The sequence below is a fragment of the Lathamus discolor genome, chromosome Z (genome assembly GCF_037157495.1).
Source record: "Lathamus discolor isolate bLatDis1 chromosome Z, bLatDis1.hap1, whole genome shotgun sequence".
NCBI lineage: Eukaryota > Metazoa > Chordata > Aves > Psittaciformes > Psittacidae > Lathamus > Lathamus discolor.
The window spans coordinates 96,351,690-96,403,378 of NC_088909.1; the positions used below are offsets into that span (position 1 = coordinate 96,351,690).

The 51,689-nt window shown below is 42.0% G+C and overlaps 1 protein-coding gene and 1 long non-coding RNA gene across 3 annotated transcripts; one reads left to right on the plus strand and one right to left on the minus strand.

Moving 5' to 3' along the window:
• Positions 1-7,957: 7,957 nt before the first annotated feature.
• On the plus strand, positions 7,958-35,581 carry C6 (complement C6). The gene is made up of 18 exons (XM_065661805.1): positions 7,958-8,275; positions 9,484-9,641; positions 10,353-10,509; positions 12,689-12,833; positions 13,475-13,616; positions 14,439-14,577; positions 16,148-16,348; positions 20,600-20,840; positions 21,544-21,666; positions 23,172-23,338; positions 24,374-24,599; positions 25,806-25,977; positions 27,469-27,580; positions 28,005-28,137; positions 29,122-29,313; positions 29,829-29,919; positions 32,226-32,467; positions 34,392-35,581. The coding sequence occupies exons 2-18, from the start codon at positions 9,484-9,486 to the stop codon at positions 34,571-34,573; spliced, it is 2,823 nt and encodes a 940-aa protein (XP_065517877.1). The 5' UTR covers positions 7,958-8,275; the 3' UTR covers positions 34,574-35,581.
• On the minus strand, positions 27,514-46,816 carry LOC136004876 (uncharacterized). 2 transcript variants are annotated; one of them, XR_010608607.1, is made up of 4 exons: positions 46,631-46,816; positions 36,307-40,809; positions 31,550-31,615; positions 27,514-28,122 (listed from the first exon to the last, which is right to left on the minus strand). It is a non-coding gene; the product is annotated as an uncharacterized LOC136004876 (long non-coding RNA). The 2 variants fall into 2 exon arrangements; XR_010608608.1 differs by lacking the exon at positions 36,307-40,809.
• Positions 46,817-51,689: the final 4,873 nt, after the last annotated feature.

The following is a 51,689-nucleotide window of genomic DNA, read 5'->3' on the forward strand; positions in this document are numbered from 1 at the left end:
CCAAAAAAAAGTCTTTTCTGCCCTCATCTGCTGCCAGCCAGGGAATTACTCTGAGCCTGAGCTGATGAACACAGCCTTGCAGACTGTATTTGCACTGGTAATCCTCACTGTGTCAATCTCCTCCAGCACAAACTCCCTAAAGCTTTTGGGCTTCACGAGCATACTCTGGGATTTATGTCTACACAGGCAAGTGAAAGAGCAAAAGGTGCCATCTATATACCTAGATCTGCTGTCTTTTAAGTACATGTATATCATATATATGAGCATATAAATCATGAAGGTACCTTTTAAATCACACTGCTCTCAATCACTCAAGCCCAGCACAATAGTGCTGGCTCAGGTTCACTTACGTGAAGGTTGCTAGGGCTGTATTACAGGAAAGGGAGTAGTACCACAGCACCACATACACAGAGGCAGTGGAGTCCTTCTGCCACAGAGATCCTGCCGCCAATCCCAGTCCAGTAAAGGACCATGCTAACTGTGATTGTTTAGAGAAAGAAGAATTGTCCCAGGACTTCAGACGGGATCCTCCATTTTTGCAGAAGCAGAGCTGAGAATGGGAATGCTAGGACAGGAGCAGTGATTAGGAATACACTCAGTTCCTTTCATTTTTTCCTTGTGGGGTGACTTTCAGGTTCTGATTTAATCAAAGTGATTACCATATGCTTCTTTGATTGATGTTTATCAAACTTTTTGCCAGTAAATACCATTGCTTAACAGGGATCCTTATGGCTTCACATTTCTCCTTTTGAATCTTTTCCTATCCTTTTTTTAATCAGGCAGGATATTATCTCCCTACCTTCAGTACCATGTTATCTCTTCCAGGAAGTTGATACCTACCAGTAAACTGTCTGGAAGCAAATTGAAATCAATGTATGGAACCTGTAAAGGAAAATTTAATTTTCTAGTGTTTGCCCTATGTACGCACATTACTAGACCTTACTTCCTGATGCAAGAAAGCCCAGTACAGAAGATGGCTCTGCCTTTTCTCCAAGTAATCCCCGTGAGTTGGGTCAGCTTTTGAGAGCTGGTTCCCTGGAAGTTTCCAAAGCCCATAGGCAGGCGATGTGCATCCCAACTCCTTTGCTGCAGATAGGGAGCAGTTGCCCCAGTAAAAGTCAGGTATATCAGCTGTGGCTCACGCTGCTGTCTCCTGAACTCTAAGTATGCTAACAGGTACTTATGGTATCACCATCTGCATCAAGCGCTGATACAGCTGCAAAGTTATTTGTTGTGTGAAATGACAAGTATTTTCTCCTTTCTTTGGTCTAGAATACATGCTCAACTAAGAGGTACAAGAGCTTCACAGCTCAGTTGTCCCTCCTGTTTGCTAGGTCTCTAGAACTACTGTAATTTCTTATAGAAGAAATAAATAGGTGCAGCTTCCAGCATGACTTGCTGGGTGATGTTTCAGGGATCCTGAATCTCCAGCCCTATTTGCTGCCTCAGATATCAACATCCATCTCTCACTCCAGTGCTCCAGTCCTATGGGTACCAGGAATGAGTCAGTTTGCTCAGTGACTTAAAGAGTGACTGGGAGTAATTTTGGAGGCGACTGCAAATGGGGAGGTCTCTCACTGTCGTGTGATAGATGACTGGTGTACAACCAAGTGGAGATGCCCATCTCTGTGCAATGATACCTGTGGTCCAGCCCTCAGTGCAGGCTGATGAAGCAGAGTGAGAATGTGGAGCCAAAATCTTACCATCACTTTCCTACACTCATCTGTCCTCGGGCTGGGGGGTCCTGTGATAACCTGTGCAGTCTTTAAAAGTCTCTCTGAAGCAAAACCCACTCACTTCTATGAAGGAAGTCACATATCTCCTTTGTATTGCATGGGGGAAACTTGCTCTTTACAGATCCTGTTAAGTGAAGAAGGGCACACAACCATGCTTTGTAGCTTGTCCTTTACAGAGGGGGGAAGAAGGGAGAGAGTGAGAGAGCAGCTGTGTGGTTCTGAGTTACCATCTGGGCTTAAACCACAACATTCAGTAAATTGTGTGCTTATAGAAATCAGAAATTGTATAAATATATATTATGAATTATACCTTCAATATAAATTAATATAATTATAAATTAAATTATAAGGTATATAAAATATAATTTTCTCCAGGCAGTCTGTGCAGGGGTAGTGGAAAAGGGCTCCCCCAAGATGTCGCTTGAGCCTATGTGATCAAGGGTGCCTGCTCTGCATATAGAATAGGGATACTATGAACAGAATATGCTATTCTCCCCATGGGCAGGCCTTAGGGAATGTGTACAGGTTTCTGACTGCAGGAGAGAAAAGCAGCATTGCAGTCTGCCACCCAGGAGCAGAGAGTCCCTGCACTGGCAATTGACTATTATAACCATTATGGGGAAAGGGCATATTTTTTTCATCGTAAAAGGCTTAAGGGTTTCAGTCTTGGCAGTTCCAGCTGATTTCTGACCCCTTCAAAGCATGAAGAGACATCTGCTGGTGCATCTTTTAGGAGATAATTTTTTAAAGCGTTCTTGCAGATTTGTTTTAAGTCTTATTTTATTTTGATGCATGAAAAACAGAGAGATAATGGTACTGAGGAAATCCTCCTCTGTGATTTCTTCTTGTCAAGTTTAATCACCCTAATTTAAGCACTCACAGGGTTGTAGGAAGGGGGCTGTGTATACGTGCGATTCAGGTTTTTCTGGGCACATCAGAGATTAGATCTATTTAGCAGAGAGAACTGGAGGGGGGAGGGGGGAAATGCAAGACAGTGGAAAAACTTGTTCATATTAATTAATTCAAATTAGTTTCAAGCATTTTTCAAGTGAAAATTTCTACTTTTTCTTGGAGAAGGAAAAAAGGAAAAAAACTTTCTCTTTTAAAAATATTATTCATCCCATATGCAAGTTCTCACATTAAAAAAAAAAAAAAAAAACAGGGGGAAGTAGGAATTTTCTATGAAAAATGTTAAAAAAGCGATTTCCATTAAAGTTTTGACAAACATTTCCACCAGTCTCTCATAAAAATAATGATCAGAGTATGTTTTACTGGTCACTAATGAATGCAATCCCACAAGTACTTGTGAAGTGTTTACCAGGAAACAAAATTATTAAATGAATCACTTTTTTCATATAGTTGGCATGCTTTAGATACAAATTTTTCAACATCAAAGCAGAATGAATAGTAGCTACTCAATTATAGCTTTTTTTATTCTGAAAAATGTTATAAGGTAAGGTAGTGTTCATATACCACCTCGAATACCACCATATACCACTGGGCTAATACAAGGTGTGCATCAGGCAGCCCAGCCCATGCATCCTCCTTCCAGCTGCGTAGTCAAATCACCAGCTAGTGCCAGGTCCTTTCTGACCTCCTTTCCTTTCCCATGAACCTTGCAGTGTTGACTTGCTTTGGGTAGATGGGATCCTGGTGCTTTGTGTTGTAACTCATTCAGTGGAGGATGTGTGACCCTTCTGAGACAGACCAGCTCAGACTCTCTTCATTCAGATGCTGCTTCCTCCTTCCTTGGTGGCTGTTTCGGCAGTCAGGGTGCTGTGCAAATTGTGGCTGACTTTCTATCCACCTTGCACATGGAGGTGAGGTAGCTGAATGTTGAGAGAATGCCTATTTGTAACATTTCTGTTCTATTACCTGTCCTCTCTGCTGGTAAGGTGCCCCACAAGCATGGAAACTGGGATTTAGTTTCCCAGAATTACTTTTTTTTCCCACTGTGTGGTAGATAAAACTCTCTTTACAGCATTTCAGTCCCTGGCAGAAGGGATCCTTTTGCTGCTTTGAGGGAATGTATCTGTGCTGTAGTTATGCTTGGGTAGTCTGTGGTTGTGCTTCAGCCCATCAGAGCTGGGTGTTAATGGGGATGAAAGCCAATGTGAACTCTAAAGGTGAAAGTCTTTATTTAATTTCCAAATGATCTATGGGATGAAGAAATGACAAACCAGTAGCCTGAAAGCACGTAAAAGAAGGAAGGTGCTGAGCTGGGCTTTCCGCCCTTGGCTCCAACCCACCCCTTACCACATCATGCAAAGAACAGGGCTGAGGCTCAGCAAAGCAGGCTCATGCTGGGTCTTCCTGGTGATGCAAGCAATGAATGTGCTTTTCTGAGCTAAACAATGTGAACTGTGCCTGATCCAGAGCAAAGCCACTTAAACATGTTTCCAGAAGCAGAGGCTGGATATATTTGCTACTCTTCTGGGGTGGCCTTGGTGTTGAGCCCTGCCATGATGGAGTCCTGGATGCTGGCCTGCTACTGATGCAGCAAATACTTCCAGTTTGTTAATTGAAGCTGAGAACCAGCAAATTCTGTAGAGAAGATGGAATGCCTGACTGTTCATTCAACAAGGCAGCCGGAGAGGGCAGCTGCAACTAAACGATCTCAAACCCTGCAGTACCAAGTCTTAGCCTGCTAACACAGTCCTTGGCCAGACATTGCTTTTCTCCACAGGTGCAGCTGTTTCACAGCACTCTCTGTGATGCTACAGCCCCTCTTCTCAAAGCCACTGCCTCTGCTATTTGATCCTACGGCTACTTCAGATCCGTGGTGGCAGCCAAGGAGGAGGCAGCGGTGTGGGCTTCCCAGTGAAGCCAAATATAGGCGATGAGCACCTGGCTGCAGCAAAGATGCCTGCCACTGCTGTGCCATGCCAGGGGCAGTGCCACCCCCGTCATCAGGCAGCATGGTGATGGACAGGGTAAATAAGTTATTTTATGGTTGACTTTTCTGATTGCCACAGGATACGTCAGAACAGCTCAGTATCAAAGTCATTCAGACGGCCTTTCATGCTTAAAGGCGCCTTCCTTTTCTTGTTTCAATATCTCTTCTCATGGAGGGCATACAGGGTGGTAGAATTGTAATGAGGAAGAAAGATACCTCATTGAATTACTGAATTATGTGCAAAGTGTATTTTCCTCCTAGTCCAGCCTTATATTAATCTGCCATGTAGGCAGCAGAGATTCCTCCTGTACTTTGTTTTCAGGAAGATTTTGAGGGGAAAAGAAAGTGTCTAGTGAATATGATTAGTTTATGCTCTTATAACTCCAGATGTTGTCAACGAGCAGAGAGCTGAAGCCATGTCTGCAAGATCAATGTGAGATGAGTGGTGCAGTTCAGTAAACTCTTGCTATTCATCATCCAAAGAGCTAGAGACAGGTAGTAATAGTTCGCAGTCATGAATTTCATGGGATAGGTTGAACAATTTTTCCTGCCTCTGCAGCTTGGGGATCTGGAAAGCACCAGGGGATGTCACTTAATTGAAGAGCTGTTTGACTTCTGTTTTGCTTCTCTCCCAGAAAATGTTGTGGTGTTTGCCCCCTTCCTTCTGTTCTTTCCTCTTTACAGTTCTAGAGTTTCTCCCTTGAACAGAGCTTTGGAATGAAAGCAGAGGCTGCTCTCAGAGGGGGGTTAGAGGTTGACTTAGGAGGGTAATATGGTTTTTCTGAGTAGGAGGAATTAGATATAAGATGAAATAGATGAGGCATGACCTTGTGAAACCCAGCTAGAAAAGCTACAATCTCAGGCAGAATGATACTATACTTACTGTATTTCTCCCCTCCCTTTGAGATAACATTGCTCCATTCTTTGAAAAATGATCTTTCATAAACACATTGCAGCAGAGATGAGGGGATGTTATGTTTGTTTTGCTAGAGAAATATTTGTTCTAGAAATAATGAAATTGAGGACACAAATATGTGCACAGACACTCCCAAAGTCTGAGTGTTGTAAAATGGAATGCGCTTGTACACTGACCTCTCTGGGTTACTCTCAATTTGATTTCAGTGACAATGCTTTGGTCTTTGGGGAATAATGCACCAGAGCTTGTGACCAGAAACTTGGTAGGGCACCCCATCATATAGGTATGAATGCCTGCAGGACCACAGTCTATAGGAAAAGCATCTTTTGGTGATGATGTTTTTCCCTGTGAAAAACAGTTCTTACAGGCACCCTTTGCATGAGATATCATTGACATATTGCTGACTAAATTTTTAAGTGCTTGTATCTCTTAAGTGGACTGATTTGATTTCTTATACTTCTAAAAGGTCATGAGGAAACTTATAAGGGAAAGATGCACACGTGGAAGTGCTGGTTTCCAGTCAGGGCAGAAGAGAGTGAGATTTCTCTGATGATATCCTACAGCCAAAGCATGCGAGGAACTGGGGTATATATATGGAAAGCAGTGTCACAAGGTGAGATACCACACTTGGGAAAAGCTTTCTTTAGTCACTTTGATTTGAAGAGTGCCAGCTTTGTTATCCTGATCCAGACCCTTCATGCTTTTGATCAGCTCACATGATTGCAGATGAGCTGACAACCTCCAAGCAACTGAGTTAAGTTCACATGAACCCCCAACTAAGAATTCAATATGGATGTCCTCATGCTGTCCTCAAGCCCTGACTTTGGTGCACAGTCCACCAGTGCCAGTCTACACCTAGCATTTCTCTGATGAGGCTAACTGTGGTGCTTCTCTGCTAGCTTGTTATCTAATTACGAATGACAGAGACTTTCACAGACTGCATGAAGCACCTTTTCCTTGTAATAAATTTAAAATTCATAAACCTTTTTAGTAATTCCTTGTATTCCTGTTAAGAAAAAGTGTAAAAGTAATTCCTCTGCTAGAATCTTTTAGCCATCTGCATTACAGTACTATGAACACTGACCTGCAGCTCACAGCTGTGGTTTGCTTCTACAAGCCTGGGAGAAGCTAGGCATCTCCTGTTTGGGGTCCCACTGTGGCTAGAGGGCTGCCCTTGGTGAGCTGGGTGTGCTAAGGTTTAGAAGCTTGCTGGAACGTAGATGCCAATGTTTTTCACTTAAGTTTACGTATCACACTCAGAGGCAACCGTGGTGCCAGAGTGATGACTATTCTGATTTGTTATGACAAGTTTACACAATGTAATAAGGATCTGGCAGAACATCAGGTTGCTAATTGCATCCTCAAGTTGTGTAACAACACTTCCTTGGCCAAACCTAGAATTAAAAAAAAAACAACCAAAAAAAAAGAAAAAAAAACCAAAAAACAAACTGCAAAGGCAACTGGAAAATGAGGCTATGCAGGAAGCTCTGAGTTTTTCTTTTCCAGGATATATATAACCATGGGTCCCAGCAAATTGGGAAATTTGTTTTGAAAACTTTGACATCTTGACATGTTTCTGACAGTCTGCTGGAGTGAAGGGGGATTCAATGCAGCATTACCCTCTGGGTAGGGTGCACGCTGAGTATTTGAGAGGTTTGAAGTCGTATTCCAGACACTGATTATTTTTTTAGGGCAACCTACTTTCTTGGTTTATGCTTCTCATTGCTCTCTGTTCTGCATGGGTGTGCTCTCTCACTTTCCGTTTCAATTCCCACCCTATGCCCTCAGTCTCGGGATAGTGCCTGTGTTGCAGGAAGAGGCTCTCAGCAGTTCTTGTCTGCTGTCTGCATTTGCCAAGGCTCACTGTGCTCCCAGAGCTCACCACAGAGGGCAGAAGCCAAAGAGCTGTATATAACCTCAAATATAGTTTGGATTTTATTTTCCCTGGGTGCCCCACATTTGCAGAGAGGGTGCAGCAGCAGACAGGTATTTTTCCCTGGCCTGGACTCTGTTTCCTAGAGAAAGCAATAATGAATTATAGACATGTGCCACCTTACCAGATTCTCTCTTGCCTTCAGACTGGAAGAGAGAGCAGAGAGGTTGTGCAGCTCTATTTGGCAGCACAAGGAGACTTGCAGTATACATCGAGGCATTAAGGACTAATACAGAGGTATTTTTATTCGTCTCAGCTCCTGATGGGCAGCTATGTTTATATAAATTTATATAAATTACTGTTTCTCCACAATTTTCTGGAACATGTCTCTCTTGGTGTACTGGTGGAGAGGCAGTTTTATTCTGACCATTTCTGCCACTAGACTACGTCTGCCTTCATTAATGGATAACCAAATCAAACAAACCTCCAAACTTTAATATAAAAGACTGCAGCAAACCATGCCAAAGTCACACCAGTCTGCAAAGTTGACTGACTTTGCATCTAACAGTCTTACAATGAATTAATGAGGAAGATTTTTTGTTACCTTCAATGCACACAGGTTACAAGACATATAAGGAAGAGTTTTGTGTTTGTTTTTTTTTTCCTTGACAATGTCGAATTAATCTCTCACGTGCACATTTTAACGGCTGTTGATATGCTTCTTATGTATTGATTGTTTGCACTTCTGCTCACAGACGAGAATAAACAGTGCTTTTCTATATCCAGTACAGCGAAGGAATAAGCAAATTAATTGTTCTGTAGGGCTTCATCTCTTTTCTAAGCCAGCAACCCAGGTAAGCAAAAAGATGTAATACCTCTTCTCCTCCTATTTCATTAGCTAGACTGTTGATTTCTCTGTTTACAGTTTTATCGTATTTTGGGTTTGCTTACACTTGGATCTCTCTGAAAGGCATGTTCATTGATGAATTATTGTGTAAAAAGTGCTCTGAGTCCTCACTACAACAGCTGTGTGAAGACTTACTGGCTTTCTTTACTAAAGGAGGAAGCAACATTTTGGCTTGACATAATTTCATTTTTCTCAGCAAGGTATAAAAATCATGATAGCATATATGGCTAAAAACCTAAAATAGAAAACAATTGCACATTTCATTTAAAACTTTCAAAAATGAAATCTTTCAGAGTATTGTTTTAAAATAAATATTTTGCTTTTTTAAACTTCCTATTGGCTTTTCATTTTTTTAATCAAAACAATACAATAATGATAATATTCTACTGTAATAGCGCATCAAATTTAGTGTTGATTCAATCAATGAATAAACAGTTTGTCTGGAAAAAAATTTTCAAGTTTACTAAGCATTATTGCTTCCTAAAGACTGCCTATAACCTTCTGCCTCATCAAATAAAGTTTAATTGACCACTGCAGTAAGAAACAGGTTGTTTGTTCTGTCTTCTCCTTTTGGTAGAAAATTCGGATATGCTTTGAATAGTAACGATTTGCAGTTTGGACAGGCTAGACAAAACTAAGAACAACAAAAAGCTAAAGGAATAATTCACTCCAGCAAAACACTTATGGTATTTGTAGGCATGTGAAAATGGTTACAGGGTAATAGATGGGCTCATTGCTCTTAATTTCCTGTTTGATTTTTTGCATGTTTTATGAGCTGTCTCATGCTTTTATTCTTATTCCTAGAAAATATTTTCGAGAATACCTATGACAGCAGTCATAGGTCTTTATTCATCACATTTAAAATCATTTATAAACGATTTCTTCAATAGAAATTATGTGCAGGCATGATTAGTACTCCTGATAAATAAGTGTCCAAAAAGGCCATTGAGACTTTTGGTCCTTAAAGTATTAATTCAATTACTGATAAATGTGTGTCTTGCATTATTGCCCTTTTCTAGGTACATTGCCTAGCAACTTTGTATCATGAAGCAGATTTATAGGCTTTGCAAATTAGAAGAAATGTCTCTCTAAAGATACAGGCATAACTATAAATGACAGTTTCCTGAACTTCTTTTACCTGCCCATGCGCTGTAGATGGACACCTTCACTACGGACAAGACTATGTTAGTGCACCTGATCCTGCTGAGCCTCGTGATTGGGAGCAGCCAGGGATGCTACTGTGAACATTACCCATGGGGGTCGTGGTCTGCCTGTTCACAAACCTGCAATTATGGCACACAGACCAGACACAGGTAGGGCCAACCTATCTCATTACTTCTGTGCCTTCACTTATTCCCTGAGAAAAAGACCCCAACACTTCTGAGGAGGGGTACCTGTGCCTGAAGGTCCAGCTTCCATAATATACTGAGAAAAAATGTGTCATATCAAACAGTTTACCAGATGAATATATTATATGTTAATTGCAAAACTAAGAAAATACAATATTATATATATACAGCATTACAGTGCCTCCAACAAACCTGTATCTGCCAACAGATGTAGTGAGGGTGAGCTCCCTATGAGGGGGGACCAGTGCCCAGTGCCCTGTTCTGGGAGCTCTGCCCAGCTCAGAGCATTGTCATGGGAGAAGTCAGCTCCAGCTGGCACGTGTACAGAAAGTTTCTCCCTGTATGGTTAATTTTATTAATCTTATTAAAGTCAAATAAAGATTCAGCAGCGCCAAATTAGATGCAATGCAGTGGTATATTTAAATTTATGAGAAATCCTCTCTTTTTCTCCTGGCTTTTTCTGTACTATTTTCTGGGACAGCTGAAGTGAAGTGGATAAAGTTGCTCTGTTAACATAAAGCATATTTGTATTTTTCTTTTGATCAACATTCTGCAACTACCTATTATCTCTCAAGTTGTTTTCATTGGGCTCAAATAATTTTCTGTATCAGCCTTCACACACAGTTAGAAAACACCTGTGATTCCTTCCTAGCATAACTTGTAAATTTTTTTTAGGCAGATAAGAATGGATGAATATTATAGTCAAAACTTCTGTGACCAGCTGTGCACAAAGCAGGAATCTCGTGCATGTAACCAGCAAACATGTCCTATCAACTGTCAGCTTGGAGACTTTGGCCCTTGGTCAGAATGTGACCCGTGCATTAAAAAACAAGTAGGTAGAAAAAAAAAGAGTTAATCCATTTATGAGAACTTGCTTTAAAAGTTCCATTGTCACAATTAAAGTTGATTTTTCCACATAAAGGATAAATCAAGCTGTAGAGTTTGCATTTTTATTTAAGCAGGAGAAAGTCACAGTATCTTTGGCTTATCCATAGCATTCTATATGTTCTAAAGATAAGAAAAATAGGATGTAATCATCTACTAAAAAGAGTTAACCCACAAATCCTAACCAGCAGTGGCCAGAAATGCTCAGGCTGTGTGTCAGACTGGTAGTCAGGATCAGTTTGAGATTGCTTTTAAGAAATCCAGAGCACCATTCCTCCAACCTTTTAAGCCTACACAAAACTGAAGGGGGTGTGCTTAGTATCTGTGGAATAAAACCCCAGGATGTTTTTTTTTTCCCTCTTGGGCTTGTGTCTGTTGACTGATGGTAGACTTAAAGGTGAGATGGCAGAGAGGGAAGAGGTGAAAAGTCAAGTTCAAGTGGATTTGACCTAAAGGAACCAAGTCCTGGCAAATGTAAGGTTCTAGGAAGTGGAGGGGAGTGCAGATTGCATGGGGTAGTTATGTAGCTGGGTCTGAGCTTTAAGATCAACTTCAGCATCTCTGTTTCTGTGCAGACGCAGTATACGACTCTCTGAATGTCCTGCTCAGCTTCCAAAATCTATTCTGTGCCTGAAAAACAATCTTGAAAAACCTCTCAGATACCCTAAGTGTATCTTTACATACACATATAACTTTCTGATGTCCATGCAGGATAAGGAAAACATAAAGAAGCTGTTCTAGGTGTGAATGTGAACCACCCTAGGGGGTTCCTACCCTGCAATAGGGATTGAGAGTATGAGAGCAGAGCAGGGAGAAACAGCGAAAGTGGGAGTCAGTGAGCTGCAAGAGCTAAAAGGGGAAATTTTTTTTGGTAATTAGTATCTTCCTAAATGGCTGAGTTTCTTACACACCCATATGTACAACCATTATTCATTTTTATGAACATTGTTCATTTTTATGAACAATGCTTCTACATATGGGTGTGTAAGTTAACAAAAGTTAACTTCAAATATTGGTGCAACATATTTGCTGCTTCAAGAAAAAAAGGTACTTTTGTGGACTGTGATCCATTTTTCCCTCTAACATATAAAGATCACTGCTTGTGTTAAATATAAGCAACTGTCAAAAAGACATGACTTCCAAGGTTAAGTGTGAAGATTAGTGTAAGCAAGGTCCAAGTGAAGGGAAGAGATGAAGAAGTGGAAGCTCACACAAATAATATAGTGAGTGTTAGGGACCCAAATGGAGTACAAGTAATTGTTATCTTGAGCTCAAAACCTTTCAGACAGTCCGGTGTTGCTCCTTGCATTCTCCCCTCATAGTCACTTGATTGCTGATTTTTACTAGACATTTTCCTGCACTGTTTGAGTTCAGTAGTTCTCTACAGGAAGAGAAGTAGCAGAAGTCTGCAAGGAACTGTGCTTTTCCAGTGGTAAAAAAATTCTTAGAGGAGCAACTGTTCAGTCCCATGCAGTCCCACCACAAGTCTCTTAGAGCGAAAAATATATCTGAAGTGATTTGTCTAGCAGCATTTATTCAGCATTGTTATTCTGCATGGAGGTTAGTGACTTTGGGAAAGAAAACCCAGTAAGCTTTAGATTTCGCTCCCATATCATGTTTGGTAACAGAAACCGTCAGGAAAACTTTTTTTCTCCCAGTTCATCCAGTGCTCTTCAGACAAGAGCCCCCATGTGTGGGAGCCAAGCCAAATGGTTTGGGGATGGCACTACATGACCCTGTCAGAGTACTTCTATTTCAACAGAGATGATAAAGAACACAAAAAATCTCCGCTGAGACTGTTGCACACAGTTTTCTGCTGTACCATTAAAACTGAACACATAGGGACTGAACTTTAGATTCTTCCAGTGATGTAGCCCAAGTTGTCAAGTGCTTCATCGTGTGTGCTCTGTTAGGGCTAGTGGGGCTCTTGGTTTCCAGATCGGTGCCCCCCTTACCTGGGATGATGGCATGGTAGGATGTAAGGACAAAAATAATTATTTCCTTTGGGACCCTGGTTTTGATAAAAGCTTCAGCAGCACTGAGGCATGAGACTGTGCCTGAGCGGGCACTCAGCTACAAAAACAGTTCACACAAAGCACCCTGGTTTTATTTCTCCTGCCTTACAGTTTCGTGTCCGGACATTCCTGCGACCATCTCAGTTTGGGGGTCAGGCCTGTACGGAGTCACTGGTGGATTCCCGCCCATGTTTCCCAACAAAGCTCTGCAATGTAGTGGAAATTGACTGCAAGAATAAATTTCAGTGTGAAAGTGGTAATGATAATCTTCATTGCATAATTGTTGCACTGTTAGATAGTTGAATGATTAGACATTGAGGAAAGAAAGGTCCAGATAATCTAGGTCTTGTATATTCCATGCACAAATTCCAGGGGAAAGAAGCAGGGACAGAAGTCTATGTAAGAATTTCATATGAATTAGTAGAAGCTTATGTTTACAGTTTCTTCTGTAACTAGAAGTAATTCAAGTAAAGTCTCTAGCCTGGGATGTCACTATGACCATGATAGCTAGACAGCAGCACTGTTCAAATAATATTTCTTTGCACAAATTCTTCATGTACAAACATATCCGTAGAGTTTGAACATAAACTCTCACTGTTTTTGTTGAATTTCTGGTATTTCTTGTTTACTTCAATATAAATATACCTCATTAGCCTTAAAATAGCTTTATCCTCATACACTAATAATCCTAAAATTAAGCCTTCACATCTCCAAAGCAAGCCAAAACTGGCAGAACTGAAACATCCATTTCTCATAGGAATAATCTATGTATTATACTGCCTCACTATTAATTCCTAAGACAAGTTCACACCTTTACTAAGGAAAAAAGCAGACTACCCTTTTCTGTATTCAGACATGCTGAATCTTTGCCTTGTTGATGCTGTTTCTCTGGTGCAGGTCGTTGTATTGCAAAAAAATTGGAATGTAATGGAGAAAATGACTGTGGGGACAACTCTGATGAAAGAAATTGTGGGAGGATAAAGACCGTGTGTAATAGAAAGTATGAGAGCATCCCAGGTGTGCAGTTAATAGGCAGTGGGTAAGCTATCTTATTTTTCACAAACCTGAAATTCTTACCTCACTAATTTACATAAAAACATAATCCCCAATTAGCATTTGAAAGTATCACATTAAAATACATAATCTCTCATATTAAAATTAAGCAGAAATTGTAAAAATGAAGCCAAACCTTCAGGCTAATACTTGCCCACTGCATCTGTCAGTCTTGCTCTGCAGAGCTGGTGGACTAGACAAAGAGCTGTCAAGGAGCACTGCTCTCTGAGTTACCCTTCCTGCCTCACAGCAACCTTAGCATCACATACTGGCAACTTCCACCTCAGTTACGCTTAGTGCCTCAGAAATTTTGAGGGTGCTGAGGGTGTTGCTTTTTTTGTCTATGATACATTTCACATGATACCAGCCATCACCTCTTCCAGACTACTAATTTAAGCAGTATAAGACCTAAACAAGGGATGCTTATCCCAGGTCGTCATGCATTTTTTAATTGAATTTTGAACTCAGTGCCCTCTGCTTAACATCAGTTATGGCAGAAATGGAGAACTGCTTGTTCATTTTACTAGGCCATTCTCTGCTTAAGAGTGACTGTCTCATACTGATATTGAAATTACCTAGAGGGCTAAGCACAGATGAAAAGTAGGAAAAACAGTTGCTACTGCAGCATTTTTCAGGTGAATTAGATGTTCTTGTAGAGGAACATCTTTCAAAGCAGTTACATAACACAGATGTTAATGCTATTTCATTCAAACCTACAAAATCTTCAGTGCGGCTACATGTCACAAAAAGTTTCAAGTCTATATGTCTTTCTGGAATTGTTTAATCTCTGGATTTATTTTTTGGTTAGATTTCACATTCTGGCAGGGGAGAGCCGAGGGGAAGTCCTTGGCAACTCATTCAATGGAGGACAATGCACCACAGTGAAGCGCAAAGAGACAAGGAAATCATATCGTGTTCCTGCAAACCTGGAGGCTGTCAGCTTTCAGGTATTCTCAATTAGCAACTCCTGGCTGAGAAGCCATTGCCATAATCACAGTCCAAGTTGTGTGCTCAATTCTTAAGCAGTAATTTGTGGTTTAGGACAAGATTTCTCAACTTTGTGAGGCCAGGACATTCTTCAAGTGGTGTGTGGAAATGGGATAAATTGAGAAGTCGTGTGGCTCTACTCACACCATTCAGATCTGTGTTTACTCACTGCACAGTCAACATGATTGATTTGGGCTTCACCCTTACTTCCTCATGGCTGTGGCCATGTCTTTGTTTTGATTTGAGCCTTGCTCCTTCAGAATGCAGGATGTTAAAAAAGCTCAACTAATGTGTGAAAACTGAACAGCTGATTTTTTCCAGGAGTGCTGTGAGTTTTTAGTATTACTTGAAGGGGAGCAACTGAAGAAAGGACACCCTAATATGTTCCATGGAAACTGCAATTGGATTGGCCATGACGCAGAATAGCGGGTTGGAAGGGACCTCAAGGATCATTTGGTCACTCTTCCTGGCAAAAGCATGGTCTAGACAAGACATCCCAGCATCATGTCCAGCCAGACCTTTAAAGTGCCCAGTGTTAGGGAATTTGCCACTTTCTTGGGGAGATTATTCAAAGCTTTTTGTTCTCATTGTGAAACATGTAGGTTTTATAAATAGTGGTGAAAAATTACTGTGAGCATATATATTCAATGTGGAAAAACAAGCCTTGGTTTTCCCAGGTCACTTTAAAGCTGTGTGGTTTATTAAGTTACGGATGTCCTTTTTGCAGAAGTGTTAAAGGTTTGTGAATCTGACTTTTGGGAGCTTATCTGTATCTTTTTAACCAGCCTTTGGTATAGAAGGGTCACTGGATCAGGCTTTCTTTTTGGAACTCCAGTACGTTTTCATGCAAAAGCATACGACTTCTCGCAGAGCAGAAGTGGGGAAATGGATCACCACACCTCCCAGGTTCCTTAGCAACTCTATTAATTAAACAAGCCTAGAGAAGGAAAGCAAAATGCATCTTTCAGACACATGGGTTTTGGGAAATTGGTAACTTCTGAACTGATTCTAAAGTTTTCCTTGTGCTTTGCGTAACAGCACCATTGAGGCTTATCAACTTGATCAGGCAGGTTTGCTCCCAATTCCTCTTCACCTACTAGGAATTAAGCTGGGAATTATGAAGAAAGGACAGAAAGCATGAAGCTCTTTGCTTTGTACAATATAGAAGCCGTGGGACTGGGACTTAGTGATAGTCTTTGAAATGTCTGTTGAAATACCCTGTTGAAAATTATTCCTAAGCTTTGGGGCATGAGGGTAGGAAATGTAAAAAACAAAAAGTATTGCATGCCTTTTCCTTTTTTTCTCTCTTGTATAAATGCCTGTTTGTAATGCTACTTCTTATCTAGTATTCACCTCACCTATTAACCTTTCTCAGCCTCATCTTTAGTGTTAAGAACAATTTTCAGCTTACTGCCATGCCTCAATTAATCAGGCATGTTTCTTCCTTAAAAATCAACAATTCATTGCTTAGTAGGCTTCTGTTTCAGATTATTATTTGGGAAAATGCGTTTTGTTTTACTAAATCTACAGGTGAAAGATGAAGAGGACGATGTAACATCAGATTTCTACAATGATTTAAGTCCCCTGAGTGATAGTGCTCATGGATATAGTTCATTCATTCATGGTGCTAAAAGATCTTCTGGTGTCCCATTTTTATTCTCAAGAAAGAAACGGGTTAAAGTCACAACATCTTCCTCCTTCAAGAAAGCTGTTGAAGCCTCATATGAAAAGGTAACTGAATGTTGCCTCAATTTTTTTCATTTGATTTGATTTCTGTCTGCTCATTTCAGAACTGAGCTACCAGGGTCTGCTTTCCTAATAAGGCATTGTCATTGCATTTAAAAAAACAAGCAAGCAAACAACTACACTACTAGAACCACACATTAAAAAATTTTTCTGAAACAACGGGATGCTCCAGGTTGTAACATACTTTCCATAACACAACATGTGCTGCTCGTTTTAGTATAGAAATCATAAACTTAATTTATTCCATTTAAAAAAGTATAGATTTAACATAGATTTGAGATTATCAGATCAGGTAAACCTCTGCTTTTCCTGTTACAGAGTAAATAGGGAGAATGCCATGTAGTAACAGTAGCAAACAACACTGAAAACAAATGAAGTGCACTCAAGAATGTTGTACGTACGCATGTGCTGGGAATTATTCTACATTAGTTTCTGATTTGGTGACTAACTTGCATATTGCAGTCTTATGGCTGCTAAGATGTACTTGATGATAAAGATAATCTCAGAAGTAGCACATCCACAGAAGTTTCTGAGAACCGAAAACCTTTTTCCCATGAAATTCTGCACTTTTAGTACAGTTGAATACTGTGGGATATAAGACTGTGCCCTTTTATAGTTTAATGGCAGTAAGCAGTGAGCTACTGTTTGCACAGGTAAGTCTAGGTGACCACAGCTACAGACTGGGCAAAGAAGAGATTCAGAGCGGCCCTGCAGAGAAGGACTTGGGGGTGCTGGTCGATGAGAAAATGAACATGAGCTGGCTTCAGTGTGCGCTCGCAGCCCAGAAAGCCAACCGTATCCTGGGCTGCATCAAAAGGAGCGTGACCAGCAGGTCGAAAGACGTGATCCTGCCCCTCTACTCTGCTCTTGTGAGACCTCACCTGGAGTATTGTGTGCAGTTCTGGTGTCCTCAACATAAAAAGGACATGGAACTGCTGGAACAAGGCCAGAGGAGGGCCACGAGGATGATCAGGGGACTGGAGCACCTCCCGCATGAAGACAGGCTGAGGAAGTTGGGGCTGCTCAGCCTGGAGAAGAGAAGGCTGCGTGGGGACCTAATAGCAGCCTTCCAGTATCTGAAGGGGGCCTATAGGGGTGCTGGGGAGGGACTCTTTGTCAGGGACTGTAGTGACAGGACGAGGGGTAATGGGTTAAAACTTAAACAGGGGAAGTTTAAATTGGATATAAGGAGGAAATTCTTTCCTGTTAGGGTGGTGAGGCACTGGAATCGGTTGCCCAGGGAGGTTGTGAGTGCTCTATCCCTGTCAGTGTTCAAGGCCAGGTTGGATGAAGCCTTGCGTGGGATGGTTTAGTGTGAGGTGTCCCTGTCCATGGCAGGGGGGTTGGAACTAGATGATCTTGAGGTCCTTTCCAACCCTAACTATTCTATGATTCTATTCTATGATTCTATGATTCTCTATCCCAAACGTAACAAAAAATTCTTGTTATGGGACTGGAATATTATGTAACACATTTTATTATAAACTATTTTTCTATTCTTTCATTATAAACTACTCCAGTTTGTTGCTATTACATACTGTTTATTTTCTTCCTTTTCCTGTCATTGAATTCCCATGCTGCTATTCCAAAGGGCTCCTGCAGGCTTTGTATCAGAATTTGTGCCCATTCTCTTAACCTATGTTCCAAGTGTTTCTGGCAGTAGCTAATTGAGCTGGACTGCTTGCACTACAATTGAAAAACTGAGAGCTCAAAGATAAGAGGCCATCTCTGTCGCTGGTAATGTGTCATGGTTTAAGCCCAGCCTGCCACTCAGACACCATGCAGCTGTTCGCTCACTCCCCCCACCTACCTCCCCCCACTCCCGGAGGGATGGGGAGGACAATCGAAAGAATGTAACTCCCACGGGTTGAGATAAGAACAGTCCTGTAACTAAGGTATAACACAAACCACTACTGCTACCACCAATGATAATAATGATAAAGGAAATAACAAGGGAAGAAAATACAACCGCTCACCACCCACTGACCGATACCCAGCCCAACCAAGCAGTGATCTAACCCTTCCAGGTAACTGCCCCCAGTTCTACATCCTGGGCATGACGTGCTGTGGTATGGAATACTTCTTTGGCTACTTAGGGTCAGGTGCCCTGTCTCTGCTTCTTCCCGGCTTCCCCTCCTCCCTGGCAGAGCATGAGGCTCAGAAAGTCTTTGGTCAGACTAAATATTACTAAGCAGCAACTAAAAACATCGGTGTTTTCAGCGCTGTTCCCAGTCTGAAAGTCAAAAACACAGCGCTGCACCAGCTACTAAGAAGGAGAAAAATGACTGCTACTGCTGAACCCAGGACATGATGTCAGGCAGGGACAGACATGATTCTGTGGCAAATCTGCTTATGATATTTGGCATTAAAGATTACTTAATCAGTATGTTCAGGTGAAACCCTGCTTTGCAGAAAATTTCCAGCTAGAAATACTGGCCTCAACATCAGTCCAGCTCAGGTTGTGTTTGGTCCCATTTGTCAATGAAGTTGTTTGTGTATCAAAACTGAACTTGAGTACTGTCCTAGGTTCAGCTGTAGCAGTCATTTATCTCTTTCTTAGCAGCTGGTGAAGTGCTGTGTTTTAAATGTGCTGATCTGAACCCAGGACAAGTACTCATATTTGATTCAGAGCAGGCTTTCTTTGGGAATAATAATTTCCAGTCTACTAATATTTTATATTAATACCTGTTACTCATGGGTAAAGCTTGCTACAGGCACCAGGTTTTACCACTATGATTAAATATGTGCCCAGAATAACTAGAGACTTTGGAATCCAGTTTCTTGGGATTGTTCTACAATGGAGGGTTTCCAATACTGTGTGAGCCTCAGAGATTTAACAGAGAAATCACTAGGTCTGACAACTGTAAGGTAAATTGCTAGTAATAAAAACATTTAATTGCTAGTAATAAAAGCACTTAAGATACTTTCACTAGCAGCAAATGCAAATGCAAGATGCATGTCAAGCAGAAATTCATATTTAGCATGCAAGAGATTAAAAGCATGCCAAAACCAGCTAAGGTTTTAGAATCAACATTTGCCAAAGAGGCTTGTAATTTTGCATGTCATAATTGAAATGTTAGCTGGCACAGCTGAAAATTGAGGATAAGAACCTAAATCACTTGAAAATCCTAAAAATGGATTAACCACAGGGTATTCTAGGAGCTGAGTACAACTCTGGGAAGAGTTACATAACTATTTCTTCCATACTAATTCTTCCTGCAGCAGAAAGCTGCATATCCTTAGCTTATTTTCCAATGTGCAAATGAGGGCAAAGAAATGAGCACTGCTGTGCAGCACTGAGAGCCAAAGTCCAGTTCATGTGTTACGTTGCTCAGTCCTGGCTTGGAGACCTCCCTGTCTAAATGCATCCTTGAATCTTCTAAGCCAAGTGGCCTTGGAGACAGAAATAGAGTAGAGCAAAACTACCAGCAGCAAAATTCAGCAGAAGCACCCACGTATAAATCAGTAACAATTTTATTTTTTTTATAATGATTTTTTCCTATCTGCTGGGTGGTCATTTGTTCCAGTTTTATGCCCCTCCTGTTGCTCTTGATCTTTTTGCTTTGGCCTTGTGCTGTCCATTCCTTTTGACACTTCATAAATCCCTTCTTCCAGTATTTTCTGTTCCTCTCCTTTCTATTAGTTAAAAAGCTCTAGCACTAGAAAACTATATGAATTTGATGTCTCAAAACCATCAGTTTTTTGTAAGAGTAGTAGATTTTTCCAGTTTTTGAACTTTCTTTTCTTTTGCCTCTAATATTCATAGCCTGACACTTGAACTCAATGAGATCTTTATCGCTGTGGTTTGGTTTTAGTTTTAGCAGACTGATGTATTCTGAAAATTCATGACATTGACTTAGTATCCAAAATAGCCACTCACCAGATTGTTTGCAAACCAAACCAAGCCTTTCCTCTGAAATTTTTGAAATTTATCAGTTCCTGGTATATTTGTTTTGGCAGGAATCCTTTTGCTTTCTCTTTGGTAGGTGCTCAGGGAGTCCTAATTTTCTTTAGAATGCTATATACACCCACAATGTAAAGGAATAATAAGCATTGTCCTCAAGGACCTCACAGGGATCTTGGAATCTCCAGGTATAGTTTGTTCATAGTGAAAGCAGCATGATACACATGATTAATTAGTTCTAGCAACATATCTCAGGACATAATTTTAGCTTCTCTACTTTCTGCAATTAACTACCTATGTAGATGCTATGACTACCCTTTTCTTTCTTCTAGAATTCCAACTTTATTAGAGTCCACAAAATAACTTCTGTTGCAAACTTCACAATGAAACAGTCAGATCTGCAGCTCTCAGACGTCTTTCTAAAAGCACTTAACCACCTGCCACTGGAGTACAATTACGCTTTATACAGCAGAATATTTGATGACTTTGGCACTCACTACTACACCTCTGGGAAGATGGGCGGTTCCTATGACATACTTTACCAGTACAGCTCTGAGGAACTGAAGAACTCAGGTATGTAATCTTTAAGAACTTATCACAATATGCTTACCAGCTTTTTCTATCACAGTTTTTACACCACATAGTAAGTCCTCCAACAGCAAAAAAAAAAAATCCTTTAGACTTGCATAGATCCAGGAATTACTCACGCTGCCTGGATAAAGAAAAAGAATAAATTTTGGTTACATTATATTAATTTGAAGAGTTCAAGAGGTTCCTTAATTGATAAAAGTAATTGTTTCTAAGGAAACCTAAGACCTTTAAGTCAAGACCAGGTGCCACCAGGAAAAGGTGTTCCAGCATACTCCAGTTGGGGACTCCAGTCTGAGAAGTGTAAGTGGTATTTTTAGGGATACAGTCATTGAAGTCATTGGTATTCACTAGAAATTATTCTAAAAATATTTCCATGACTGCCAGACTATCAGAATGAAAACATAATGCAACGAAAGTGGAATTTTTAAGTTAAAAGCTGTGATCCTTAATGCTATTGCTGTAAATTGCACGGGTATGGGAGGGTACCTAAGCAGTATATTAGGCATGATGCAGTCCAATGCTGTTGGTACCTGGGGAAGCAAGTGCCTGCAGTAGCAAAATCTCCAGTGGTGGGGGCAGACCAGGGAGACCTTTGATGGCTCACCTCGATGTGGGAGCCTGGGGGCATGGTGCCATCATGTAATGTGGTTATGGGGATGAAGCTGCTGCTCTGTGATATTTCTAGGCCTGGCAGTGGATGAATCAACAGAGTGTGTCCGAACAGAAACAACAAGGCGTGTGCTCTTCCGGAAGAAAAAAAAAGTCAGTACCAGATGCACCACAAACAGGATGACTGTGAAACATGAAGGTGACTATGATGAAAACAGGGCCCATGTCCTGTTACTTACCCTGAGAGATACCATTTCCCTTAGCTCCAGGTTATCTCCCAGCTTTGCTGAACTGCAGATGCTCTTCCAGAGAAGCCAGTGTTTCACTGTCTCTGAAGAGAGCACTGGAAACATATAGTCGTGGTTTAAACAAAGTCAGCCATAAATCATGCAATCGCTCTCTCACTCCCACCCCCCACCACCCTTGCCCTCCCCCTACTCCCACAGAGACGGAGAGGAGAATCTAAAAGAACGCAACTCCCACGGGTTGAGGTAAGAACAGTTTAGTAACTAAGGTATAACACAAATCACTACTGCTACCACCGATAATAATAATGCTAAAGGAAATAACAAGAGGAAAGAATACAACACCTCAGCACCAGCCAACCAATAACTCGCCCCACTCTCCCCCAGCGACCACTGACCGATACCTCGTCCAACCCTGCAGTGCCCTAGCCCTTGCGGGTAACTCTCTGTTACATCCTGGGCATGACGTGCTATGGTATGGAATACCTCTTTGGCTACTTTGGGTCAGGTGCCCTGTCTCTGCTTCCTTCCGGCCTCCCCCCCTCCCTGGCAGAGCATGAAGCTCAGAAAGTCCTTGGCCAGACCAAACATTTGAGCAGCAACTAAAAACATCGGTGTTATCAGCACTGTTCCCAGGCCAAAAACTCAAAACACAGCACTGCACTAGCTACTAAGGAGAAAAATGACTGCTATTGCTGAACCCAGGACACATACAAAAGAAATTGTGATGTAGAAGCACTACTCTTCTGCTGTGAAGCACCACCACTGGAGATCCAGTGTCACTGGCTCTTCCAGTCAGTCACAGATCTGACAAACATTCCCCATAGCCCTGGGTGCAGGGCCAAGCATACTGAAATGGGAAATGGACACAGGGTCATGACTGAGTCTATGATCTTTAAGGGCTGCTCAGGGCTCATTGAGAGAGTTGGGCAACAATTATATACTCCCTGATCTTCCTCTTCCATTTTTCTCATGTCAGCAGACATCTAGGAGTTCCCTGGCAATGTCAGAAATGTGTCTCAGGAACTGCAGAAAGATGGTGCATTCTGCAAGAATGGCAAGAGTCATATTCTGCGTCAATGAAAACAGGGATTTCATCACATGTTTTTGTCCTCATTTTATAATCATTTCCCATTACTCAGGTGTTAACAGCTAGGAATAAAGATCCCGCCTCAGAGTGTGTATTTTAGTGAAGTCTGCTGTACCTCCTGCAATTTTTTCAGTGTCTTGTGTAGTTCTGAATGTCTCTATCACTGAGGTCCCAGACATTTTCTTTTGAAAGACTGACAGGCTGCTGTCACAGCAGGGATTGTTTTTCTGATCTTAGACTTCATTATTCCAAGCTTCAAAAAATCTTAGTATATTGCTTTGTATCCTCTTACACTTTCCGACTGTTGTTGTTACATCCACCATCTTTGGAGCCTTTGTTTGACAATACTGTGGTGAAATCCCCTTTCAGGTTCCATTCTGGAGTCGGCTGAACGGTCAGTCTCTCTGGTAAAGGGTGGCAGGTCAGAGTATGCTGCAGCTCTGGCCTGGGAGAAAAACAAGGCTTTTCCAGAACACACAGTCTTCACAGACTGGCTGGAATCAGTAAAGGACAATCCTGTTGTGATTGACTTTGAGGTAAGAGAAGAATAAGAAAAATGTTGAGGTAGTCAAGCACTCACCAGTTAGCAGTTTCTCAGAGAGCTCTGCGGGTCTTTTCTCTTTTAAAGTGATGCTGTGTGTGATATGAATGTATATGGGCTTAACATAAATATACAAAGCATTTATTTGAACTGCTTCTTGTGCATGTAGGTTTCTAAGCTACACCAGATTTGCATTGTCCATGGACAATTAGAGTAAGAAGGAGGAATGCAAATGAATTGCTGTGTCACCAGCAGGAGCTCAGGCATGGACAGGGATTAGTTACTGTGCAGGAAAGCAGTTCGAGGTGCTGGGAACACTTTTTGTCCCTGTGCTCTTTCACTTGTTGCAAGGTATGGCACATAGCCAAACTGAAAGCAACAGTCCCCGCTTATCTCTGTCCTGCTCATATAATGCAGCATGCCGGCACTGTTGTGAGTGCAGTAAGCTGCCTTCTTCCAGAGCTGGCACAGCAGCCACTCCGCAGCAGTGTCAAAGCACTCAAGGCAAGCAGCAAAACCAGCCTGAATGCAGTGATCTTTAACTGCAGATGCTGAGCTTCTGAAGGTAATGTAGGGTTGTCTCACGTGGCAGGAACCACATGTAAACAAACCCCATGTCATCTATAGTGTTCTGATTTACTAGACATAGTATTCCACTTGTATCATTTCCCACTGGCTCGTAGAGCCCTAAATTGGGGAAAAGAAGTATAAACAGGATAAGCATAGAACCACAGAATGGTTTGAGCTGGAAGAGACCTTAAAGATTATCTAGTCCTAATCCCCTGCCATTGGCAGGGACACTTTTCACTAGACCAGGCTGCTCAAAGCCCCATCCAACCTGGCCTTAAATACTTCCATATGGATATATAGCACTGTCAAGCTCCTTTAAAGCATCTGCAGCTTTCAGCATGCCTGGCTTCTGTGTGATTTGGCTTCATACACAGGCTCTAGTGCCTATAGAAGTGCTGCAGCTCTCCCAGCAGGACACTGCTGTGTCTACGTAACTGCTTACTGAACAGCTGTCTTCCAGGTATCACCCATCGTGGACTTGGTGAAGAATGTGCCGTGTGCCTTGACCAAACGTCGCAACCTGCAGAGAGCCCTGAGAGAGTATGTGGGAAGGTTTGACCCTTGCCAGTGTGCCCCATGCGCCAACAATGGCAGGCCTGTGCTTTTGGGGACAGAGTGCCTCTGCCTGTGCAAGGCTGGCACCTATGGCAAAAGCTGTGAGACACGAGCTCCAGGATACAAATCAGGTATTTGGGGTGATAGTATCATAATGTAAATATGGTCCTTCTGTTATCTATTAATCAAGGATTAATCTGAAATAACCTTCTGTTACTAAATCCATAGCACTTTTTACCACAGGATGGTGGTCAGAAAGAGTAAGAATAAAGGTAGGATTGAAAATAAAGAATCAAACTGAATAGGCACAGCTCAAAAGAAATTGTAAGACATGGTAGAAGATTCCCTGACTACATAATTAAGATAATAGCAAATGAGCTTTTCAGCAATGTGTATGTAGTTGAGATCAAAGATAATCAATATAAAAAATTATTAAACCAGTTCCTTAGTTTTCCCTATAGCCTGTTATACCTAAGACTAAATGGCTAATGGAGATAAGAATTGATTACAACATTGAAGGAAAACTCAGTTGTCTTGAGGAGAAGAAACATAATCATCATTCTGAAGAATTTAAAGAACTACTTCACGCAAACAGCATTTTTAATTAAATTGGCACTAGTGCCATGGCTATGGGAAACAGAAGAGTCTTCCATCATTATACTTATGATTATGTATATTTATGTTCAAGGACCAAAAGGGGACAAAGGGAAAATCACCAAGGCAGTTACAGGTTTCATTTTGTGACGCTGATAGAGAAATACTTTGAAAAAATGAACTATCAAAGATATGCAGGCAGAGATGAATGTAGAAAGTATATTTTATGCTGAAAAGAAAGGATGTGTTAAGTATTTTTTTTATATATATGCCTCATGTTGGCACAAACAAAAAACCAAAAGGGCTAAAAGAAGACAGTAGTGGTTTAGTTTTGCTTGTATATAGTGTGTATTAGGGATTTAGACATGGTGTTAAAGTTCAGGTTCATTTAATAACTCATTAAATACTGCCCTATGTAGAAAGGTTGACAGCATTACAAAAACTCAAACATCTGTATGTGCAATAGAAATACTAATCAGCTGCTTCTGGGTTTGAATGTTACCTGTGATAAAAACTAGAAAGAAAGGTATACTTTAGGTTTTCATAAAGCAGCTGGAATTTGGCTGGCCTCTTTTGAAAAAACACTTTTCGAGATACAATCTAATCCCTTAAGAGTAACAATTTTAAATCCTCTGAAAATCGCTATAATGAATTTACAATCATTTCTTTTGTATGTGGCCTTAAGAGAAATGCTATGTATGGTACGGATCTACCAAAGATGGTGTTTCTTTTGCTTCCTGCAGTTGCTGTAGATGGCCGCTGGGGTTGCTGGTCTGAATGGAGTTCATGCGATGCTTCCTTCAAAAGAAGAAGGACCCGTGAGTGTAATAACCCCACCCCTGTGAACGGCGGGAAGCCGTGTGAAGGTGAACAGGAAGACGAGGAGGACTGTTATGTCTCTGTGTTCACAGACAGGTAAGAAGATGATAATTCAAAACATCTCTTTAGTCATGAGGCAGATACAAGGAGCCCTCCAGAATGGCTTTGTGACTACCAAGGAGAAATAGCAGACATCTGTCCTCTCTGAACTTCTGTGCTGTGGTTGAGAGAAGGAAATACCTGAAACTCTTTGAACTTGCTTCAAGTTTGGTTGTATTCATTGTTCATTCCTAGAAACAACAGATGTATGAAGACAGGCTGAGGAAGTTGGGGCTGTTCAGCCTGGAGAAGAGAAGGCTGCGTGGGGACCTAATAGCAGCCTTCCAGTATCTGAAGGGGGCCTATAGGGATGCTGGGGAGGGACTCTTCGTCAGGGACTGTAGTGACAGGACAAGGGGTAACGGGTTAAAACTGAAACAGGGGAAGTTTAGATTGGATATAAGGAGGAAATTCTTTCCTGTTAGGGTGGTGAGGCACTGGAATCGGTTGCCCAGGGAGGTTGTGAATGCTCCATCCCTGGCAGTGTTCAAGGTCAGGTTGGATGAGTCCTTGTGTGGGATGGTTTAGTGTGAGGTGTCCCTGCCCATGGCAGGGGGGTTGGAACTAGATGATCTTGAGGTCCTTTCTAACCCTAACTATTCTATGATTCTATTATTACATGTAAAGTGTGCCTGTAGACCTCTTAACACTGCTTTACACGGCTTCTTGTCCAAAATCATGGAGAACTCATCTGTTTCCTTTCATGGGATTTAGCAGGTTCTGTTGTTTGAATATCAAATCTTATTCTCTTGGACATTTAGATCTGAACTTAGTCTCAGAGAGAATTCTACTGAAACCACCAACTTTTTCATATTTCCACTCTGAGTATGTCTGATGTACCTGTTTTACATGGTTTCAATTTAAACCCTAACTCCAACCCCAGACTGGCTCAGTTTCTTGCATCTTCGAGAGCAACGCTTTGTGCAGATTCAGTCTTCCTACTGGAACCAAGACCTCAAGCAGGATTTTCATCATCCCTGCTGTAATGACTACAGAGGAGATTCTGAAGGAATAGCAGAGGATTAAAGGCAATGGGCTCCAGAGTTCTTTGCCACTCATCTCAGTTAGACACCATGGCTGTACAACTCCATGTTCACAGAGGTTAGCCTCCTTTAGCCATTGCCTGATGGCAGCCCGTGGGTTTTCACTAAACCCAGACAAATCACATGGGCTTCTTAGAGACTTCTGCCGTCTGTTGTGCTTCACCTCTTTTTCTTAGTCCATAAAAATATTTCATGACTTATGTCAGTAGAAATTGTAGCCCTGTATCTACCACATTTTAATGCTCTTGCAACCTCACTCCTATCAGCACCTGCAAATTTTGATGTTCATCTTTTATTTAACAGAGTAATATTGGGCTTTTACCATGGAGAGGGGGACAGGACACGCTTGCAGCATTCCTTTCCAAAGCTCCTGACATTCTGCCATGGTCATTTGGTGACGCCAATGCTTAAGATACATCATTACCAGCAGATTTTTACTTTTCAGAGCTGCTCCTTGTATAAATGATGATGAAGCCAGGAGAGAAGAGGATGTCTTGATTGGTGAACCTGAGTCTGGATGCTCCAGGCCAGACCCACCAGAATATGGCTTTATTAGGGTGAGCATGAAAAACGAGTGTTACAGAAGGCAAGTATACTAATTACAGAGCTGGGAAATTTTACAGCTTCTTTGCTACATGTGCCTTACACCCAAGCTAGCTACTGTGCCAGTGAGCATGTTGCTGTGTATGTGGCACGCTGTAGGACTCTATTCCATCAAAGTCCACCAGTAACTGAAGCAAAGGCAAGGTAGAACTCATTTCAAACAGTGGTCCTTGAATTCTTGTTTTGTAACCATGACATCTGGTAGTTCAGCTGAACAAACATACCATTATATAGGTTGAGTGGATGACTCATTATTTCAGGGTAGGGAAAACACGCATTCATTACATCGTATCATTGGGCTTTTACTATTGTTTCTTTCAACAATGTCCAGTCTCATTACCATAGATTTCTGAGGGTTTTTTGGTTTCTTTTTTGTAGAATGAAAAGAACCAGTACGCTGTGGGGGAAGAAGCTGAAATTGCTTGTGTGAGCGGTCATGTTCTCAGGGGCTATCAATTCTTTCGGTGTCTGCCAGATCAAACCTGGATGCAGCAACCTGTTGAATGTCAACGTAAGAAAGAGAAAACTAATTTAGCCCAGCAACAAAACAGGAGTGGAAGAAAAAGGCAAAAAATACATTTTAATGCAGGTTTTAACAAAAGAATCTGTAATGATATTTGGGAAGATGGCATTTTAAAAAGGTATTTCATGTAGATATAGAGAAAGCCTACTGAGTCACTGCATCATTCCTCTTTCAATTCAGCAGTACAACTATTATGTTCTTTGTAAGGACATTGTAATATTCAGTGCTTTAAAAAGCCCTCAGATGGATGCTGTGAGGTTCTTCTCTTGTCTGCTTTTAAATATCTTTACCAGAAGGACTCACCTTTTGTTTCCAGACTTACAAAGGTATCTTTAAGTTGATAGAGTTGTGGCGAAGAAAATGTTCTTAGAGGAATTCGTCTGCCACTGTTTGTATTAAATGGTACACCACCCACCCAGGTTGCCTTCAAAATTTCCACAATAAATCAAAGCTTTCAAGCATTTACATTCCAGTTAAGTAAGGACCAGAACTGACCTAGGTTTGCTAACAGGAGAGATTCTGACAGTTTTCTAGAACTGGTGTGATTTCACTAACTTAGTGTCAATACTATTAAAAAAAAAGAATAAAAAATTAACAACAAATTATGAGTTTTCTGCAGCCATTAATTTTAATAGTTCTGTTCCTGGCTCCATGTGGAAAAAAAATAATAAATAAATAAATAAAAAAGCTTTTAATGCCATTCTTATTTTTAAACTGTAAAATTAAATTACACATGCTAGCAAACAGTAGAAACACATGGCAATTATTTAGTTATTGATTGAAAAATATTTTAAAAGACTATGACAGTTCACTGAAAATTTCTAGACTTAATTATGTTAAATATTTATTAGTTTTGAATGTCAGTCATTCAGTGTTCAGTGTTATTAAGCGCCTTTAGACTTGCTATAAATATCTATCATAAAAACACCATAAAACCATCAAGAATTATATTCAATTTCTTGTTTATTACAGCCTCGGTATGTCTCAGGCCACCAACATCTGACAGTGTCACAATTTCCCCATTTAAGCAACAGTACAGTGTTGATGAAACTGTGAAGCTGAGCTGCCAGGCTGGGTTTATAGTCACTGGTCAAACCCAGTACACCTGTGGGAAAGACCTGTCCTGGATACCACCTGTTTTGAGACCTATTACATGTGGAAAAGGTCAGTATGCCTGCAGATACCTTACTGTTTCTATACTGCTGGTATTAACAGCACAGTTTTAGCTAGTTGCCTGGTTTTAAGATGTATAACAACTGTTGATTAATTTTGGTTTTACTTTGTGCCTACCATAGTGCCATATAATTTCACCCCCAGACTTCTGCATTAAGTTCAGAATTTTTGGGTGCAATGTACGGTACCATTTAATTATGAAATTGAGATACTGAAACTGTTTTCTTAAAAAAAACAAAACAACCCCCAGCTGTATTAACAAGGCTTTATGAAAGCAGAGTAAGAGAATGCATTCTACTAAAACTTCAGCTTCTCTCATTGTACAGGATTTTCAAGTGATTTTTGCAAAGGCCAAATCTACTTGTAGAATCTCAACCACAGCAGCTTTTGAAGAGAGAAATAAGAGATAGGTAGAAATAAATCCATTTTAGGTTTCATATCAGGAGTCCAAGATATTTTTGTTCACTCTGTCGCTAGTTACAATAACTCTCACTATTTTGTTTCAGATGTGCAAACTATAATTAGAGGTGTTTGCAATCCAGGACAAAAGGAGGTTGGATCTCAGTGTGTTTGTATGTCTCCAGAAGAAGACTGTGGGTAAGTACTTTAATTAGAAAAAGAAAAGCCAGATTTTCTCCATTGGTAGGCCAAGAGTCCACTGTGACACAAAACAGAAAGACTAACAAAAGACAACAACAATTCAGCACTACTTTCTGTCCAGATATCAGGCACTTATGCCTCTGTATCCAAATTACGGCCCCATTTATAGCCTATATAAATGAATGATGATATTAACCAAATGGCACACCATGGCACATCCTTCTAATATACATTATCATCTGCTACTGGAGATTCCAAGTCTTCCTTTTCACAGAATCACAGAATCCCAAGGTTTGGAAGGGACCTAAAAAGATCATCTAGTCCAACCCCCCTGCAAGAGCAGGGTAACCTACAGTACATCACACAGGAACTTGTCCAGGCGGGCCTTGAATATCTCCAGTGTAGGAGACTCCACAACCCCCCTGGGCAACCTGTTCCAGTGCTCTGTCACTCTTACAGTAAAGAAGTTCTTCCTGATGTTAACGTGGAACTTCCTATGTTCCAGTTTACACCCATTGCCCCTTGTCCTATCACTGGATATCACTGAAAAAAGCCTAGCTCCATCATCCTGACACCTACCCTTCACATATTTGTAAACATTGATGAGGTCACCCCTCAGTCTCCTCTTCTCCAAGCTAAAGAGACCCAGCTCCCTCAGCCTCTCCTCATAAGGGAGATGTTCCACTCCCTTAATCATCTTTGTGGCTCTGCGCTGGACTCCTTCAAGCAATTCCCTGTCCTTCTTGAACAGAGGGGCCCAGAACTGGACGCAATATTCCAGATGCGGCCTCACCAAGGCTGAGTAGAGGGGGAGGAGAACCTCTCTTGACCTACTAACCACTCCCTTTCTAATGCACCCTAAGATGCCATTTGCCTTCTTGGCCACAAGAGCACATTGCTGGCTCATGGTCATCCTCCTATCCACCAGGACCCCCAGGTCCCTTTCCCCTTCACTACTTTCCAGCAGGTCAACCCCCAACCTGTACTGGTACATGGGGTTGTTCTTCCCCAGATGCAAGACTCTACACTTGCCCTTGTTAAATTTCATCAAGTTTCTCCCCGCCCAACTCTCCAGCCTGTCCAGGTCTCGCTGAATGGCAGCACAGTCCTCTGGTGTGTCAGCCACTCCTCCCAGTTTTGTGTCATCAGCAAACTTGCTGAGGGTGCACTCAGTTCCCTCATCCAGGTCATTGATGAAAATATTAAACAGCACCGGTCCCAGCACCGACCCCTGAGGAACTCCACTAGTTTCTTCTCTTTATTCCTCCAGTTTCTATATTTTCACTGTCATCACCTTGCTATAACAGGTCATGCTCCTTATGTTTGAGATTTACCTTTTTCAGATTAACATTCTGCAAAATACACTGTATGTTTCAGAATCCAGAGCATATGAAAATGTATGGAACTTAGTTTATTGTCTCCACACAACAAGACCTGCAGAGACCATTGAGCAATCAAGTGAACTGAGAGTTATCCTAAAGGAATTTTAGCAAATGACTGGCCAAGGTGCAGGTGTGGGTCTGGAGATAGGAAAGATGACCACAAACTGGATCTGAGCTGGGCAGTTGTAGTGCTGAGATCAAAACACATTCCACCACAGGGCTCCTGTGTGACTCAGGCAACTCACCTGGCATGGGTTTCATCTCATTCATGTCAATGTCCAAATAACCAGGTATCTTCTCTGTCAAGAGCCCTTGGGAAGGCAGAGAGCATGTTAAGGGGGTGATAGACGTTGTCAAACATACATGGGCCAAATCCTCTGGGAACTAGAAATATTTTGTTGACTAACACTATAAACTTAATTCAGAAACATAAACAAGGTGAACTGTATTGCTCCCTCTCTTTGGGAGATGACTAGGCTCCACAAAATAGTGCCGCTTGGAAATGCCTGTACTTGCTGAGAATGAATCCACTCAGGAACCAAGAGCAATACAGAAAGAAACCACAAGCAGCATGGCTGTGTTTGCCTGCCATTGGTCCCAAACTGACAGTGCTTCAGAGGCAGACTGTCACACACAGCTGCAGGGCTGCATTAACTCAGACAAGCCATGTTGCAGAGGTAACAGCACTTCCTGATTTCTTGTGTAGGCACACGTCCTCCATTTCTCATCTGTTTGACAGGACCAAAGCTTCCTCAGCTCACAGCATGATGCTGTATCAGGTCCAGGTCTTGCAGTAGCTAGGACAGCCTAGACAGATACCCAGCCTGCACATGGCTTTGCTGTGTTTGCTGGTGGAGTGTTTAGAAGCATGGACTTGTTCCACAACCTGCTAAAATAATTTTTCTTTTTCCCTTGGGCCAGCCACCACTCAGAAGACATCTGTGTGCTACATGCTGCTTCTGAACAGAACATTACCAAGCCCAGCTGTCAGTATTCAGCTGAATTGTGCCTTGGAGAGCAGTCATTTCATTTCTTGCATGCTGGCCCTTGTCATGATAATTCCAACCTGGACTGGGCTATTGAAAGGGCAAAGCTCTCCACAAAGAGCTTGAAGAAAGTTCCCTGTGGCTATGACACCTGCTATGACTGGGAGGAGTGTCCAGGTACGACTTTCAAATGATGGGATTTATCCAGCCCTTTGGATCTAAAAATGAAATGTGATGACTCCTTCATTGCTCCAGGAATGAGATTTACAATCATTGTGGTCAATATGAGCAATTTACGGTAGGAGGAGGATGGAACTGTGGTCAGTCCTGTGTCTCTGATAGCAAGTGTTATAGCTAGATACGCACCTTTTCCCTTTACCCACAAGTGGTGTAGCATTGCCACTTCCCACTAGTAAGGCACAAAGTGAACTTGGAAATGAAGAGAACTTTTTCAGTAAAATTAACTTTTGAATCTCTAATCACAAAAATGTAGTTGGCAGTGTTATTGTCCATTCCCTTTCAGGCTACTATAAACAGTAGTTTATAATTCAGGAGCTAATTTGGGCCACACCTTCTATAGCATATAATTAAATTATGAAATTAAATCATGATGCTACTTAGAAAGCAAGACTGGGGCCAGCAGGCTTAATGGGATCTTAATGGTAAAATTTGAAAACAACCATATGTGGAAACTGTGTTTATTAGAAGTTTTAATGAACTCGCTAAGCTGATGAAATCCCTAAGAGGATTATTTTATAAACACTGTTGTGCAACTTGGCTATTTACTGTGTAACTTGGTGATAAGAGCAGTAGGTTTTCCTGTAAATGTCTGAGGTGCTGGCTGGCTCTGCATATATTAAGTATTTGCCAGGAAAAGGCTGAGTGGCAGCCACACTTATTCCTTCACTTGCTTCCAGAGACAAATACGATCCTTATCACACCTTGTCTTGTTATGATAAATTAAGCAACAGCAGTGTGCAGCAATCTTGAGACCCTGTTTTGAAGATGCAAGAGTTTGGTAGCACAGGATTTGTAGTACATGGCTATAAAATTACTACACAAAATGTTCCTTGTGGGGCTGTAGCAGAGGGCATCACCATTTTGTGTCCCTGAACGGACATGCTCTGGTGGAGCCTACAGACACCTTGGGCTCCTGGGAAGGTAGCTATAATTTAAAACAATATATTGGGCTTATTTATTCCAGAGCCCCTAAGAAGCCTAGATCTGCTCCGACTGTGGAAGTGGCTTAAAGCTGGATTCTGCACCAGCACTCAGTGTTTTTCTCTCAAAAGCCTACAGAGGAGCCTTGTTCAGTGAGGAAAACTGAGAGCGACAAAAAAATACATTAAATGCAATAAGTATTCGTTGTGGTGCTCAAGAGGTTTGAATTGGACTTTCCTCCTCACCATGTTCATAAAAGCCCTCTTTCTTATGAGAATGCACAAACATTCAGAAATTTAAAGTTTTGATTTTAGAATGTGTAGTTGGTACCAACACAGACGCAGGAGACACTGAAGTACTGCTAAGTGGAGGAAAACACATTTTTCGTATGTTTTAAGAAAGGGAAGGCAGAAACTTATTTTCCTGCCTAGGGAGTTTCTGGGAAAGAATATGAAGAGTCAGAATTTGATTAGGTCAGAAATGGGTAATGAAATAACCCGCAGGACTGAGCTTTACCACAGGCCAGCAGCAGGTAGCTTAGCATTCATAAAGGGAGCTTTAATGAAATAGGAGCTGACACAATGTGGACCTTAAGACTCCATTTCACAGCAACATTCTGTGATAGGATAATTTGGAACAGAAAGTCAACCTAATATCTTTTTGTTTAAAAGAAAGGTCAGGGAAAGTCAGTGGATAAAAATAGATACTTAATTTCTGCTTCTGTATCTAAACCACTGCTGCAAAACCTGGCATTTAAAGCGGTTTTGTATCTAGTCTTAATACCCTACCATCTAGCGTATGACTATAGGCTTTTTGTAACTAACGTATCACGAGCCTCTTATAATGTTTCTTCCCACTGGACTTTGACATGTTGTCAAGCTATAAAATATGGTTTTAGTCACAACATTTGCAGCTAAAATTCCAACATGTTCATTCCCAGAGACACAGACCCAGTGCTCCTGCCTGATGCCTTACCAATGCCCCAGAGAAGAGAGACACATTCACTGCATCCAAATGGAGTCGACAGGGAGGAGGAGGACAGTAAGTCATTGCATGCTGGCAGCCATGAAGTGTGCTGGGATCAAACTGGAGGTGCTGGAGCAGAGGAGCTGCCTAGTGTGACTATGATAAACACATAAACGTATTGGCTTTTGCAAATCATAGGTGTGGTTATGTGGATATAACTGTATGAGTTTCAAATAACAGAAGCAAAGCTTGCTAAAGACACAAGATTAGACAAGAAGTTAAAAAGGGCCAGAACTCTGGAGCAAAACGGAGTCACATAGTAAAAGATTTTGTAAAGGTAAAGGAAGGGGGGGACAAGGTAGGGGGCTTGATATAAGAAAAGCTAGTGCCTGGAAAATATAGAGTTAAAGTACTTTTTAGCTTAACTTAGGTTGTAGAAAGAGAACGTTTATGTTGTAAGTCTGTGGAATGTAGTGGCCCCACTAAACATGAGTTAATTGTTTCACACTGGTCTTCTAAAGTATCTTTAGCTTTAAAGAACAATGTTTGTGTTGTAAGTCTGTGGTGAGATAACAGGATTTAGTGACCCCACTAAACATGAATGAGTTATTTCACACCATCCTTCTACTTTTCAGTTAGTTTAGAGGCAGAGCCTCCCAAACATCTGCTAGCTTGGGATACTCCTTGTCTGCCCATCCTGCAGTAAATTTTGCAGGAAGGTCACACTGTTCTAAATCTTCGCTAGTTATCAGAAGAATTACAGATATGGCTGGTTTCAGCTAGTTGTGTGGTTACTGGGGCATCCAGCTGTGCCAAAGCTGAAAAGTACACCGTGAGGAAGACTGCTTACTTCATCTTGAAGACCCCTACTCACATGAGGAAGACTGCTTACTTCATCCTCAAGGCCCCTGCCCACAATCACCAGAGAGAAGTGCGCAGACACCAAGAGGAGGAGACTTATGATAATAAGTTCCTGGAGCTAGTTATAATATTCCCCGTCTATACACAGGAATTACGAATATGTATGTGACTAATGCAATAGTGAAAGTATATAAACCTGTAACAAATGCTAAAGAGTGCGCCTCTGGCTACGGTCATGCGCCCAGAGCTGTTGCTTTTGCTTTATTGACTTTGTCCCTCAATAAAACCTTGTTAACTTGTTTAGAGGAGTAAGTTCGTATTTTACAGTAACCCATCAGTTCTCCTAGCAGCCACCATGACCATCCCACTTTGCACAGGCTGAGCCATCCTGGGAACAGCTTGGCTGGTTACAAAAGGACAAGTAGATTAAAAGATTCAAAAAAAAAAAAAAAAAAAAAAAAAAAAAAAAGAAAGAAAGAAAACAAAGCTCACTTAACAGATTTTTGGGAGATGAGTGGCAATGGCCTTTTTTTGGTCTGAAAATTGTGGCATTTCACAACACGGATTCAAGTTGATGCAGAGACTCAAACCCTCATTTATTACCACCAAGCCCTTCTCATCCCCTTGTTCGGTACTTTCCCAACCTGCCCATACATACAACGTTCAATCTCATTGGCCACTATGAAACTCTCCAGGTAAACAGTCCCATCACAATGTTGCAGACCCTGTCACAACCCCCACATTCTCTGGCCTCCAGCTGAGATTCCGGCCACAACTACAGCCTGGCACATCCTTCAACAGCTTGCTCTTCGACCTTCCCTGTCCTTCAACACCCCAACTCATAGCCCCACGGCTTGTCAAGCACCAAGGCCTCAGAGCTCATTCTCAAACTCTTTTTCATGCAAATCTTATCGCCTTCACTCCCCACAGAAAATGACTTGGGTTGTGTGGTACAGGGACTGCTCTCAGTGGTGGTAACCAGAGGAGGGGAGAAGAGCAAGATGGGAAGGGAGAAAGAAAAGCCTTACCTCTGGCATTCTGTGGTGCTGGGTGAGACTTTTCCTTTCCTCAGCCATTTGTTGTTTTGTCCTTGTCCTTGTGACTGCTGTGCACCCCACTGAGTAGTTACAATTAGAATTTCCCCTACAACACCCAGGATTTTACAAAACTGAGGTTTAGAAGCCTGACTTCCAAGGAGAAAGCTGAAAGTTAACTCTTTTTTTCACCAGCAGTCAGCATAACAATGAAAATCATGAGAAGTGTCCATTGGTGAATAGCCTGTCCTATGTGTGTCACGTCTCACCAAGGGCTGGGCAGGCTCACCTGGGAGCTGGGAGTGGGCTGGAAGTGAAATGGGTATTTCCCTGCAAGAGGTATCAGACCCCTGTATGTGGGATGTTGCCAAGCTTCACAAATCAGCAGCTGGTCTCAGCTGGATGGAGTTCAAGGAAAAGAAGCAATTAATGCTACTGCTAAATAGAATGAAGCATTATGTTTTCTTGCTTAAAATGTGTAGCAAAAATTATTACAAAATTAGATAGGCTTTCCTTTGTAGTTCTACAGCTCTTTCCTCCAAGTGAAGATACATACCGATATGCTGGTGATAGCCTAGGAGAGGGTTGCAAATTTGATTGCTCCCAAATTGGTTTTAGCACCCTTATTTCCCATTGCTGGTTGCATTCTGTGGGGGAATAATTCAGGATGGCTATGTACGCTTTCATCACAAGAAATGAAGATCTCTTGCTCCCAACCCTCTAACCTTAATACTAGCTTTCTATTACAGAGTGATGGAAATCTGATCCCAGTGTGACTGTCTAGCAGTGTTTCTGGTAGGAAAATTTCCTCATTTGATAGGTGGAATTTTTTTTTCCCCTGATACTTCTCACCATAATAAATTGCCAGATCAAGGTATTCCTGGTAAACTGAAAGCAGCAGAATGCTCCCTGGCTGCCCCCACTTCTCCAGCACCTCTGGTCTCAGGGTGGCTGTGCTGTGCAAGCATTTGTGTTAAGACTTGTCTCTTTCTCTCCTGCTGATGTGGATGACTCCCATTTTTTCTATTTTGCAGTTGAGCATTATGGCATAGAATTAAGACATCATCTGCCACTCTCTAATAAGGTGAGATTCAGCCATAAACTGAATCCAGAGGAAATATTCAGCTGCTGAAATTAGTGGGAGTTTTGCTGTTGGCTTCAGTAGGGTCAGGATTGAGCTTGCAAGAATATTGGGTTTGCTGCTGTGCTCTTTCACAGGGGTCCCCAACCCCAACTTTGAAGACTGCAGCTCTTCAATGCTTCCTGCAACATCTCTCTTTTTCTTGGATAAGGTCTCTACTGTGATAGCTTATATCAGGTAATGATAGAGTTTTCTTATTTACTGGTGGCAGGAAATGTCGTCCCTCCTTTTCCGTTGTAAGCTCCAACTAATGTTATATGGGTTGAAGGATCATTGCCTTGCGTCATAAATTGAAATTGGAGAAGATGAAGCAAACCTGAGCAGAATCTGTCAGTAACCAGGGTCACAGAGAAATTACAGATTCTCAAAGGACAGCTTTTTTGGTAATGCAGCCTCTCAAATCCCATCTGTTTGTTCTTAATGTCAGAAAGAAGGCATTATCCAAAATGAATATAATGAGCCTTTCTACTGAGGCAAAGTTCCATACAACATCACACATATATAATTTTTCAGTAGCACAAGACTATGTGAAATGTATGTAGAATACACTTACCACAGTGAGACAGCTGAGGCACAATTCAAAGGCTGAACAATTATCAGCTGCTGTTGTGGGCTTTTGTATAAATAGTTATTGCAATTGTAACATAGAATATGAAATTTGACCAAATATAGGAAAGAACTGAATATAAATATAATGTTTGTTATAATGTTTATCCTTATGTAACCTCAGAAAGGGGTAATCCAGAATTTGCTTCAATGGTTTGAAGATAAGGCAGATATATAGGTTTAAGTATCAACCACCAAATTTTTGCCAATGAGCCACTGCTAAAGTATAGCAATTAATATTTCCTGTTACAACTATGAGAGAAAACATCTTATATTAATTCTTTGAGTCCTGACATCTTTACTTCAGCTCCTATGTGAGAGAAAATATCTCTTAATTTAAGAATGAATTACAAAATATGACTGTGACTGTTAAAGGCAAAGATTCTAGATGCAGGAAGCACAGTAGAAGATGGCTACCAGAGCTTTTGCTAGTGCTACTTTTCTAAAGACTGATATACCAGAGACAATCTTGGCCAGTTTCTTCCCACTGGGATCCTGCAGGACTCACTGCTGTTCAATGCACTCCTAGGCTTGTATTCCAGGGAATCCAGGGATGCAACACCAGCTGCAGCATAATTTGTGGCATTCATGGTAGCTCCAGCTCAATGTATTCAGTTTATGTGTGTAGTGGAAGAGGTACATGACCTTTCTCCTCACCCAGAGGTCCCTCAGCAGTAGGTTTTGGCTAGTTGTTTCAGAAAATGGAGGCCTCAGCTATATCTGTCATAGAACTGACCCAGCCCTGCTGGTGGAACATTATGGGATAAGCATGCTGCAAATAACATTGTTTATAAGTTAAAACTTAACTAGATTTAATACACCCTTGACTAAGAGATGGCAATTTTACTATAAGGGGTCTTTCAACCTGCTCCTGAGACTCTTGTGTGTTCGTGTGTGGGTAAGTGTGAAGTATTCTGACATGGAGGATTTTGAGTAAGATGATCTTCCTTCTGTGGTTACTGGGAGTGAGATGCCACTAAAAGGTGGCTAATGATCTTTGGTTGTCCTTTTAGTCAGTTGAGGAAAGAAACAGTCCTTTCTATGAAAGAAACAGGCTCTCTGTCTTCTTAGGTGGACATCTAATAACAGGCTTGGTGTGTCATGCACTTAAGGTGCTTATCTTCCTCTGTTGACTGTGAAAGGAGCTAGGCACTGAATATGCTTTATGCAAATATTTAAGCTAAAGATGTCTAAAACTGGATTAATCTTATCTCTTCTATTTTTAAAAATGAATATATATTTAAAATATTTAAATATATATACTGAAATTTGTCTTCCAGATCAGTGCCATTTATATTACTGCTTTTCAGGAATAACTGGCTTCATCCACAAAGGATGAAAGCTGTTGTGGGGCTTGGCACCTAGGTAACTCAGGGTTAGAGACTGTCTCCCATAATTGTAGTGAACACCAAATAAGGTGTCTGTACTCCTTCCTATTGCATACTCTGTGAACCAGAAACCATTGAGTGTTATTCACATGTGAGTGGAAGAGATGAGCCTGTCCATAGACACAAGCCACTGACAAAATGAGGATGGGATGATTTTGTGCATTGTGCTCTACTCATTACCCAATGGAGTTTGGGGCCCAGTGGTTCCAAAACTGGCAAAAACCAAACCCAGCGCAGAAGGGGCTTGATTATAACATGTTGCTTTTTAGATGAAGCCCAGTTATTTTTTTAATGTTTATCAATCCTCTCTACAGTCCCCTTCTATTCTAAATTGAGAGAAAAGGGGTTTTCAGCCTGACACAAATGAGCTTAAAGGAAGACAAGAAACTTCTGTAGAGAGGTATGCTAATGTTCCCATTTTGTTTCTGGAAGCTGTTACTTCCCTAATTTGCAGGGTAGCAGAACCTTTCACCCAGCATCATTCTTAAGTCATGAACTCATTCACCTAGAGCACACAAGGTATTTCAAGCATCAGGACCTGAGGGCATAAGGCCCAAACTGGCTTCCCATGGGGCTCCCCCACCCTGCCCATGGACCAGGACACCATTTCAGCCCACTGAGGCCATCAGAACCTTCCCTGTCTGGCCACGGACCTCTTTGATTGGTACCACTGCTCATGGGGCAATGTCCCAGCCTGGCCTTGGCTTGTCTCCATCTACAGGGCCTGGGCTGCCCAACTCCCTGCTTGTGTGGGGGAACACATCTGGACTGCCCATTGCTGCTTTCAATTCTGGGAGTCGCCAGGGAGCCCTGGCCCTTGTGGCATCCTGCCAGGAAGGCAAAGAAGTGCACATTTAGCTGGAAATCATAAAAGTGTCAGCAAGTACAAACTTCTGATGACACTGTCTTTACTGGGTATAAACTTCTGTCTCCAGGGACTGTCTCTGCTGCTTTCTGCTGCTGAGATCTTGCTGAAATAGAGTCTTCTTCTATTAGATCCTTCTGCAGGCATAGCGTAAATAGAGCAGATGATAGGAGAGCCTTAGTTTTCCTGTGGTGATATCTTACTTTTTAGACAGCTCAACAAAAGTTATCACACACAAATGATTGCACATAACTGGGCACCAAATGGGAATTTCAAGTCTCTAATGAAGAAGAAAGTCTTGTCAAATGCTGTCTCAGAGGCTTCATGTCCCAATCAATGTGACCTGTGTGTTAAAACCCACTCAGGGAGAAAATAAAGCTGATTATCTGATGTTTCCTCAGCACAATGGCTGTTTACTTGCCTCTCATTATGGCTTTCTGACACAGCACTGCAAAGCACCCAATCCATAGCTTCAGATTACCAGTCTGGAGAGAGAGCTGCAATTAACAGCAGAGCAGAAATTAGATCTGTTCCTGAAAATCACCTTGGCTAGAAACAATTTAAATTTACAGCAGAATAAAACATAAATGGTTGAAAACATTGGGAACATTTTTCCTCTGATTTCCACAATTAATGTTTATGATTCACATGCAATCAGGGTAATGCAGATTATATATGCAGGTGGTATAGGTGCCATTGCCACAGTGTCTCTCCAGAAATGAGTCACTGAATGCTCTGCCAGTCATTCTTCAAGGGGTGTGCAAGACTGTAGAAGGCCCTGACTGTCTTTAAACCCACTGATGCTCCCCTTAGGAGTGTGATGATTGCTGCCTGCCACCTCCTGCTGCTTTTCAGGAGAGCTCAAGGAATAACTGTAATTGCTTTTGGACAAGACAAGTTGGATCCCAATGCATCTGTACAACTGCAGCTGTCAGTGACTGTGGGTAACAACATGTGGGGAAGTTTGGTGTTTCCATTCCCTGAGATTATTGCTCAAAACAGTCTGAAGCCCTGAAACAATTGTTCTAGATAACCCATTAAAAGTGAACCATGCTTACAGCCAGTGTGATATGATTTCAAACATGAACATATGCCACATAATGCTAGATTGCATTACAGAAAAATGGTGGACTTGGTTGACCAGGGCCATGCACCAGAAAAGGATGTATCAAGTGCTGCAACAGGAGCAGGGACAAAGAACTATGATGCATATCAGTCAGGCTGCCAGATTAAAAAGGCATGCTTTAGATTTCAGGAGGCAGAAGTGAACTAGCCTTTTATGAAGTTTGGGGACTAAGGATTTTCTCTGCTTAACTTCAAGTTTTTCTCTTTTGATAAATGACAGTTCTGGAGACATTTGTGTCCTTGTCAAAGTTGCAGAATGGAAAGGGTGAAGTCACATTGCCAGTATTTGGTTGAAAATGTCTAGACTTCTGTGTCTTGGCCTCTGTAATCATGACATTGACATGAATTGGGCTATTGAAAAGACAAAGTCTTCAGTGAGGAATGAAAGGAAACAGCCCTGCAGGTATGACACCTGCTAACACTTGAAAATGCATTAGGTATAATTTTCAAATGCCTTGATTTAGATCTCACATTTTGAAGGCTAAATTTGATGGTCAGTCCTTGGACTCACAAAAGTTTTGTGACTGTTCGTTACAAAGCTTTGTACTACATATAATGACTTGCTGATTTCATTTGCAGAGGTTTGAAAGGTAGAGATGAGTCTGGCAAGTAAGTACTTATCTTATGAAACCATTCCGGGAGCTACTGTTATTAACAGTGGTCACCCAAGAAATAAAACTAATCTAACAAATGAATAGCACTTTAGAGTTCAGCCTTAGCAATGGGCTAATTTCCCGGAATTGTACCAGAACTGTTGCTTTATAAAGAAATTGTGCTTAAGATCTTATTGTTCCTGTAAATTCAGGATATATTGTGAGTGCAGTGTTTTTAATTCTGACTCCCTAGAAGCAGCAGAGTGGGGTCACTGTAACACTGCCAGCATTTCTGTCCTCTGTTGAGCAGTCTGGTTGTGTCTGTGTTGCTTAAATTGAAGAGGCCCAGGTCATAGTCTTCAGGAAAGGGCACATGATTATCCTCCCTGCTGAATTATTGAACACGGTTTTGGTCAGTGCTAGCTAGTCCTCCCCCAGGAGAGCATTTGGGCCCAATTTCACCACTCACATGGGACAAAGACTGTCTCCAGCAAAACAATCATTTTCAGTGGCAGGGGGTTAGCTGGCTGCATGTGAATTGACCCATACCCCTTTGCCTCTGGGATTGTAAAATGAGGTCTGTCCAATTTTATTTACTGTTATAAGCACTGACTGTTTTCTCTTTTCCAGGAATTCATAGACTTGATTTACTTTATTTTCATTCCTGTATCTGTTTTGAAACTCTCTAGCATGCACCAGGGACACACAACATTCCAAAGGGTCACTGTTCAGGGCCAGATAACTGTTCCTCTTTTGAAGTGCAAATGAAGCTTGGCAGTAGTGTTTCAATCATTTGGGATGTCTAAATGGGGATGGGAAATTTTAAGAAACTGAGATATTTTTTCAGTATTGTCTGAAACCTCAAGCTTAGGTTAAACCTGAATAGTACAATACCTGGTTGGTATCAGATGATTCATGATAATCATCTCATATCCTTGGTTTAATTTGCAAGGCAATAATTTCTTACTAAGTGCATGTGAAATCCCAGGTTACTTTGTTAGCATCTGTGCATACATGGTTGTTTTGTCTGTGAAATTCCTCTGTGAGTTACTGTGTCAACATTTGCTGTACAACACTTTTATTTACTGTGTAGCAGGGTGAGAACAGCAGTGGATTTTCCTGTAAATGTGACATTTTTCTTGGCTGACACAACATGCAGAGCCCTGCCAAGAAAAAGCTGGCTAGTAGCTGCATTCCTTACTGGCTCGATGGACGTGCTTGGGGGTGTGTGCAGGTATGTGCCTCTGAACATGTGCAAAAACATACATTTACTGGAGGGGCTGAAAATGTTTTAGCACTGGCCAACACCATCACATGCTCCCATCACAGATATATTGCCATGTATGTTGCAGTCCCCATTTAGGCTGCAGCTAGCCCGCATATATGAGCATGCACAACAAAGAGATTTCACCAAAGGCTTAATCATTTGTGCCCCCAGAGGTACAAGCTCAGTGTCGGGACTTCTGCTTACATTTTAACCTTACGATACATGTCCTCTCATTTTAAAATCAACAAGACTTGCAAATACTGAGAAGCATCTTGAGCACAGCAGCAAAACAGCACAAGCAGCCAGTCCTTGCTGGACACATTTGTGGCTAGCACTGCTGGCCCTGGCTTTGTATTTGTGCCACTTCTTCTCAGACTGAAAGCTGGCTGAAGTTTCAAAGCACAGCCCTGTGCTCAAGTTAATCCATTCTGATCTCCCCATAGGCTTATTAGCTTAGCCACTGTATTATCCTAGTGCAGCTCTATGGCCCCCAGATCAGAGTATCAGTGTCCAGACAGCTTAAAGAGTAGATATGCATAGCCTAAAGACCATCTTTGGGACTTATGGAGATTTGGCCTTCTTGGAAAGGCATCTTATTGGTGAGCTTCCATAAAATCAGGTAAATGAAAAGTAGAGAGGAAAAAAATAATAAAACTTCAATTATTCTGTAGATGCCCCCAAAATTTTCTCACTGAGAGTCACAACCCCTGTTCCTCTTGCTGCAGCCAGTGTTCCAAGGATTAGAAGCAGTCTGACTGCATCTTGGTAGCAGCTTCATGCAGAAAGACAATATTCAGTATTTGTGTACTGAGAACAGTGGTGTGTACTGAGAACAGTGGCATGCACTGAAACAAAGATGGCAATCCTGTTTTCAGGGAGATAGCAGCATGTACACGTCCCAGGAGATGATCCAAATAAATCCTTTCTCACTCAAGAAATGCCAGCCTTGGTGGTTTTTTTCTGTTTGGAGAAGATTTGCAGCAGCCTTTGCTGCTACATGTGCCTGGACTAATTGCACAAATAGAATGCTATAACCTGCTTTATGCATGTGACGGTACTCACACAGCTCTCCTCATCATAAGATTTGATCACCTGAGCAACAGTTCTCAAAATACAAGAACATTGCTTGAGTTTGTCAACTGCCTTTAGATCGGTAAGGTCTTGTAGTACAAGCAAGTTCAGTTAGCATTATACATTGTGTAATTATTCTGGGAGTGAATACTACAATCACTGTAGAAGTCTCAGCATAATTGCTGTCAGCAGTAAAATATAAAATCATGACTTTGCTTTACCAAAGCTAATGATCTAGTCTGGCTAAAACCACTCTGCCCAAAAGCACCATTTGCAGGCTGTTTGTCTCTGCTTCCCTCTTGCTTAATTTTATTTTATTTTATATATTCACATTCAATACAGTTCTTGACTGTACTAAAAATACATTTGGAGAAGTGCTAAGGTGAGTTGATGGTTTTCCGTTGCCTGCTGTGGGGCAGGACTCTGACCCCTGACCAAGAAATGAAAACAGCTGCCTGAGGAACATGTGCAAGAGGGCTGAGCCCTGAGCAGTTAACATGTCTCCTGAGTCTGGCCAGAAGATCCAGGGTGCCAACACCATCCTTCCTGCTGGTCAGAGACAACTCTTTGGTGTTTTGCAAGAGAGAGAGAAATAAATTAATAGCAGTTTATATTCTTGTGTCTCCTGTCACATACAGTAATGACTTCGCTGTTATTTACAGTGGTAGCTCATCACAGTGAGCAATATGGCAGAGCCACAGTGTGGTGGAGCTGGTCTGTAGTAATGTTATGAATATGGTGACGCAAAGGCTTTAGATGGTGACAAGGCCAGGGCAGGAGGTTACTGATTAAGCTTCTACTGGGGCTGGAGAGAGAATGCACAAAGCAGCAATGCAACAGCTCCCAGGTTGAGAGGAACTGGCAAAATCATCAGGTACAAAGATCTGTTCCCAGAGAAACTGCAAGTGAGTTTCATCACGTTATGAACTAGCAAGTGAGGGAAAACAGCAAATTAAGCCCAACAAGAACAGGTATGGGATAGAAGTGTGCTTGGCCAAAGCTGGCTGAAGAAGACAGTAACAGAACAAGAAATAAAAATGACTTATCAGTGGCAGGGAATAATATACCTTGGAAGTGCTGTTTACACCAGCTTTTTAATGTTTTCACATTAGGTTTTTCTTGGGAACATTTCTGGTTTAGTTAGTGATGTTTTGCTTTAGGCAGGGCACTAAACTGCTGATCCATTTACAACTGGGAGGTTCCTGCCCAGGCTGCAGATCAGGAAGTCCTTCAGGATCCACAGCCTCCTGCTCCATATGTCTCTACCCTGCAAAGGTGGAGGATACCTACGGGTGCCAGGGTGTGAGCTCAAAGAGCCACGAGAAGCACACCAGACAGAGTCTCCAGTGAAAAAGATTTGCAAATGGAAGCTCATACGATTAGTCCTGTTAGTTTAACAACAGCAGCTTGGTGGACGTTACTTGTCCTTCAGTTAGTCTGCAGATACATATTGGTTCCAAATCTTTTCCAAGCAAGCAGGCTCCCATCTAGTAGCAAGTTGGAAAGTTTCTCCCATGTATAGGAAGACAAAGTGTCTATCACTCTTAGGGTGTTAATTTGCTGCTCCCAGATTATTCCATGTCTTACAATTAACTTGGGGCTGCTACTGCTTTGTGCCAGTCCCACTGTATCCTTCCCACTTTTTCTTTCGGATTATCTCCCTTCTCCTTTTCCAGCTTGGCATTTTTCAGAAAGGGAGCCTGCTACAGGCCCATTTAAGAAGTGTATCTACCTGTGTTGTCCCTTCAACAGTATCTGAACCTGTTGTCTACCTTTTAACACGTAAGTGAAGGTTAGACATCCCAAAGGTATTATTTATTATCTTTCATGAATATGAGAAGCTGAGTAGATGAAAATCTATCTTGTGTCTTCCCCAAGGGAAAGGATGCAGGTCAGACTTGTTCTTATTAATTAGAGACTCTATAAAAGAAATAAATTCATAGAAAAATGGGTCTTGATATAGCTGCTGCTCAGTGGACCATATTTTTGCAAGGAAGAAACAAAGGCTGAATGTCACTCCACATGCTGGTTCTGTTTCACTGAGCAGTTTATGATGGTATCTTCCAAGTCACTAGCCAAAGATGATCCCATGGGTCTGGCTTTTCAGTCTGGATAACAAGTGTACCTTACCTAGATCTGAGTGAAATTTAATCTGCCACAGCATCACAGCAGCACTTAATTTCCCAGTTGGATTCTGTCTCTCAGCAGCTGCTTACAGGGTAATATTTTTTTTTTAGTTGAATGCAATTTGCAAAAACTTACCAGCTTGCTGTGAGTTTTCTCCATTCTTTTTCCTTCTCTCTTCACACAATATATGAAACAGTTGGTCTCTCCACACATCCCTGGGAGTATCTCTTCTCACTGATAACAGTCCCAGATACTGAATGAACATTAAGATGCTCCCTCCTGGGACATATACGCACAGCAGGTCTCATTGGATCTGGTATCATTGACTGAGAAATGTGAAAGCAAGGCTCTCAGTGGCTAAAAAAAGCCCAGCTCCCATAAAAGCCTGTTGTCTGCCACAGAAGTATTCTGCAGCATTCTATTTCTATTTCTGCTCTTCACAGTTCAGCTGCCCAAAGCTCAGGTCACCAAATATCTAATTCCTCCCAAGTATCCTGACACATGTGGCTCACCCAAAAGAAGCATGTGGTCATTTCATTCAGGTAAAACAAAGCGGTTCACCAGTCCCTGCCATGTAATTTTTGCTAAGCTGGTTGACTCTATGGAACCACGGTCCCTCCTTTGTTCTCTTCTTCTTAGTGATAATTCGTCTGACTTTGCTTTATCACTAAGAAAAAAGGTTCACTAAGAAAGCAGTTCTTTTTTGGTATAAGAACAGTATGGTGATGAGGTGAACAACAGTGACAGGGGATGCTTCTATAATGAAAGGGCCAAATTATGGCTAGCAGGTGTAGACACTATAGAGATGAACAAATGATTGGACAGATTGTCATCCCAGCCACTGGTCCTACATGAAGCTTTTGGGAGAACTGGCTACACAGGATTTGGAGAAGGCTGAGGTTCTGAATGACTTCTTTGCCTTGGTCTTCACTGGCAAAGGCTCTGACTGCACCACGCAGTCCTTAGAAGGTAGACGCAGGGACTGTGAGAATGAAGACCTTGGGCCCACTGTGGGAGAGGATCTGGTTCGAGACCATCTTCAAAACCTGAAAGCGTACAAGTCCGTGGGACCTGATGGAATCCATCCACGGGTCCTGAAGGAGCTGGCGAATGAAGTTGCTAAGCCACTGGACATCGTATTTGAAAAATCATGGCAGTCAGGTGAAGTTCGCGACGACTGGAAAAAGGGAAATATAACCCCCATTTTCAAGAAGGGGAAAATGGATGACCCAGGGAGCTACAGACCAGTCAGTCTCACCTCTGTGCCTGGCAAAATCTTGGAGCAGATTCTCCTGGAAGGCATGCTAAGGCACATGAAAAACAACAAGGTGCTTGGTGACAGCCAGCATGGCTTCACTAAGGGGAAATCCTGCCTGACCAATTTGGTGGCCTTCTATGATGGGGCTACAGAATTGATGGATAAGGGTAAAGCAGTTGATGTCATCTACCTGGACTTGTGCAAAGCGTTTGACACTGTCCCACACGACATCCTTCTCTCTAAATTGGAGAGATATCAATTTGATGGATGGACCACTCTGTGGATAAAGAACTGGCTGGATGGCCGCACACAAAGCTTTGTGGTCAATGGCTCGATGTCCGGCTGGAGACCGGTAACGAGTGGTGTCCCGCAGGGATCGATGTTGGGACCGGTCTTGTTTAACATCTTTGTTGGTGACATGGACAGTGGGATTGAGTGCACCCTCAGCAAGTTTGCCGATGACACCAAGCTGTGTGGTCCGGTTGATATGCTGGAGGGAAGGGATGCCATCCAGAGGGACCTTGACACGCTTGTGAGGTGGGCTGATGCCAACCTTATGAAGTTCAACCACGACAAGTGCAAGGTCCTACACCTGGGTCAGAGCAATCCCAGGCACAGCTACGGGTTGGGCAGAGAAAAGATTTGGAGTAGCCCTGCAGAGAAGGACTTGGGGGTGCTGGTCGATGAGAAAATGAACATGAGCCGGCAGTGTGCGCTCGCAGCTCAGAAAGCCAACCATATCCTGGGCTGCATCAAAAGGAGCGTGACCAGCAGGTCGAAAGAGGTGATCCTGCCCCTCTACTCTGCTCTTGTGAGACCTCACTTTGAGTATTGTGTGCAGTTCTGGTGTCCTCAACATAAAAAGGACATGGAACTGCTGGAACAAGTCCAGAGGAGGGCCACGAGGATGATCAGGGGACTGGAGCACCTCCCGTATGAAGATAGGCTGAGAAAGTTGGGGCTGTTCAGCCTGGAGAAGAGAAGGCTGCGTGGGGACCTCATAGCAGCCTTCCAGTACCTGAAGGGGGCCTATAGGGATGCTGGGGAGGGACTCTTCGTCAGGGACTGTAGTGACAGGACGAGGGGTAACGGGTTAAAACGTAAACAGAGGAAGTTTAGATTGGATGTAAGGAGGAAATTCTTTCCTGATAGGGTGGTGAGGCACTGGAATCGGTTGCCCAGGGAGGTTGTGAGTGCTCCATCCCTGACGGTGTTCAAGGCCAGGCTGGATGAAGCCTTGTGTGGTATGGTTTAGTGTGAGGTGTCCCTGCCCATGGCAGGGGGGTTGGAACCAGATGATCTTGAGGTCCTTTCCAACCCTAACTATTCTATTCTATTCTATTCTACTCTATTCTATTCTATACACCTGGTTTTCCTTCGTTAAACAGTCATACTGCTTTGAAGAAAACTTCTACCTACTCACCTTATTTCTTCCTACTGCCAAGCAGCATTAGACAATCAGCTGGTTGTTTGAAGAAAGAGAAAAAAAAAGGAATCATGTCTATTCTAAAATGCTGTCAGATATCCTCAGATTTCCAGGAAAGATGATGGAACGGAAGTGCTTCCTGACCTGAGAAAATGCATACTGAAGACAGTATTGCTGGACACCTGCAGGCAGGCAGTGAGAGGATAAGGGCCTCTGATCTACAGGGAAGGAGCTGACTGGGTTGAGAAGCAGGAGGGGAAAAGATGGAGTGAGTTGTGGGGAGTGAAGGTGGTAAGATTTGCATGAAGAACAGTTTGGGAATGAGTTCTGAGGCCTTGGTGCTTGACAAGCCCTGTAGCGATGAGTTGGGGTATTGAAGGACAAGGAAGGTCGAAGAGCAAGCCTTGGGGGGATGGGCCAGGATGTAGTTGTGGCCAGAATCTCAGTTGAAGGCCAGAGAATGTGGGGGTTGTGACAGGGTCTGCAACATTGTGATGTTGCAAAAAACAAAGCAAAAAAAAAAAACAAACAAAAAAAACCAACATTGTGATATTGCAAAAAACAACAACAACAAAAAACAACATTGTGATGTTGCAAAAAAAAAAAAGATTTTCAGAATCTGAAAATATTTGTCTCCCAGCCTAAAGAGTGCCTGCAACATGCTGTGAGCATGGGAGAAGCCCTGCTTAGTGTGTTTAAAGTAACCTGGGCTGAATCCGACACTTGGAGGAACAGATGGATCAGTTGAAACAAGAATTACTAACCGAAAAAGTGAGAGGGGCAGCGCAACCACAAGCATTATCAGCTGCCACCCAAGCATCACCAGGGTGGCAGTAGAAGAAGAAAAAAAACCGAGACAAAGCGGACATGAAAAGGGAAGGAGCCAGCACACCTTCTGTGTTTCCAACATGCCTGGCCCTTTAACTGTGGGTAATGACACAGAAAACTCCTTGACTGTTAACACTGTGCAGTTTACTTCCGCAGCTGCTTCACATTCCTTTTGCATCAGAATGCTTCTGCTTTATGGAAACATTTTAACCTGTCTCCCTGTCAAGAACTGATAACCTGAGGGAGGGGGTATATTTGTGTCCTCCTACCTACAGGTCCATGGCAGCTGCCTTCAAAGTCTGTCAAGCCTTACCACCACAGACTGGTGGAAGAACCCGATGTCTCAGCTACAGGAACTGACCGTGAATACCCCAAGCAGAATGAGATAGAGAAAAACGAATGATTGTAAAACATCCCTTGGGGGCAACTGAAAAGTAACAACTTGAATATGTGTGCTTGTAACATAGCTATGAGAGGCTGTGATTTTGTGCATAAAACCACCTGTATTTACTAGCCAGCTGCTAATAAGAAACTACACCTTGTATTGTATGGATTTGTCACTTGTAAAAGAGATGTTAGAGCATGCAAATTTGCAGCAACTGCTAGAAAATGCTAAGGCAAAACCTAGAAAGATTCTAATACTATGGGAGTGTTATAAAGCAGGTATTGATAGTAAATATATAAAACAAAAAAAGGGGGAGTTCAGGGTTAACCCCACAAGAACGTATAGTGAAAGTTTGCTGTGTTTTGAATTTTTAAATCGCTGGGCAGAGGATGGACCTCCTATACAGCACCATTTTGGGGGTTCTAAGAATTTTGGACAGGAGGAAGCTCAGGTTAAAGTCTATAATCTTGAAACTCCTGAATGGGAAGGCCCATTCCCTTTAATAACGTGGGGACGAGGGTATGCTTGTGTTTCCACAGATAAAGGACCTCGTTGAGTCCCTGCACGATGGGCCCATCCTGCCTTCTGTCTCTTCCTCAGGAGAGGACTGACCCTCCTGTGGTTTCCCACCCAGCCAAAAGAGAACACCTGTAGCCAGTGCGACAGCACAAGACACCCTGTTCCTATGGGTTGCCACACCTATGAGTCCTTTCAGACTGCTGTTGGAAGCAATGGCAGCCTGGAATCCTGTGGACACGTGGGGTGGCTGGGAGGTGTAACAACACAGAAGCAAGAAATTTGATTTGTTAAGATCTGTAAAAATGGATATGTGTCTGTACTTTCATTATATAGTTTGAAACCAATTGTTAGTGCACAGTGTTAACTGTTCTTTAACGGTTTGTTTGCTAGGCTAGGAGCACAACTGAAAAAATTGTATTAAGAGTGTTCGTTTTGTGAGTTTTTATTAGCTCATACAGTTTCTTATTAATCGAGCCGTTAAGCTGGTGTTGGTAGTGAATATACAAAACAAAGAAGGGGGAGATGTGGGGAGTGAAGGTGATAAGATCTGCATTACGAACAGTTTGGGAATGAGTTCTGAGGCCTTGGTGCTTGACAAGCCCTGGAGTGATGAGTTGGGGTGTTGAAGGACAGGGAAGGTCGAAGAGCAAGCCTTGGGGGGATGGGCCAGGCTGTAGTTGTGGCCGGAATCTCAGTTGGAGGCCAGAGAATGTGGAGGTTGTGACAGGGTCTGCAACATTGTGATGGGACTGTTTACCTGGAGAGTTTCATAGTGGCC

Excerpts from the sequence above, each read along its gene's own strand:
- C6 (XM_065661805.1), top strand. The coding sequence starts at position 9,484 with ATGGACACCTTCACTACGGACAAGACTATGTTAGTGCACCTGATCCTG. Across the intron at positions 28,138-29,121 it reads GCAACCTGTTGAATGTCAAC|CCTCGGTATGTCTCAGGCCA; the intron begins GTAAGAAAGAGA and ends TGTTTATTACAG. Across the intron at positions 32,468-34,391 it reads TGACTGGGAGGAGTGTCCAG|AGACACAGACCCAGTGCTCC; the intron begins GTACGACTTTCA and ends GTTCATTCCCAG.